This window comes from Patiria miniata, unplaced genomic scaffold, assembly GCF_015706575.1.
Source record: "Patiria miniata isolate m_02_andy unplaced genomic scaffold, ASM1570657v1 HiC_scaffold_7, whole genome shotgun sequence".
In the NCBI taxonomy this organism is placed as follows: domain Eukaryota; kingdom Metazoa; phylum Echinodermata; class Asteroidea; order Valvatida; family Asterinidae; genus Patiria; species Patiria miniata.
Window position 1 is genome coordinate 26,483,140 of NW_024037074.1, and position 72,089 is coordinate 26,555,228.

General features: G+C 40.1%; 3 protein-coding genes across 4 annotated transcripts; 2 read left to right on the plus strand and 1 right to left on the minus strand.

The window, feature by feature from the left end:
- Window positions 1-4,406: 4,406 nt before the first annotated feature.
- Window positions 4,407-39,842, minus strand: LOC119745324 (E3 SUMO-protein ligase PIAS2-like). Its single transcript, XM_038221612.1, has 12 exons — window positions 39,737-39,842; window positions 36,143-36,578; window positions 28,706-28,814; window positions 27,902-27,992; window positions 18,198-18,332; window positions 15,260-15,365; window positions 14,403-14,637; window positions 13,630-13,763; window positions 12,370-12,637; window positions 8,618-8,802; window positions 7,516-7,553; window positions 4,407-6,477 (listed from the first exon to the last, which is right to left on the minus strand). Exons 1-12 carry the CDS (start codon window positions 39,758-39,760, stop codon window positions 6,283-6,285), a joined length of 1,956 nt encoding a protein of 651 aa, XP_038077540.1. The 5' UTR covers window positions 39,761-39,842; the 3' UTR covers window positions 4,407-6,282.
- Window positions 39,843-40,014: 172 nt separating this feature from the next.
- On the plus strand, window positions 40,015-57,199 carry LOC119745793 (katanin p60 ATPase-containing subunit A-like 2). Of its 2 annotated transcripts, XM_038222398.1 has the most exons (14): window positions 40,078-40,148; window positions 42,991-43,158; window positions 43,983-44,052; window positions 44,729-44,759; window positions 46,248-46,425; window positions 46,833-47,039; window positions 48,909-49,085; window positions 50,435-50,617; window positions 51,354-51,448; window positions 52,993-53,100; window positions 53,218-53,383; window positions 54,763-54,865; window positions 55,056-55,085; window positions 56,290-57,199. In XM_038222398.1, exons 1-14 carry the CDS (start codon window positions 40,095-40,097, stop codon window positions 56,424-56,426), a joined length of 1,707 nt encoding a protein of 568 aa, XP_038078326.1. In that variant the 5' UTR covers window positions 40,078-40,094; the 3' UTR covers window positions 56,427-57,199. The 2 variants fall into 2 exon arrangements, with proteins under 2 accessions (XP_038078325.1, XP_038078326.1); XM_038222397.1 differs by lacking the exon at window positions 55,056-55,085 and having other exon boundaries at window positions 40,015-40,148; window positions 56,290-57,198.
- Window positions 57,200-63,069: 5,870 nt separating this feature from the next.
- LOC119745056 (cell adhesion molecule 2-like) lies at window positions 63,070-64,440 on the plus strand. Its single transcript, XM_038221279.1, has one exon. The coding sequence runs from the start codon at window positions 63,070-63,072 to the stop codon at window positions 64,438-64,440; it is 1,371 nt and encodes a 456-aa protein (XP_038077207.1).
- The last annotated feature ends 7,649 nt before the right edge of the window (window positions 64,441-72,089 follow it).

A 72,089-nucleotide genomic window follows, 5' to 3' on the forward strand; every position in this document is an offset into this window, starting at 1 on the left:
TCTGACCAAACTAAACAAAGTTCACTTACAATAATGTAATATGCAACTACAAAAACAAAATTTTCCTCGAAAACAATTTTCCTGAATCTGTATAATTCCAGTAATATCCACGAAATTTTTAAAGAAAATAAAGAATTAAAAATCTACAATGAATGTGTCTAAATTTCCTACAAGACAAAGTTCTGACATTAATTTGAACTAAACTTGCCATGTTTATGTATTGTCAGTGTTTATAAAAAGTATAAGTGAATTAAAAGAAAAGAAATTCCAATTTGAATATTGGAAAGTGCTCCCACAATTCCACAGGAGACAATACATCATGGCACATTACAGATGGGTTGCATATATCGCAAACAAAATGTGAGTACATTGTACACATAAAATAATTCTTCAAATTCAGTTTGAAAAAGGAACAAATGTTTCCTCAAAAAGTTCCTGAAAGGATGACAGTGACGATTACTAACAAGTTACACCACCTAAATGTTGTCGCTGGTTTGGTAGCTGGATTGCCAGACTGCTGTTTGGTGTTTTGCATCAGTATTTACATAAAATAGTTGTGCAGTGGAATGACGCGCGCATTAATGCTGTTGCACATCAACTTTACTGAAAGGTTCAGGTATTCAACATTAAATAGAGTGCACTACGATTACTATTGCAGTAATGTGCCCTGCCCAAGGACATCCCCATAGGGATGCACTTTATCCTCATATATAAGCTCACGTCAAGAAACAAATATTCAAAATGTGCCTTTAACATTTATCTCAGATCAATTCCTGAGCACATCTCCACTTATTTTGAGCTAGTACATGTAAGTCGTGCAAAACCGAGACTTTATTGCAAGGGGCATGTGCATGAAGATTTCCATTGTATGTTTAAATGTTTGAATTTGAACAACAGGCATTCAAGCAAGCCCGGGTGATAAAGTATGAGAACATTAGATCACAATAAAAAAAAATATACTAAAAAGCAGGACAAAAGTGGGACTTTGGAGGACAAAATCAGGATAAAATTGGAGTTTGTAGGCTTTCAGGAGTATATTTTCGTTGATGCCAATGTCCACAGCATCATAAGCCTTATTTGGCATGTTCTGTACTCACAACACTTGTGCTCCATCCTCAACTAAGCTCTTGGAAGTACAGTTGCAGTACTCCTGCGCCCAAGCCCTTCATTGTGTGATTTACATGTGACAGTTTGTAACGCTGTTATGAAAAATATTGAATGAGATTTTGTTTCTTGGAGTTGCGAGATAACAGAGTAGACAAAAGTAGGAAAAACTAGGAATTTCAAGATAGAGTAGGTAAAGTAGGAGCAAGGGGAAAAAAGGGGAAAAACTAGGAAAAGTAGGAAAAGTAGGAATACTTGAAAGCCTGTTACAATGTGTATTGGTGCTCTCCATGAAATCTAAAGCTTGTTTAAAAAGAAAAGATGCACAACAAAATTGGCTAATGTACCACAGTAACAAGTTGTTTTTTCACTGTGGCCTCACAGTGAAATCAGTGATCTAGAAGGTGGCCTGCTCTGATTCAGTTACCATACCAAAAATAAATCCAGTTTGTCTAACTACCAGCAGCAAAGAAGTATTAAAAAAGCACCAAAAACAAGACACAAATGATGTGATACAATGAACGACTACTTAAAACAAGAAACCCATTATAATCATTTACAGTAATGAATTGATACAGTACATTATGTACACAATTTTAGTATTACGTATCTATTTATACTTGTCACGTTTTTAAAAATCCTCCCATCATAAATAGTTTTTTTTTCTGTTATAAATTTCCATAAATAGGTTTTCACTTTATAAACACTTGAGCTGTGTTGGCACAGGCTTTGGTACCATTTGCGGCGAGCAGTAATTAGTAATTTGTTTTTGGCGCTGCAAAAAAAATGACGCAAAATCAAATTAATAGATTACAAATGGAATAGATATATACAGATTGCCATTAAGGTAATGTAGTGCGGAAACAAATAATGCAAAACCTGCGTATCTGGTTTAGAAAGCCTTGGTCAAGTGCACGTAATGTTTTCAAAGTAAGCATGCAAAATCTAGCTAGCCGAAGCAATTGTGTCTTTGGCAGGACACTTTATCATAATTTTGCACACAGAAGTGCATAAGGGCAAGTCAAAAAGAAAGTGACCTGGATTAATGATAGTTTTTTCTTAAAAAGCAATTGAATTTGATAAACCAATGAAGTGTGTCTTTAAAAGAGCATGATCTTCCACTCATCTGAAAGAAGAATTACTGAAATTGATCAATGCTATCTGAAGTTATGCATGTTTTATTAAAATACGGTACCTTATTTCTACAGCTGTCCCTGGAATGCTTTTGGAAGTTATTGAGCCGAGTGAGAATAACAGATTACACACGGGCATTCAAATACAAATGAGATTTTAATCATTTGAGTCAAGACTGAAACAGTACTTTTACTGTCAGATTTTGTGTTTTGAATATGGGGAACAAATCCTCTTTTCTCTGAAATATTGATGGCGTTTTTTGTCTGTTTTCCTTTTTAAGTTTTCGTTCAATCACGGAAGTGGGTATACATTCACGTATCATTGTACTCCATGGGTATTCATCAGTTCGTAGAACGGTATAAATGATCAGTGGTGGACAGCTGCATTTTGTGATCTTTTTATTAGACGTAGCTTGGGAACAGAGTATGTAAATTACGTGAAACTTTTAAAGTTACTAGTCAATAATAAGTAAGATTAGAGGCTTTGCATGGTGGAGATACTAATGAAAGGTTGCAAATAATTTCTCAACTAAGAGAATGGTTCTGAAAAGAACCAGAGGTATAAATTCGACGTTCCAGTCAGTACGCTCTCTCCTGAAGACGATCAGAGAATACTGACTGGAAACGTCGAGTTTATACCTCTGGTTCTTTTCAGAACCATTCTCTTAGTTGAGAAATTATTAACACATGGTGTTTCCGCAAACTTTCATTATTGAGTCAATAATATGTACTTTATCCCTGTCATTTTTTCTAATTTGGTCACTTTCTTTTTGACTCACCCTGTATAAGTACGTTCTATGGCAGGTAATGGTAATGTATTGGGATGTTGTACGCAGTTACAAAATTTTAAGAAAAAAAAACTTTTTGTGCCTTTTTCTCAGTTCATTTGAACAGCATGTGACTTAACTTCAAACAGGATGACATGTGATTGACACTTAAAACGCTGCATTGGGTAATTTCCCACTTGCCATTGTTAACTTAACAGTTGATACAACCGGGCATCTAACAGTGTTTCTGATTGGCTGCCAAGTCATCCAATAAACAAAGCTTTTATAAGCAATTTAACACCAAATGAATGTAAATTTAATAACATAGAACACAAAACTTCATTTAAAAAAAGGAACCACAATGCACTCGGCAAAAAAAAAAAAAAAAAAAAAAAGTAAAAAAAAAATTCCAATCAACAGAGAATGGGGACAGTTTGGGAGCAAAAATAAAAAGTAAAAAATAAAGTAAAATGAAATTCAGAAACTATATACATCAATTCCAATCCAGGTCGTTTTCTTGGGGGACATTTTGTTCTGACCAGGGTTCCAATGTGCTGAAAATCCGAAGTCTCTTGAACGGCACATTTTCAATGCAGAATTGGCTTTTTTGTAAATACCTATCATGTAAATATCATTATTTTAACACAAGATATTATGATGATGTTCAATAAACAAGGCCACAGAAAAAAAAGTCAATGAAATTAATTTTTGTACACAAAATTTCATTATCTCAAATTGTTTGTTTTTAAATTCTCAAAGAAAAAATTAAAAAATTTGAAATGAAATGGCGATTATGAACCTTAAGTTCCCCAACATTTCAAAACTCACAAATATTAACATAACAAATACAGGTGTTAATCCTTCATTGCACTGTTATATAAAACTATTGGGAAGGAACAAATATGCTTCACATGTGCAGTATGCTACATCCTGAGGACAGAAACACAAAAGAGAAAACAACAAATTCTTTGTTGTCCTTGAGAGTTCATTTTGTGTTGAAAATGGTCCGCGATCGTGAGTATGTGTGCTTATTCTATGGGAGAGGGGTATATACACCACAAAAAAAGAAAGTCCACATCATCGGAGGGGTCATAATTTTGAATCTAGTCGTCTTATGACGCCGTCATTTATATAAACTTTTGGGGAATGTTGTTGGCTATATTTTGTTACCCCGTTTGCTACCAAAGACTGTATATCGTCCAACAGTGACAACGGTTTCTGAACAACAATTACAATGCAGTTTCAAAAGCTGCAGTTCTAAAGATTACGCGTGTGGAAATTGCTGGGAATATCGATCGCACAGTGCTTGTAAAACACAACTGGGTGTGTGTGTGTTTCTGTAAAACAGATAGAGAGTGTAGCAGTAATATCGATGTTGATACATGCATACTAATATTTCAGGAATTAAAAACAAATATATCACCAATATTAAAGTGAAAGGAGAGAGGATTAAAAATAATAAAATACAAAAAAAAAATTATTAAGAGGGTGTTCGGGCACATATTTACATATATCTGTCCCTGCTAAAACAAAAGGGGGTGCTTATGTGCAATCTTCTTTGATGGTGAATTAAAAAAAAAATCCAGCCTGCTGTGTGCACCTGCTGTTTAAGACTGCATTCTGTAAGCAAGGCTCTGCGCTGAAGCGAAAACAAAGACGCCTGGTATTGGAGACTAACTTTATCTCCTGCCGTGCTGCTTTGGCAAATTGTCTTTTTTTTATACAAATATTTTTTTTAACTTATTGTCATGTTGGGTTAAATACAACACAAGAAAAACCAGTCACAGACTCTAAAACAAAAACCCACAGACAAATCTAACGTGGATCCTAAAACTCTAAGACAATATCTACTTCTTTCTTCACGGTGCAATTCAAAAAAATAATAAAAACATGGTTCATATTTGTCTAGTGGCAATAGCAAAAGCGCATACAGTAAGACAGCATATGCGATCCCTACAAGGGGAAATATCGTATTCCTTTTCAGGGTCACAAAAAAACAATTGCTAACACAAATTCACTATTAAACATGCTGACAAGCAAGAGTCTTAAACACCTTTCCAAGTGACTTGCTGGCTTGATTTTTTGCTCCCTGCCTTTTTTTCAGCTTTGCAAATTTCAATGAAGTCCATCTCAGCTCCTTACGATAAGGCAAGGCAGTGCTTCCAACGTTTTGAGAGCTGCCACATTAAGGGCCTGTCTCAATTCATATCCGAGACGAGTTCCGGACAAGTTGTGGGTAGAATCATTCACTTTCTCCGGAAGAAGCTCTGCATTTGTACCCGGACATGTTCTGGAGAATTTTGTCATTAGCAACTGCTTGACTCACCAACACTGATAACTTCTTTGCAGGAAGATTGCAGGGAAGTTGTTCGGAGTCCTGCAACTTATACCAGATACAATATCCGCAACTTATCCGGAACTCGTCCCAAATATGCATCGAGACGGGCCCTTAGGGTACAGGCTAAAGACTCTACGACCGTGTACAGAACACATGGTGACTGATAAAAAAGAAAATCCCCCCAAAAAACACACCATATGTGTTTTCCAAAACCCGACTCCGTCTCCAGCAGCGGCTCATGCCCCTGAACATGACCGAACTCCATCTCCATATTGAGTCACATTCCGATTTGGAAACATGAACGTAAAATTCAATATTGTGAGGCTGAAATTGAAGAGTATTTCCACTCGGTTTGAAAATTTAAATGCTCTATTGACTCTGTGCCGGTAGATGGCGCATTTGTAACTACTGTCGAAAAGCTTGCTGGGAGGGGCTGCATGCGACGCCGCATGTGCATGCTGTCTCGCCGTGTTTTGTGCGAATTGCGCACAGCTAAGTTCAATCTGAATCTGCACAAAGCCGCGCATGAGGTGCCGTCGGCAATTTGTTCGCATGAATCTCCCAGTGGTCTCCCCAACTCTCCCTTGATAACCGTTGTGGGGATACTTGTGCATGGACTACATAGTGCTTTACGAGCCAGTGATTACGCCACAGACAGAGACGAAGATGTGATTTGGAAAAGTCTCTCTAAGAAAGGAGATACAACTCTCAGACAAGCCAGATACTACCTGAGCTCAGAGAGGTAACTGCTAGTGTAGTTGCTCAGATAGACCTGGGGGTCGGTGCTGTTGTAGTAAAGTGGGTGCTGGTGCAGACGGTGATGCTGGTAAAGACTACTACCGCTACTACTAGCGTAAGTTGAGGCTACGTAGTTCCCCGGCCCAGCCGCTCTCGGTGTCGGTCTAGTAGATCTAGCCTCGGCGGGACTGGGGTCCTGCTGTCAATCCAGCGCGATGACGTCCGACAGGCTGTAGCCGCCGGCGCCCCCGCTGCCGCTGGCGTTGCTGCCGTTGCTGGCCGCTCGGCTGGTACCCGAGCTGTTGCTGGCTACGGTGCTGAGGCTGCTAGCGCTGCGCAGGCTACCGCTTGAGGTGGCTAGGTGATCCATGTAGGACAGCTGGGGCATGTACTGTGACTGGGGGGCAACGGACCAAATTGTATTACAAATCCCAATTAGACATTACAAGTAGACCACCCTTTATGTTCAGAATGCTAACTTTCACATGTACACAATAAATTCTTCTCTCTGCAACAAGGATCATCGAAATGTCTTGATGCCTATTGATACCAACAAATCAACACAACAATTGTGATGCGATCAAGCAACCTCGTGCCCCGTGGGTACGATCTTGCAGCGACATGTTGTTTCCCATCATGCCTTGCGCGATCGTAACCCCTGGAATTGTGTAATTTAAATATACCAAAATACGGTACATTATAATTAGGGCTGCAGTTTATCCGTTTTACGTGCCGACGCCATCTTTAAAATGTTAAAAGTTGTGATTTTGAAGAATCAATCCTTTCAAACACAACGTTTGGACGTTGTGTTAATTAGCAAAGATTTGTATTAAATGTACATACCCCTTTCGTGCCTTTACAACCACAGATACAGGGTTTTTTTTAGCGAAAAACGCGGCTGACATAATCCATATCGTACAGGCATCGCGACTTTTGAATCATAATTTTTTTTTTCGTACGTGACGTTACGTGCAAAGCTAAGCACGCGAGCGCGAGCGCATTATGGGCGCGCCCGGCGTGCAATCTTCGAAATGCCCGCGCAGTACGCTGTGAATAGCCATTCAGCGTCATTTACGTCATCATCACAGCCAGGGGTTACTGTAAGGAACGAGCACGCGCCCCTGGAGTCGAGGCTGGCGATCAAGCTACATGAGTCGTTTGTCGGGAATTTTCATTTGGAGATACAGGCCAAAATAGGGCCACTTCATTACATCATTTAATCACATCTCTTGGTGTTCCGACTTTCAGAATTTTTTAACTGATACCAGCATGCGGTTTTCACAGCAGTAATGCTGAAATTGTGCTCTTTTCAAATCTGTAATAAAAACTTTTTTGACCGGAGTCGACAAACGACTCATTTAGCTTGATCGCATCACAATTGTTCTCTGTTTCAAAAAAGAAAGCCCTCAAAGTAACACCCCACCAGCAAACTTACCTGTGATTCAGTATGTAGTAAAGAGTATAGATCCATACCTGGTTAAAGAAGGAAAAAAGGAATTATTAACATAAAATACTCCTCTTCAAGTTTTTCAAAAAAATCAATGCGACATGATACTTTTCTTCAGGACGGTGTGCCATCTTTTAAAGGGCCAATGAAATAGATTTTGGTTTTACCTTGCTTTCATTTAATACAAATTTGTCATTTGGTGTCCAATCCAACTGCACCTATAATGTCTGTGTACTCATTATTAGAGGTCCTTTAGGGCCTTTTGAGTTCATGCTATGCAAATTTGCATATTCATGAGGAAAACAGTGATGTCATCACAGGTGGACACTTCAGTACCACAATTTTATTGAGCACAGCATTCGTTTTTCAAGACATTCCTTTCATCACGACGACAAGAATGCAAATACAAGAATGCCAACAACAACAAAAGTTGGAAAGCATTGTATAATGTAAGCGATGGCTGAAATTTTCATGAAATTAACAGCGTGCTCAGGTGAGATTCAAACCCACGACCTCCAGTTTACTAGTGCAGACGTCTTTACCACTTGACCACCGAGCTTGCCATGGTGGACTGACTGGTTCGAATCTGAAATAGCTTCGGGCACCGCAATCAATGTCTGTATGGCGGACTGTTTTGGAAACCGGAGATATAAATTGTGACAAGTTCTATCAAAACTAGACCCTTCTGGGAAGAGCTTGAAATGGAGTTGTGACCAAAATTTGATGAGGGTTTTTTTCTTTTCGAGTTTTTTTTGGCTAATTTGTGATCCTAAAGATGGCTCAAATATACGGTACTTCAAAACTTTCAGACCATTATTTTGCCTATAAAGACGATTTTTGTGTGTGCATGTTATGTAAATGCATAACCCAAAGTTTCACACACAATTTTTCCATTACCGCTTTTGTGACGTCATCAGATTCAGATATGCGCATAATTTCGCCAAGAAAGTCTGTTTTTAACCATTTTACTGTCACTGCAGAGCAGAAGATATTTTTTAATAATATTTGAAAACCTTACTCCCAACCAACAGCCACGAGGTCTGCTTTTGACAGAAAACATCGCAATCTTTTAATACTGCTTTTCACTCACCGCTCGGGTAGTCTGTACCAGACAAGGAGGGCGGCATGGGCAGAAAGGAACTGTAGTCTCCAAACAAGCCCAGCTGGGAATGCGACGTGGGGCCCATATCCACCGAGGGTAGGCTGTTAGTGTGATGCGACGTGGGCATGGGCGGGCACAGGGTGTAGTCTAGGGGGTACCTGAGCGGAGAACCCCTGAAAAGTATTGGGAGAAACACACAAATTTGAGTCAGCTACTCAGAAGAAAACAAAGAAGACACATGGCTAATAACAGAACAATCTACGATGTCAACTTTTTGCAATTACTGAGCTGGCTTTCCACCATTACTGGGACGCTCCAAAGCTTACTTGGTATTTCACACAATGCACTCTCCTTTACTTAGTGATGTTTTCAGAGTTCATAAGAAAATAACAATGACGTCACACCATTGCTATTACTTAGTCATGCATGCACATCAAAGCGTTTCAAAGAACGGCCTTCGTCGAGCTGCCACAGTGGCCTAGTGGATGGTGGAATGAACTATAGATCGCAAGATCTGTGGTTCGAACCCGGTTCCGGAACGGCTTTCGTCAAGCTGCCACAGTGGCCTATTGGATGGTGGAATGAACTATGGATCGCAAGATCTGTGGTTCGAACACGGTACCCGTGTCCCAATTCATTAAATATTTTTGTTGGTTGGGATAAGTTTAATTGAAAGGAAAACGTACACTACGAGAACCTACAGTAAGTGTCTTCCATCCAGACAGCGTGATAAATATTCATGTTAGGGCTCGTGATGTGATTGGTTAAAATACGATGTATGCTGCAGAGAAAAAATATGCGTTCAGGCATGGAAACGTCCCAGTAATGGCCACCAGAACTGTCACCATAACTTCAAAATCGGATTGGTGAATACATTCAAAACTCAAAACTTTACAACTTTGTCACAGAATACTTGAAAAGAATTCCAACCTTTGAAATGTCAGGGACGAATGAGACTGTTCATTACCCAATGAACCCCCAAATATCTGAAATCTCTTGTGACTGCGATGAAAGGTCTGATATTTGCTCAATTGCCTAAATGTCAGGCCTGTTTGAAGAATGGGCACTAATGTGTGGATTTTCAAATGTCACGCATCAAATATAAAGGGGATTTTAGATTTTTTTTAGGGTTGGGCAACCATGTGTATAACATGTACAGTGGCATTCCGTGGTGTATAATAAAAATACAAGTATTAGGAAACGGGATCAAATAACAGCAAATGGAGAAATAATAAATAGGGGAAGGGAGGGGGAACAGGAGGGAGGGGGGGTCACAGGGGATTGGGGAGCAGCACTTGGCAGCATCCTAGGCATAATCTGCAAATTCATTATTTTAATGTAATGCATGGAAAAAACTTCTGTTCTGTGGTCCGAATGTGCAATCCTAGCACTGTTTATTAACACAGGCCCCCTTCAATGGCGAAAACATTGAGCCAGCCATTGTACAAAGTGACTGCCCCATGATGGATTATCTGAACAATGCCAGGCACATTGCTTTCGCCATTGAAGGGGGCCATCCGTGGGTGTACAGTGACAGTCTGCTCGGATTGGTCTATGCAAGATAAATTATTTTTTGAATAGCACTTCAGCAACAGTCTATATTATAATTTATGTGAATGGATGCAGCATTCAACCTGCAGCACCATGGAGTCTTCAAGGAATGTACTACCCCTCCATTACATGTGTATGCCAGGGGTTTCTTTGTTAAAGTAAAGCCTGTAACACCTGTTTGAAATGTCTTGTAAGAAAAGAATGCAGAGCTGTGTCTACAGGTGTTGACCTAAACAAAAGCACAAAAACAGGTGTCAAATTTGCATGACAATAGCCACACTAGACTGCATTCCACACTGTTGGCTAACTCCAGCCTAAAACACCTGTTGGAATCAAGGAACTATTCCAAGTGTTTCTTTGTTTACTTGGGCATGTAAGAATGCAGAACTATGCCTTAAAAGATCTTAGGGGTACTAAAGGCAGCTTTCCCATCAACATGAAGATTTGAGAAGTGGCTCAGTTAGTTAAAGGCTCGGTGTTTGAATCCGCGAAGTTTACAGAAGGGACACGGTTCAAGTCCCACTCACGGCATTGTTAAAAGTGAAAAAGAAAACAAGGAAAAAAGTGAACATTTACATTATCAAAATTAAAGTCAATATGATTGATACTCATACACAAAGAGTGGCATATCTAATGGATTGAAGACAAATCAATATGACCACAATAAAAGCATGATTTTTTTTTCAGGATCAATTTCATTTAGGAGTATCCACCTAATTTTTTTCAGAATGTTAAAGTTACTGTAATGTATGCTATCAAAATAATAAAGAATTCTTTACCTAAATAATGCCTACATATGTTTTTAATATATTAGAGAGTTTAATGTATACTTCTAAGGTTTATTTTCTTATTTATGCCAAGTTCCTTATTTCCCTTAATAAGGGCATGATTTTTTGTTTTAAACAAATCACATTTCAAAATTGATCAAGAGAAGTATCTAAGAAATACATGTAGGAAGTGGATACTCCTTAATTTTATCAACAAATGTTGTTTTCAAAGCTTTATTTTAAACTCTTTTCAAACTTGGAATACTTAAACTGCTTCGATTTGTAAATACTTTCTTTGAGAAAACTATGGAAAATCTTAGGCTTAAAGCGAAAAAGCTCTGCTGATATTTTCATATATCATTCATTCAAGTAAAACACAAAACAATAAACAAAAATGTACAAACACAACTCACTTTGGGAATAGAGAAAACTTCAGTTGCAACAACATCAATGTTTTAACATTTTTAGATTAGTTTTAACTTTCCAAAACAAAAAAAATTAATTTGTGAGATTCAATTTAAACAAAATTCTTTTCTTGCCCGCCATTTTGTCAATTTCTTAACTTGTATACTTTACTTCTGATAAATGATCGATATTCTTATTTTTTCATGTCTTTTTGTGCAATGTTCAATAATGACTGTCTTTATACACAACCCATAGAACTTATATGTAGCGGCTTGTTAGAGGGTATCTTTTGTTATTTAAATTCAGTAACAGTGAATGCACCAAAGATTCACTGATGTTTATCCCAGCCAAACAAAGGCATTACCCTCTAAGATGGCTGCTATGCCTAATGTCTATGCAGTCTCTCTATGCAGTTCTGTAAAGTAATTTTCAACTTCTCAAGTGACAAATGAAAATAGAATGACAACTTCAATGCATTTTGTCTATGCTTGCACCAATGTGGGCAATAAGTCACTGGTCACCCCACAGAGCCCCGCAGTAATGGCGGAAGTGTTGTGTTAGCACTTTTTTTGAAAATAGCTGCCACACTGCCGTCACCATTTCTTGGGCCTAGTGATTCGTTGTCCAGAATGGACTACTGATGTAGAGTGATATCAATAGTTAAAGTTCAGTACACAGCTACGATAGCACCCCTGGGGCTTGCTGCTCGCGTAATTAGCCAATCGGGCGGTGCGGACGTGAGACTTGGCCTGCGCCTGCCTATCGACCACGGGGGACGCGCAGAGGGTGTCTAAGTCACTGCGGAAGGGGTCGTCCGCTGAGGCGTCTGATGAATGGGGGGACGTCATCCAATCCATTACGTCAGGCGTTTTGCAGGAATGGGGGAGCGGGGATAAGGTCTGGGAAAAGTGGCGCAGTGGGGGAGGGGTCGGGGGAGGGGGCGAGGCAGGAGGCGGGGGAGGGGTCAAGATCAGAGGGGGAGGGGTCAAGAACAAAGCTAGGGGAGGGGACACCAACCGTTTATTGCCCATGGTGAGCGGCGGGGGAGGTGACTTGGGCGATGGGGAGATGATGCTAGCGTCTGGGAGGCGGACTTCGGGTTCGTCCTCATCCTGGACGCGCATTGTCCCGGCGCGATGCTGGGGTCTTGGCACAGGAATGAGCTCCTCCTCCGAGTCCGTGTCGCTGCTGACTTCCTCCTCTGTCTCGTCTCCCTCGTCTGAGCTGGAGTTGGTCAGATCGATGCACTCCACGTTGGACCTCTTGCTGGGCGTCGAGCCCTCCCCTAGTAAAAAAAAAAAGAAAAAGAATAAATTCATCACAAAAATAATCAGAAAAAAAAAGTTTGAAAGGAAGAGTTGGGGGAGACCACATTTTAACACATTGCTGATGGTGCCTGATGTTCACAGGAAGACGTACCGTCACAAGTTTGTGCACATTCAGAATAAGATGACTTGTGCGTACTGGTTCCCGCCAAACATGCGACCAAGTACGTGCGTGGTCACACAGCGCCCTCTACAGTTTGTCCACAGAGCCCATGAATAAGTACCCATCTACAGTGACAATGACACCGATAACCTTTGCACTTACTGTAATTTTCGGAATATAAGCCACGCGGAGTAAGCCGCAGCACGCAAAAATCTGCAAATTAAGATTTGAAGTCGGCGTATAAGCCGCACCGGCGTATAAGCCGCACCGGCGTATAAGCCGCACCGACCGCAGCAGTTTCAATTTTGTAAGGCCTCCAAATTTTTCTAGTCAAAATGCTCTGAACCAGTTCCATTTACACTACAGAAGCTATAAAAAGGGCCACAAAAGTTATATCAAATCATTTACAATCGATACTTTTACAAACAAATATGGAAATTGATGATGAGAAATAAACAACGGGAATTGCTGCTGGCTGCCCCGTCCGGTACGGACTGGGTGTGCGTGTTCAGCGTTGCGCGTATTGTTCCAAAGAGCCAGCGCTACAGAGTTGGGTTCAAACATTTTCCCGAAAGGGTGGTTTGAATAGAGAAATACATTTTCCACCAATTTTGTATTGAAATAAAAAGTTCAAATATATCACATGACAAGGATCTATATGTCAATTATATAAAAACAAAGATTGAGTGGCTTCGCCTTGTGAAATGGAAAAGTCCAGATTTTACCTTACGATTATATTCTTCCCATTTCAATCTGAGCCCCTCAATATCTGTATAATAATAACATAACAATTACAATGGGGGGGGGGGTTGTGCACTGTGCCCCTTTTCACAGTTGAGAGAGCCTTACCATCAGACATGCCGCTGATGTTCATGACTGAGCTGTAGGTGCGCTTCTTCTCTGACAAGGGCTGCCATGACCCGTCTTCCAAGAACTGGATCTCAAGACTTGGCGTTCGGTGGCTCAGAATCTCCATGAACAAGCTGAAAAATCAAAGAATATTTTGAATTTTTTATTTCTCTTTCGTCCATTTTTTGTTAACAACTAACTTTTTTGGTGCAAATGAGTTAGATAAATTTAGGGAAGTTGGCTTTATACATGTAGTTGCATTCCCTGTGCTCAGGTTGTTTGTTTTATTACGGTGTACATGTACATGTAACCCTAACCGCCTTGAATCATTCAAAATCCTCTTTGCCAAAGTGGAGGAATTTGGAAGATTGAGGTTACATGGCAAAAGTGCGTTACTGATTTCGTAGGATGCACTTTGTCAAGGTCTTGGGCCAGACCTTGTTTTGTTTTTTTGCTCAGCGATGCATAAATATAGGCCTGGATTACGCTTGAAATCCTCCGTACTGCTCCAGGATGTCACTGGCCAAGCCTCAACATATTGACAGTCACTGCCGCAGGATTTTGCAGGATTCAGGCAGATCACCCCTCCACAGACCATACTCGGAGGTCCAAGTACTCTTAATTGTAATCGGCGGCCCAAGTACTCCGACCTGGCTTCACAAAACCTGGACTCGAGGGTCAAAGTACTGGGACTCGGGTACCTGTACTCGTTCTCAAGGGTCAAAGTACTTTGATGCGAGTGGTGCTCGATAGCTCAGTACACTGGTACCTACCCGTCAATAATGATGGATTTAAACGGTGCTTTGCGGTCACAGACAGGACAGATCCACGTGGGCTTCTTCTCGTTCATCTTGAGGTACAGCACGCCGTCGAAGCACTGCAGGTGGGAGCAGGTGATGGGACGGCAGGGGGTGGACATACGCATCTTACCCAGCGGACACATCAGGCTGACCCGTAGGCTCATGGTGGCTATCTCACTCTCGGGGTCGTGGGACAGCTTCTCCTTGACTGTGGGGGAGGGGATTGGGGGAGAGGGGTTCATTGAGAGGAGGATAGGGAGGAAAGGTAAGGTGGTACGAGGGATGGGTTGGGTTGGAGGGAAAAAAGATCAGCCATTATGTCATTATGTTTAAATCAATCAGGGCATCACTACAGGGGTTGGGGATGGGGTTGGGGATGGGGTGGGGGTTGGGGTTGGGGTGGGGCGGGGGTGGGGGTGGGAGTTGGGGTGTGGGGTGAGGATGTAGGGTGCGGGTGGGCGGTTGGGGGTTTGGAGGGAGGGTGGGGGTGAGGTTGGGGTGGGGGTTGTGGTGGGTTGTGGTGTGTGATTGGGCTTATTATCCTATAGTGTCCACGATTGTCTGCTTTGAAGAGCGCCCCCACAAGTCAGATGGTGTCCAAACCCCATTCAAACTGGTCTTGCAACACCTTTGAAATCAATGGACCATTTCAAATTTGACCACAAGCCCCTCCCACCTTTAGTCTGTGTACATGTCTCACAGAGCTTCTGACCAAGTTTGATTGGGCATTCGTGGTCACCTAACAAAAATTTGTAATCTAATTGGTCACTACACACTGACTGACTGACAGTTGACTGTTGAGAACAGGCAACCAAAACTGTTGTACTTACTGAGAGCTCGGGAGTGGTCTGCATTCCTGACTCCATTGCCCTTCAATCTCTGGAAAAGAATCTCTGCCGAAAGCTGTCTGACTAAGTAGACTGCCACACAGTAAGACTGCAGCATCAAGAAAACAAAAATGAAATCAACAAATACAAAAGGAAAAGGCTGATCCTTTTTCTTGTCAAAACAAATCGAGGCCAGCCTAGTAAAACTGGTTAAGGGAATATACAACATTTGCTTTTGCCGTAATTTTCAGAAATGGATGGATTTGGGGATTTGGTTAGTATTTTATAGCAAATATTGTTACACTGACCTGTTTAAAGTTTTGCGTTCGGAGATGCTGGAAAAACCAAGAAAAACAATCATGTTCCTGTTGTCTGTTTCCCTGACCCCACTTACGATGAAACGGAGCAATTTATATATGTCAGGGAATTGTAAGGTCTGGAAACCAGTCTTGATGGCTTGTACCGGTACCCCTTCACACATTTTGTAGGTGTGTATTCGATTGCAAACAAAATGTGGACTAACTAAATATGGTAAATTGGGGACAGCATTTTAAAAAAAGCCAGTTTTTTCCAATACTGGTCGGCTGAACAGCGTTGGAAATTTATAAAAAAAATACCACTTTTCTTGAAAATGCATGATTTTACAGGATGCTTCAGACTTTCGATTACTAACAGTCCAGTGAAGGTACAATGTACGGTATTTCATAATAATGTGGTACCAGTAGTTTTGTTTTTTGATGTTTGCAAATGCTGTATATTCCCTTTAAAGACGAATTTGGCCTAAGGGGTCAACATAGTCATCCTGGTCAATTTTGTTTGGTCAAGGTGGGACTAAAGCAAGTCTTACTCACAAGTGACAGCGAGACAATCAGTGAGCAAAGCCGTGTCCAACTATTGGCTATGGCTAGAAATTACACACGAGTCTATGGTAGCGGCTGCAGCCACTTCTCATAGACTTATGTGTAATTTCTAGCCGTAGCCAATCATTCAGACTCAGCCTTAGTGAGGTATGTAACTTTGTAGGCTGGCCACCTGCGACCAGGAAAATCATTGCAAAGGTCATATGATCATGATAAAGATTGCATTGGACGTTCTCTGACTCCATATCCAAACTAGAGGCATCGGTCTGGAATACTATGGTACATGTAATACAAGAATATGAGAATCAGTAACTGCATAGTCTGAAAGCTACCTGAATAAAATCTGATGTGGAGTCAGAGATCGGCCAAAGCACCTTGTCGATATGACCTCTTGTGCGAGGTCAACTTAATTTCAAAATTCACATGTGTACAAAGCAGCACCATACACACACCTCGGTGCTACACACATGCCAATCAGTTTCATCACTGCAAATGGCAACAGGTTAAATTTCAGAAGTTTTGAGGGACTTTCCAGTCCCCATAAACGCTTACATTTGAGGTCAGGTGTACAAGTAATTAACAATAGGCAATACGCCTGTCAATGGACATGATCATGCCCAACTGTTTTTTTTTCAACAGGATGTTCCTGGTATGCATCAAGAAGCAGGTTCTAGAAGTAAACTATGGTTAATCAAAGTTTGACTACATGTATCTTGGCTTGAACGAATGCAAGTCAACTACAATTGAATTTATCTTCAAGTAAACTTGAATCCTTGACCCTTATTATTTGATCCATGGCAACAACAGTGCGATGTTTTAACTAATACTACGGTCCACATCACTCTCCGCGTATTGCACTATTCCAAGATGCGAGCGCCATTCTCGCTGCACACATGTGTAACAGGCTAACCGCTGAAAAGTTCGTGTACAGCATACCGGTACGTGTTCCATCTTTACTTTGCGTTAAGTTTGCTTGCAAATAAATTTGAACACGGAAGATGAAGTGCGTCTGCGTCCCACATATCAGACACTGACGCACTACATTATTCCGTGTTCCACTCGTGCTCTTGGGATCACTAATATAGTCTTGTCCAGCGTTACGACAGCAGGTGTAATGTCCCTGACAGAGCCAATTAGCCATGATATCTAATAAAAGATTCGGAAATATGATCCCAAACTCCTATAAGTCTGTAATCTCTTTAACCCTTTCATGCCCACATTGTTTATTGACTTGGCTCTCCCCAGGACCAAATTGTTTGCTCAGTCATGCGGAAATCACTAGAGCGTGAAAAAAATGAGCGCGAGTCTAAAACTCACTTTTTTCAACCCAAATGTTCACTGCCAAGGAGTGATTAAAATCATAGGTGTTGTGTGTAAAGTTTGTTCCTTGAACCTTACTCTTTGATGTGATGTAAAAATGAGGTCCATATATATGTGCACATATTAGAAAGTTATGCCTTTTTGTTCATCTGGTCCCAATTATCAAACTGCAAGCCATTTCACCACATGACCAAATGGCACTCCATACCTCAAATTGTGCGTGGATACTTCTGAAGCACTTTTCTCATTTTTTTGTAATAGTAACACTATAAATAAACCACACCAAAAGAAAGATCCGAAAACACTCTTTCCGCTGGTATATAGTTGATGTATGGGCAGCCAAACATATCAACATGCCGCCTTTCTGAAAAGTAGTGAATATGTCTGTGTTGAGAGTGTTTTGTGTGTGGTTTCCTGGTCGACTAAAGTCGCCCATGGGAACCAGCAGGGGTGTAGTTCTTGTCGACAAAAGTCGCCCATGGTAAAGGAAAGGGTTAACCATTACTAAATGATGGATGTATAAGATTTGAAAAATACATTTTCAGGTTTATTCACTGAGCTCTTAAAAGCCCTGTCGAGGTTATTAGATAACGCTGGAGTTGCCCATAAGTAGCTCATCAAATATCAACCTCTACTCAACCGAGCCTCGATCCAACTTGCTCATGAAAGGCTATTGGGGCCCAACAACAATGCGAATTTAGAGAAGTGATTCCTCGCCACGAAGCAAATGAGTAGCGCCCTCTATGGTCGCAGTGACTTACCCTGCCAATCTCGGGGATCCACTGGACATCTACTTGGTTGGGTGAGGTAGGAGTTAACCGCGTCAGGGGCGTGATGTTGACAGGTCGGCTAGGCCGCTTGGGCTCTGTCCCTGCTTTTGTTTGTGGCAGGAACGGCTGCATAGAAGGGAAGGGGACAAATGGAGGAAAAATAAACAATTGATGGTTATCATGAACTCAGTATGGTTGTTATTAAATGTGACCCTCCCTTCAGTGCTTCACTTACACATGTATTGCTTACATGTACCGGTACATATACATGTACATGTATGTACACATGTGTCCATGTCCATGATCATCCATAACAATGCATTGGCCTACATGTACATGTACATGTACATGACCTGAATCAAATGACTTGTGACTCTGACTCGACCCAAGTGACTCGAGACTCTGATTCAACCCAAGTGATTCGTGACCCTGACTCAACCCAAGTGATTCGTGACGCTGACTCAACCCAAGTGACTCTTGACTCTGAATCGACCCAAGTGACTCGAGACTCTGACTCGACCCAAGTGACTCGTGACTCTGAATCGACCCAAGTGACTCGTGACTCTGAATCGACCCAAGTGACTCGTGACTCTGAATCGACCCAAGTGACTCATGACTCTGAATCGACCCAAGTGACTTGTGACTCTGAATTGACCCAAGTGACTCGAGACTCTGACTGAGCCCGAGTGATTCGTGACGCTGACTCAACCCAAGTGATTCGTGACACTTACTCAACCCAAGTGACTCGAGACTCTGAATCGACCCAACTGACTTGAGACTCTGACTCACCCCAAGTGACTCGAGACTCTGACTCAACCCAAGTGACTCGACCCTGACTCAACCCAAGTGACTCGTGACTCTCAATCGACCCAAGTGACTCGTGACTCTGACTCGACCAAAATGACTCGAGACTCTGACTTGACCAAGTGACTCAAAACTCAGACTCAACCCAAGTGACTCGAGACTCGACTCCAGTGACTCGACTGTGACACTGCTTTGCCCAAGTGTCATAACCACAATGCAAAATGTGCACCAACCTTTAAAATTATAATCAGAGATTAGGAAAAACGTACATACACTTTTTTCTCAATATTAGAAAAATACAGCGACACTGAACCAAAACAATTAATTGGTAGTTAACCATGTACCTACACGTATATGTAACAAGTGTATTTATACATGCATGTTATAATTGGTATTTTACATTTACAATGTACATGTACAATGTACATGTACAAAGTGAAAGCATTTCGATGGCAAAACATCACATGTACCGTACATGTACAATGACTATCACTGTAAATCGAGAGTTTTGCAACTTATTTCTTCAACATAATGTGCATTATTGCTGCACACATACATGTATAATAATGTGTAACTGTGCATTTACAGCTGTGAAATGTCACATACGGTACATGTACATGTATGTACCGTATGTTGAATACAAAACAAACAAAACAAACCAAATAATTAAACAAAAGGGGAGCTACATGTATAAAGGTAATGCGTGAAATATTACTGCATGTCGATACAATTGTTTATAACAAAAATTGTGCATGTATACAAATGTACAAGTGTCTCATGTACTGTACATGTATAACTGGGCATGCATTCTACAACAAGAAATTATGCATTCGCTACACATTTCCTATTCCCTTGCCTGTATCAAAACACGGTGTAAAAAAAAGAAAAGAAGTAACTTGTGCCTGAAAATGTTTTCAAAATTCCCCAGGGTTGGACATTTGACACGGCTGGACAGTCAGAAGCACTAGGCCTTACAGCTTTGGGTTACCTGGTTAACTTACACTGCGCGGAGTTGTATTTGGCTGCGGGGTAAAGATAGAAAATGTATACAGGAAGAAAGTACCCGTAGTGTATGGCTTTTTGATAATGCTTCAGATTAAAAATAACCCACAAAACACTAGTTTATGGACCAACTTATACAATGAGTAGAAAATGTACCTGTGTACATGAATGCTGTACTTTTGATGCTTGCATTTAGAGGAAACGACTTCTTCACAAAATTGATCAATTTTTTTGTCTTTTCTTTTTTCTTTTCTTTTTTAACTGAGACTTATAAATAAATACATGTACGTGTACAAGTGATGATTTTCTCTGATTTTCTCTCTCCGTTTTCTACACTTTGGCCATTGGCAGCACTTTAATGTTGATCTTGATGGATGTGCTGCTTTAATAGGAAATGATCTATCTTTACTCCTTGAAAGAACTGTTGCAAATGTGTGGACAGAATTACAATGAGACGATTGTCCATGTTGCTGCTGATGTTAATTAGAATGCGCTTGAACCTATAACATGTATGTAGGTCGTTTTAAGAAAAGGAGTGTCGGCTGCCTCTAATTGTTTTGATTTTCCACCTTTTTGCCTGATATTGTACATTTCTTCTCCAATTTACTTTATTTATGACAAGTTCCCACAAAAGGTAAGACACGTACAATGCTTTATCACACACCCATGTATGGGACAAGACTACAGCAAAGCACGGCGCCCTACATGTAGGTACCGTAAGTACATCTCAATGTACAGATGCAAGTACATGTACAATGTACATGTACACATATGCACGCTTCAAAAATAACGCACCATCCTGAAGTTGAATCTTTGACGTTGATGTGGAAATTATTCCAATTGAGTTACACCATACATGTACATAAATAACCACTTCTAAAAATAGCCGCAATACACTGAAAACTATTGAACGTGTTTGTACAGGTATGTGTACACAAGATTGTTCATGTACAAGTACATGTACATATGTCCATCTGTAGAAAAACAGTATGAGGAATGACTATATGATGTGTATGTGAGTGGGTGTGCATTAGATGTATGCGTACAAAACTGTTTACCTATAAAGTGGCACACGTACAATGTACAGGTATACTCAGATATAAGGATAATTGATTTTTTTTCCCACAAATGTACATCTACCGGTACATCTACATGTGAAGCGTTTATTTTCAAAACGTGAAATATCCATTTGAAAAAAAAGGAACAATTTGCAACCTTTATCAAAGTTTAAAGAATAAAAATATATAACAGGTGTTTCTAAACTTCATTTTTCGCTTTTATTGTCTTCTTAAATTGTGTTTAACTTTAAGTATATAAAAACCCATGGAAACTGACCATGGGTAGCCAGGAGAAAGCATGATTGTACAAGGCAACAAAATGGCGTTTATCATGTTTTGGAAAATAACCTTTTCAGGTACTCTTCGTACATATGGAACAGTTACTGTACCGGTAGGTGTATGGTTAGCTGTGCATGGATACAACAATATACATGTACATGTACATGTACATGTATGTACCGTGCATTTTTCAGCACATTATCTTTAAAGCTGTATAGTCCATCATTTGCAGCCATCCGAAAAAGTAACTGGCGTATTATTGTTGAAAAACATACTTGGTTGAAAGATAGTAAGGGGACTAAACTCCCTGTGAAATTCATCTTTCTGGCAAGCTATCATTTTAAAGTTGGAAAGAAGGCCTTTCCAACGGTGCGTCTTAAGACGCACTGTAGGAAAATTTAAATTAGTAGTTCGTTTTGTTATTCGGCGCAGCGCGCGCAAGCATTGGCACGAAGCACATGCGCGCGCGGTTGCTATAATTCGTCGGATCAGTGCGCGACATCGCGTATAGCTGCAATTCAAAACAATTCAAAACATGATTCAGCAACTTTTGATTTGAAATTGAGATCCTAGAATGCTGTTTTTCTCGGAATATACAGCTGAAGCTGAGCTGAAACTTCATCAGGTTAGTTGTTCAGTATCCTTCATTAGATTTTGAACATTTTTGTTGCTTCAAACGAACAAAATGCACAAATTACAAATGATGGACTATATCTTTAAACATTAAAATTCATGTACATGTATGTTGCACTGCTGAAAAAATATGAAGTATGGTACATGTAAGCAAATAAACTCATAGAAATGACACATGGTTGGAAAACTGAAACAACTGCAGTAGCTACGACAATGTTAGCGAAGTTTCGAAAACGAACTGATATGGTTAGCACGCCGAATAAGTCATCAGTTTGTGTGGTCTGAATCGTGACGGCCTTTACGCAACTCACTATCCGCTACCGGTACGCGTGTACACGGCACAGATATACCGGTATATCGCACGCTACCATACGCGTCAGTGTGAATTGATACTATTAAAATAACATCGTGGACACGTTTCATCTTCTCCTAGAGACCGCTCACATGTTTTTACTATTTGAATTGCATGCTATTTGGATATTCAGCGGATGATTGAATACAGTGTGTCCCAATAAACATTGTGCATGAAGAAGTCGCTGATCTGCTCAAAAAGTGGTCATGCTACATGTACATGTAGCTAATCAACTTTTTTATCATTTTAAAGCCTATAGGTTGTTTATAATTGGTGCAAATATCAAGAAAATCCATCAATGCAAACCAGAGATACATGTATATCGTTGATTTTGTAAGGCTATATTATTTTCCTCTTTAACAATTAGAATCCTGTGTGGTAGTTAAGCTTAGACCAATACATTTCAGCTGTCAAAGAAGATTGCATGTTCATTGTCCTTTCAAAATCTTTGTCAAAGACTAAACACCTGATATTAGGCATTCCAAGGGGTATAAGATTTGATTATAATGTTATGTGACCATAATGTTATCAGTGAACACCCTTATCCAAATGCAACGTAAAGGCCATGCAATAATTCAAGCACTGCGTAACACATACAGTAACCCAATAAATGGGGGTCCGCTTGTAACTCTGATGCCTCATACCAGTAGGTCAGACGCCTCATAAGTCCGACAAAATCTCATCCCCAACCAAATAAAGGGCAATAAGTCCGACGCCTTATATATCCGATGTCTCGTAGGTCCGACATTTAAATTTACTTATATTTCTGTCCATAAGTCCAACGCCTCATAAATCCGACGCTTTATAAGTCTGACGCCTCGTTTGTTCCACAGCCATTATTAATGAAAACAAAAATCGCGTAAAATGTCAGAACGTTAGCGCCACCAAGTGTTAGAGTTAGAGATTACACATTCACATTAAGGATGCACCACGCCCCCCCCCCCCCCCCCCCCCAGATTTACGCCCGGCTGTGTCATTTACCCTAGCGCCAAAAAAGTGCGCGCTGGCAGTCTCTGATGCTGCTAGTTAGTTCGTGCTATGCACAGTGCGCAATCTCACGCTCGAAGACAACCTCGCTCGCATCGACATATAATTTTGGTACATGTACATGTCTCGTTCTTGCCTTGTTGGACAAATGAACCTATACTGTATGTGTTACTTTGGTATTTTTCCTCAATTTTAATCTCAATTTTTCCATCCTTGCTTTTTCTCTCACTATTGATTTGTTCTTCATCCTTGTGCAGGGAAGTTCTAAAAATAGACCCAGGAATTACACAAGCAGGATATTTGGCAATATGCATCACCATCACGCCTATTAGATTCCAATTTCAGGTACAATTTGACATTTTTTTTTTTCCCGAAGCAAATTTGTTGTCCCTGCTTCTTCTCTCTCAACTATTGATTTTTTTTCCCTCCTCTCTGCCTGATGAGTGGGTTTATAAGGACACCCACTCGTCTGCAACGCACCCTCCTTGCCAATCCATTTTACACCCATTTGAGGTGTGCAAAAACATGTGCGTTATTGACGTGGAAAATTCCAAATGATGAACGACACAGAACACAATGACAACTTCGCTAAAAAATGCCCAGACCATGAAATTGATGCATCAATTTCAACCACTGAATAACTGCCAATACCGGTAGCTTCACCGGTATGTATACCGGTACATGTACATGTAGGTAGTAAACATGTAACATTGTATGAAGGTAGTAGTCGTTATTTTATATTCTTGTTCTCGAATGCAGCCCATAGCTGAAGTACTGTAAACTGAGTGATCTAGTACTTTTTTACACTACTGTTCACACAACTGTTCACATATTCTAAAATTTGTATCCTTGTGGAGACATTTCTTTGTTCTCGTGTAGTAAAGTGTTCAATTTTGAAAGTGAAGTTTCAAAATGCTCTTATTTTAAAGCCGGAGTCCATCATTTGCAGCTATCCAAAAAAGTAACTGGCGTATTTATTGTTGAAAAACATACTGGTTGAAAGATAGTAAGGGGACTAAACTCCCTGTGAAATGATTCTTTCTGGCAAGCTCTCATTTTAAAGAAATCAACGAAAGAAGGCATTTCCAACGGTGCGTCTTAAGAAGCACTGTAGGAAAATTTAAATTAGTAGTTTGTTTTGTTATTCGGCGCAGCGCGCGCAAGCATTGGCACGACGCACAGGCGCATGCGGTTGCTATAATTCGTCGGATCAGTGCGCGACATCGCGTAAAGCTGCAATTCAAAACAATTCAAAACATGATTTAGCAACTTTTGATTTGAAATTGAGATCCTAGAATGCCTGTTTTTCTCGGAATATACAGCTGAAGTTGAGCTGAAACTTCATCAGGTTAGTTGTTCAGTATCCTTCATTAGATTTTGAACACTTTTGTTGCTTCAAACGAACAAAATGCACAAATTACAAATGATGGACTATGTCTTTAACCAGAATTAGTTTCCTTGGCTGAAATTTGGACTTAATATCCCTTTTTTTAAACTCTTCCATTTGCGACTGATCAACCCACCTTGGAAATTCCTAGTTTTTGAGTAAAACCCATATATCGATTTCGTGAAAACCTTGTGGAGACCTATTCATCTATAGAAATTGCCCTGTGGAGACCTTTACAATGTTTTGTTCCCTATTGTGTGTGTGTCTCCACAAGGCTACGAATTTGTGGTCACTAACGATTTATGTTCTACTGGACAAGACTAGGGAATTGTAATTTTCTTAAACTGCTGTGAAACATGGGTACGAGTTACAATGTAACAAACTTCAAAATTGCAATTCAATGTAAATTCAAAATATGATTTTGGCACCGGCGTAGTAAAACCAAAATTCTGGTCTCTTCAAACGTCAAGACTTGCTGTCATCTAGTAGATTTTTATCTAATGATCAACGTCCCACTTGGGCAAAAATATTGATTGAAGTGGGGAAAAGAAGAGGTTGAATGATTCGAAGAAAATTGGGAATTTAAATGGGGGAGTAGCTCTGAAATTGGCAGATGACAGAAGAGACATGAAAAATACCGCTACAGGTAGGAAGGTGGAAGTAGAATAGGGCAGGCACATTGTACATGTACCGGTATGGTGATGTTGTGGAATATTCATCATGCAAATTTAATAACCTTGAGCAATCTGTTTTACTATCCGATAAAATAATTTAGCAAACAAAACTTCACATGTACACGTAAAATATACTGAGGTTATTTTATAGGAGTATTTTATTACTACCAGTAGTAAAACCTGCACATAAAATTGACCATATCATTATGTACATATGTATGTATTCTTTGAGGTATCATACATGCATGGCTGCCAACTTTGAGTAAGAGCTGAGAGCAAGAATTTGGCGATGGAGCTTGATCAGAAGTACATGTAATCATGCCAATGCTAGCACGAAGCGTGAAGCTCTAACGGCGTCGCATTTGGGGCCCACTGAAGGGCCCCGAAAAAATTGGACTCTAGATGCTCTGTGGTGTGATCTGAGGCAATTTCTAAGCACTTTTACCATTTTTTTTTAGCAAAAGATCATCATTTAAACATATTTTTGTGTCTTATTTATTTATTTTTTAGTGTGAGAAATCCCGAGTGCAAATGCCGTACTGCAAATGTATGTACACGAGATACCGGTATGTGTACAAAATGTACAGAAAGTGCATTAATTTCATGTCAAACATTCACACATGTATACATTTGTATATGTACCGTACAGTTCACATACATGTACATGTAGTTCTTGTACTGGTGCACATGTACTTGAAGTTATATTCATGCAAACATGCATGATTTCTGTATATTGACCCTCACTGTAAAATACAAGTACGGGTATAGGCCTACATTATATGTTACATGTACTTGTTCATGTACATGTACATGCACACGTACAATGTACATGTACATGTAATCATGTAATGTATATGTTCATGTGCATGTGACATTATACATGTACATGTAGCTACATGTATGCACATTGTAGAACACATTCCCTGGCTCCTTTTATCATGCCATTTATCTACATGTATCACTCAAGGTCAAGTAAATAGGCCAAAAGTTATAATGTCAAAAGTTATAATGTCAAAAGTTATAATGTCAAAAGTTATAATGTTAAAAGTTATAATGTTACAAGTCAGCAATACAAACAGTGGTGATATTGTCAGCGGTGATCTGAGCAAGTCAATGGATAGAGTGTCGCAATCAAGGGCGATGGTTTGGTGAAATAATTCACTCAAGCAAAACCAGCTCAATTGTTCCAGCAGGATACAACCATTCACATACATGTACATGTATGTACATGTACATGCAGTACTGAGCCATGTACATGTATACATGCACATGTTTTTACATTGTGTTGATCCTATTCAAATGCATGTTAAATAGAGATGCTCTATAATGCCCAAGTGTGTAAAGAACAAACTATTTTTTTTCTCGACCAATCACACCAATAGCATGCTGAAGGTTTGTATTTCCACGATAGGAATTATTAATGTGTTTATTGATGTCCGAGGCAATTGTACTTTGTTGTTTTCAAGGCCATTTTAAATTTCCTCAAGTAGGCTGATTAAGTTTCTGTCACGCTCTTGGACAACACCTGGTCACGAGTTAAAGGGACATTACGTCATAGAGGAATGCCCCGAATTAGGCTCCAAAACGCGTTTTAAATTAAATGATGTTAACTGGAAAGAGCAGTTACACAATGTAAAAGTAGGATATAAACATCCACACAACCACCCTTTAAAAACTGGGCTTTTTCGTGTTATTCTTGCGAGAACGAATTTCGGGGGTCAAAAAATTGAGCTGTTGGCTAAAAGTCACGATTCCTGCCGCACATATTCCACCAGTGCATCACATTCTGCGAACGTGCAAGAAACAACATTTGTGTATTAGTGTTGTGTGTATTAACTATTAAATGTGTGTCACACACAATGTGTACATTGAATAGACACGGCTGGAAATACATTTACATATGTACGTAAGCCGATGCCACAAAATGTCCACCGCACCAGAAGTAAACAACTGATGAATGCTCTGATGAATAATTTAAATTTTGTGATTAACCATGCCCTGTTTTAAGCCACGTTTTAAAAAAAATGTAAAAGTGAGGCTAGAATGAATTGTCGGGTACCATCCCCTTCAACAGTTCACAATGTATAAAATACATTCAGGGAACTCGACCAAAATGACTTTCTTGTGAATAAGGTCCATTTGCTCCATGGTCTCTGATTACAACCACATTCACAGAGAGTTCCCACCCATTTTGTCATTGGAAATGACATCTCTGGAGTGCTTTTGAAGAGGCCCAGTGGTCACTGAATCCTGAAAACTGTACCAAACGCTGTGGAGGGCATTGCAAGCAGCAACTCACTCGTCACTTTTTGTTGGCGTGACTGTGACCTGAATGGGAGCTTCCGGTAAAATCGAATAACCATTATTCGGTTTGAAAAAAAATAGGATAACCGGATTTTGAAATCTCTGATTTCTCCCACCACTAATACAAAAATGTACTGTAAGTGTTGAATTGTGGCAACATGTAAGCGTGGCTTGGATGCATGTCCTATTGTATGAATGCATGCACTTATACTTACTGGCAAAGGGCAGAGTTTGCCGTTAACTTTGACACAGACGCTGGCTGGAAACTTGTCATCCTGATCGCAACTCGTCTCTGCCAGACAAAACCTGAGAAAAAAACACCATTTCGTGATCAATAATGCAAACATATTAATATTTTTCAGCAAAATAAACAGGGGAGGATTTTTTGTGAGGAGTGGACGTACAGTGTAATAATTACTATGAACGTTAACACTACAGTACCTGAATCCATCAATATCCACACTCCTGTTTTCATGGCTTTGGAGGATTTTGGCGGATTCAGGATACCTCCAAGTTTGGGGATTTTGATGGATTCAGGACAGAAGTCTAGTGGTACTGCTGGATTTTGATGGATTCAGGATACTACGTTTGTTGTGTACGAGGTATATGTACTACACGGGTGGATTCTGATGGACGCGCTGGTGGATTCTGATGGACTTAGGACACTAACATTTTTTGCATGACAAAATTGGAGGATTTTGGCGGATTCAGGATACTTTCTAGTAAAAGTGCTCAAGGGGTTAGGGTTAAAACACGTAGTACACGTTGGAAATAACAACACCAAGTACACGATATAAATCTAACACTTGCTAATGGCGCCATCGAATCAGGATACAGGAAGCAAGTTTCAAACCCAGGGTTTACTATTGGAAACGAGCTTGAAACTAAAGTAAGCCCTAGGTATAAGGTTGACTTTTGAATACTTAGCATAATAATTATCTTACATGTCTCTTATCAAAATGCAAAAAAAAAAACACGAACAATTTGATATTTTTTGGACGTAGATGCAAGCTACTCACCTTAATTGCACTTGTGCTCGTTGCTCCACAATTAGTTGCGTCTGTGCCGGGGTGAAGTGGAAAAACACCGTTCTGTGCACCTCCCGAAACTTGCTTCCAACTGGAGGCACTGAAAATACCAAAAAAAACATTTCAAGATTACAGTGTGGTAAATCTTCAATTTTTATGTCAAGCTGACATTGAACTTTAGAGCCACAGATAATTTGTCACTTCAGATTTTTTATGAGTTTTATAAAACAAAAGTGGGCTATTTTTTTTTCTGTAACACTAAAATTACCTAGATTATGAAGTCAGGCCGAAAAAAACGTCAAAATCAAAAGACTGAGTTTGTTGTAAAACACAAAATCATTGATTTAGTGAAAGAAATCTGTATTGCCATATAAGGAAATTTAGAGTAATTCATGATTGGGTTGTCCCTTCTTAGCCACCGAAGGTGATTTCCTGTCACAGCTGTCAAGTTACATGGAATTGTACATTAAATGTACAGGTACATGTGTACATGTTATGTACATGTACATGTACAGGTAATGAACACATACATGTACATGTGTACATGTACATTTTTGTACATGTATGACCTTCCATGCTTTGACACAATATGAACTGCCAACAGTATGGGCAACATCCACAATAACTCGCATTACATTGGGGGGGGGGGAGGGGGGGAGGGGGGAGGATGGGGGGAGGTTTTCTATCGACGCTGTGCTGTTATTTTACATCACATTTAGGATGGATTTGTTTTCACAGATGTCTTAAAGTTAAAGTGACTAAACTACAAGAAATACATTTCTGTTGGTTTAACTGTAAGTTTTTTATCAAAATTTTTAAATACCTTGCATTCAAAAGTTTACTCATACTGCGCCCTGTTGGGCGGACCTTTTGAGTGGAAATTTTTGCTAACAAACTCCACATAGTGTACCCGTATGTACAAAGTAGTTTCACTCACATTTGAGTTATGTGCATGTACATGTACTATAGTGACACAACAAACAAGTTTGACAATTGACCAGTACAACTAGGATTCACCTCCTGAAAAATCTAGGTCACAGCAACAAAATTCCTTTGAAGCATTTCTGACAATAAACAAAATATGATAAAAACCTTCCCTTTTTGAACTACAGGTACCCCCTCACTTTGCCTCCCCCTTCTGTCCCCCCCCCCCCCCCCAACAAAAAAACCAGTACCAAAAGGATTTTCCCCCATTCCAGGGGCCCTAATGAGATGCAGCTATGCGCTCCTGCAGGCATCTGCATCATTAAGTTACTGGCAAGCTATTTTTAGATTGGTAATTCGACACCTTTGTCCACATTTTTTGTGTGTGCACAATGTACAATGTACATGTACATGTATGCAACATATGTACATGTACACGCATTGTACATGTACATGTACATGTACAGAGTATCATAGTTTGCATTGTATATGTACATCATGTATACGTATGTGTTCATGGAGGTACCTTACTATACATGTACATGTACATGTATGTATGAAGTGAACGAAATGTAAAAAAAAAATGCAATGTACATGTACATGTACCAGAACATGACAATGTGAACTACTGTACATTTGTACGTGTACATTTTAATGTGCACGTTTGTTCGGCTTTTCAAAATTGCAATGCGCACAGGTACAATGCACCGGCACATAGGCCTAGTCCGTGCATACATAGAACATCAAGTACCGGTACATGAACGTGATGTGCATTTTGCATTAGTTGTATGATGAACATAAAACGATCTACAGTAATTAGCACATAAAAATACATGTGAATTGTACATGCACATGTTTGTGCCTCACGGGTAATGGCATGTGTACGTGTACGTGTACATACATGTACATCATCATGTTTCTTCATACCAAACAGTTTTTGTACTACATACCGTAGTACATACATGTATTTCAGCAATTTCATTCATGGTTATTGCCACTGGATCAACTTCAAGAAGACTATGTAAACTGTGTAAAGAACAACAGGATGCAAATTCTCCCAAATTTCGGTCAGTGTACATGTACAAGGATCAGCTGGTACACATACATAACGTATGCACATGTACTTGAACCAATCCACTATTGCACGGACAATACACGCATATGACCTTGCACAGTTCACTTCCTTCCATCCAGTGTGCTACAGCTGTACCACAAACCACAACAGAAGTAATTTACAAATTCTGGACTACATACTGTACAGGAGCCTGTATGGCATTCTTTGTGAACATTCCTTCCTCCATTTTGCAAGCAAGTATAGTCTTACTCTTGCACATGTACATGTACCGGTATAGTACAGCGGTATCCTAACAAACCGAGTCCACATACATGTATGTGACCCTCCAGCTCAAAACCAGTCACTTGGACCAATTTTTAGAAAACTGGAATTTTGGGCTCATTGGAAAGGACAAAGATTATGCTTTCCAATGATGTATAGAATTACAATATAGGTACATGTACATGTATTTTCATGCCTTTAACACAGGCTAGTCACCAACAGTCAGATCATATTCCTTGTAGGCACTGTGACAGTCAAATTCCAACAACAGGCAGAAGCAAGTCCATGTACCATACATGTACATGTATTGTAACTACCGGTAGTAGGCACAGCTGGCCAGTCACAGCCAGTCAATCCTGCTTTATGTGGGCAAGGAGTAGGGCTGTCCATTTTCAAATAATTTAGTATTCGATTACTTGAAACTGATTTGACCGAATATTCGGATATTCGAAACTGCTAGCTGCAACTTTGTGCCGCGCAGGTCAAACATTGTACGCAGAGCGCACAAGTTAAACTTTGCATGCGGCGATCAATATGGGCCGCTCGGAGTTATGCAGTATTAAGGTAGCTTATCACTGTCGAGGGCTTTAACCTTCTAAAGGATGGGAACAATGAACCGAAGTTACTGTCGACAAAAAATGTGGCACCTGAGTAACCTGACAATAAAGCACCGTAATTTTACAATAAAATAACATCACAGTCATGTGTGTGTGTGTCCATGCATGTACATAGTTTGTTTTGTTTTTGAAGATTCCAACTGGCAAAAAGCTATTAGAATATTCGGTTGATGATCAAAACATTTGAATATAAGTCGGGACAGCCCTCGCAAGGAGCACTGTTTAAAACAGTTACTTGATTTATTTTAACTGCTGGGTTGGCTTCATTGAATTTGCCAGCCAAAGAGGGAGGGTTAAATATGAATAATACAAAAGAATACAATATATTGTTGTACACCTATAAGTCAATATTAAACAAAGTAACCTAAGACCTAAATGAGGTCTGGGTTACATACATATGTACAACAATTGATACAAAAGTAACTCACTTTTGAATGAGACATCGAACAAAACAAGGCCCACACTTTATGAAATAAATACTTCACAATTTTCAATTTTCAATTATTTGCAGACCGACAATAATTATGTTCTCGCAAGCACGGATCCTCTACACAAGGATAAACGACTCGTTTGAGTATGTGTAGAAAAAACATGTACGAAACGGATTGTCTACCGTACATGCGTGATATGCCGCGTCCGCGCATAGACCAACGCATAGAACATCGTTGACAGCTGGCGTCCTGACAGAAATTTGACCACTGAAAGACTGTAGTCGCACACCTCGCATGTGCCGCATCGCACATCTAACCAGAAATTTGGGGAAGTCATTTATCCGTGTGTAGAGGATCCGTGTCGCAAGGGAGGCTGGTTCCCGCCCCAATGTCAGAATCGATAATTTAGAGACAAGGGACCAGTCTTATCACAACGCAAATCTTTGCACACACACACACAAAACAAAAAATATCAGCCTTTTTTCAGACGACAAACACAGGGGAAAAAAAGTAATTTTGGAGGGGATCAGGAAAACCATAATAGTTGAAAGTTTATTTGGGAAAAAAATGTCATATTTGTTGAAGACATGGAAAGTTCAAATATGTAACCCTAACCTTCCCAAATCCTCCACAATCCTCTTTACAAAATGGAGGGTTTTGCATGATTGAGGCTATATGGCGAAAATGTGCAGCTGATTTTGGAGGATGCAGTGTGTCAAGGTCTTAGGCCGGACAATTGTGTTGTTTATGCTCAACTGAGCATAAATTTAGTCCTAGATCATACATTTATGTACATGTACCGGTATGTACTTGAAGTCTTCTGCACTACTCCAGGATGTTATTGTACATGTATGTACTTGCTCTCCCTCAACATACATGTACATTGTATTGACAGTGACAGGACTGAGGCAGTGGTCACCCCTTCAAGGAAAACATTCAAGAAATTGAATGCTTTTGGAGGATTGAGGCTGTATGCAATTTTTCCATGGAAGCAGTTGGGGGATTTTGCAGGATTGAGGTTGCATCCTAGTAAAAATGCCTCTATGAATTTTATATCGATCAAGTGTGAGACATTATCCAAAAATAGTACCCACTCTGCAATTTGTGTGATGAGAATGATGTGCAGAGACAAAACAGCCAGCACTATGGTCATATTTACATTGTACGTACAGGGATGCATTGTGAGGTTTCAAATGTTTCAACAACGGCAAGCAGACGGCTTGGAATTCCATGAGAACACCGTCAGTACTCAGCATACACAATAGCCATCAGCAGGCAGAGATTAAAATCTCATTATCACAATGGTACTCAGTGGTAATATAGACAGGTTTCGCATCAACACGGATGTGCATGCATATAATTAGTTATTACAGACCATTCTGTTGTTTCACATTGTGCACATGTGTACACGCATATGCTTAGTTTTCGGATCCGTTACAAACAAAAGCAGTAATCCAAAATGGCAGCCTCAAATGAAAGCCTGTAACTGCAGCTAAATCCTGCTTTGAAACACAGACAAATGGCACAAATATGTACATGTACATTGTTACCGGTACGTTCAGCAAATCATCTTTTTAAATAAAATCATGCATGATTTTGTGACTTGTGTATGATGATATCACAAGACCACACAAACTGATGAAATATCCGGCATGCTTACTGTATCCATTCACTTACTATGTATGAAACCTCTTTATTTTAATTATACACACGTACATGTATAACATTGCTCAGGACAGACTGAGCTGTTGTTACTGTTAGAATTTGATTTCAAGGTTGAACAACATACCGTCACCGACACCACCAACTCACACTTGGTGGTGCGCAAGTGCCCGGCACGAGCACACTTTACAGAACCGCGTAATTTTGTTTTTCACAAACTGTCATCCAAGTACTACACTCACTACTGTACATGTACTTCACGAACTGAAACCTGCCTTAATTTCACCAGTTAATTAATTAAAAGGTTTTTAAAACCCTAACCCCCTACTTGCTCCTCAGGACTACCCTGCTAAATCCAACAGATCAAATTAGGTTTTGCCCTTCACCAACGTTTTAAACACTGTATACTCAGTGTGTTACCTCCTGAGTGAAAGTTGGAAAAAATCACTCGGGTGGGACTCGAACCCACGACCTCCTGCTTTCTAGTGCAGATGTCTTACCACTCGACCACCGAGCTAACGGGATCGGTTGGCCGGTTCGAATCTGATGTACATAGCAGCGGGTACCGCATAAAATATTAAAAGATGGAATTTTTGCACCGGGGTGATATAAATCAAATTAGGTTTTGCCCTTCACCGACAAACCGAACACAACGTTTTAAACAGTGTTTAAAACGTCGGTGAAGGGCAAAACCTAATTTGATTTATATCACCCCGGCGCAAAAATTCCATCTTATAAAATCCAACAAAGTCCAACCGGACTTTCCTGTTCAATCCACTGTGCCTTATTTTCAGTTGTCTGCTGAATCCAGCGGAGTCCAACAATGCGTTATAATGCGGTTCAGTTGCCTGCTGAATCCAACATTTTGCATGAGGAATGTACACAAGGGGTTAACTGCTCAATCCAACAGGCTCCAACGGGTATGTGACATAGTTGGATCCTGTTGGATTCAGCAGGGTTAGGGTTTGAATGATTTTGTCACCCCACAAGTATGTAAGGGTAGAGTCAATTTGTGTCGAAACCTTTCAAAGCGCTGTTTTCTAAATTGTATTCCTAAGACATGCTTACGTTTCAGTTCATGAAAACCAAAATTAATCTATTACATGTCAGTGTACAAAGTGCGTGTGCCGTATGCACAGCTGCGTGTCAGTTCGTGAAACCGAAATAATAAGTTACATCACCTCATGTACCCGACATGTTCATGTAGATCAGATGGGTCATTGTATAAAATTGAGGTCATTTTTTTCCTGTCCCTGTAACATCTGACATCTATGATTTTGTAAAATTCTTAATGCACTCCTTCATCCAAGAGTGATTATTTGAAGCAAACGACCTACCAAACAAATACAATTGAGTTTGAAGTCCTTGTTAATGTCACTTGAATGGTAAATTACATGTATGTATAAAGTTCAGAGGTAACAGGAAAAATGTCACACTTTGGCCCTATTATTATTTATTTATTTATAGAAGGACCAAGGTACATGTACATCACCTTAATCATTCTCAACGACTTCTGAATATTTTTGTCCCCCACTGCTTTGCATGGCAATTGTACGTGTAAAGGCAAATTATGTAAACTACCAGTGCACAAGCAATTTGGACAGCCTGTATTTCAATTCAAGGCAAATTTGTCCATGAAGTTGGAGTGATTAGGTCATTTGTATTTTTTTCATTTCATTTTTTTTCCCTTTTCCATATTTTGAAATATCCTAAAAATCTTTAAAGGCAGAGTACAAATGTAGATCATTTGCAGCTATCCAAAAAGTAGCTGACCAAATTATTGTTGAAAAGCTTACTTGGTTTAAAGATAGTAATGGCAATAAACTCCCTGTGAAACTAAATTCTTTCTGTCACGCTGTCCATTTGAAGAAGACAATAAAAGAAGGCCATTTCCAAAAGTGGGTTAAGTGACACACTTTTTGGAAATTTCTGTTAGTAGTTGGTTTATATTTGGTGAATCCGTGAATAGATGCGCGCAAGCATTGACACGACGCACACATGCGCACGCCCTCTATTATTCGTCAGTTCAGTGCATGACAATGCGTAGCAGCAATCGGCTGAATAAGAATGCATTCCGAACACTGATTTCGGGTGCAATTCAAAACATGACTCAGCAGTTTTTGAATTGAAACCGAGATTCTACAAATTGTCTTCTCAGAATAAACTGCATTTATGAAAACTTCATCAGGTTAGTTGTTAAACACCCGTCTTTAGATTTTTAGCACTTTTGTTGCTTCAAATGAAAAAAAAAAATCACAAATGACAATTGATCTACCCTACCTTTAAAGCCAGGCATTCTTGTGAAGATGTAAATGTATGTAGCACATAAGCACACTCAAGGTTATGTCTTTAATTTGAAGTTAACTGGTTCTCAGAGCAAATACAAACCCGATAAAATAGCCACAAACAGACAAGGTGCTTCCTACAAACTTTTCACTTCAGATATTTTGACACTTACTGAGTCCCGTTGGTTTGACAAGCTCCCCGAGCACATCGTAGAAGGGTAACGACTTCAGCTTGACGTCCGGGTGGAACGGCTGCGGCTGGCAAGCGGCACCTAACAGTTCGTGGGGCACCGACTGATGCATATTCATAGCGGTTGGGTAGGACGGGAGCGGGGGGTTGCTGCTCACGCTATGGTGGGTGTGAGTGCCTGTGGCCCCCGACCCGGCCCCATCGGACATGCCCGGCATGAACTGGGGCGGGTTGATCAGTCTTCTAGGAAAGCGGCGCCGGTAGAGTTCCCGGATTTTGATCTGGACGGAGGTGCTGCAGCCGTTTTTGAGGAGGGCTAGGCCCCGGGTCTGGAGGTCGTGCTTGCGGCCACTCTTGTTCCTGCCTGCATACCCTAGGAGCACTTGGAGTTCGGAGACTCGGAAACTCATCAACATGTGCTGGAATTGCAAACAATTAAAATTAACCAAAGAAATTCCTTGTCAGCACTGCAATTTTACATACAAACATGTTCACCCGCTCTTGAATTACTATACTCCCGAGGACAATGCTTTGTGTTTCCCGTTGCCCCCTTAATATAACACTCTTCCATAGAATAATCACACGAACCTACGACAGAGGACCGTTTTGAACAAAAGACCCATCGCCTGAGGACTGAATGGATAATAATATAATAATAATAATAACGGGTTCTTATATAGCGCTTTTAACTAAGATCAAAGCGCTTTACATTATTATTATCCCTAATCATTGGGCCAATTAAACATTCCATATACCATCTCAGCTCCCTGGGGAGTATACAGCTCGATGCTGCCTGTTAGGCGCAAGGAAGCTAAATGGATCCTTTCTTCTCCCTTTGTATGTCTGTCCTCAGGGGTTATGTAGAACACGTACACATGTTTTTTATAAATAAAACGATACTCAAGCGCGCCCTGTTTTGAAACACAATGCAACTCCCCAATTTTTACTTTTTGTGAAATTTGCCTTGCATATTAACCCTTACTCTCTGAGGGTAGTTTACTGCATGTCAGTTGGTTATGCCAATGCCCTCCAGCTGCAGTTTATTGGAGGATACTTTGATGTAGCAGTGAAGGCTCCAATTGGCAGGAGTTGGAGGCCCTGGAGGGTGCCTGATACTGACCAGCTGGGGGCACTCACTTTGTTATCAGAGAACTCTCATTGTTCTCTGTGGCATGTATTGGAGTGCCTGTCCAGTTACCCTTGAAATGACATGGCAGATATTGGAGGGCCATGCAAAAAACATAGGAGATTTTCTTGAGGCACATATTGGCATGCGTTGGAGGGTCTAGTAGGGTAAGGGTTAAAACAACCGTTGCCGTTGGGCAGCTTTACAACGAAAACTAAGAGGCAAATTTCACCAAGATACAATGTACATGTACATTATAGAAATTGGGGAGATGCAATTTTTATGAGGAAAAAAAAGGGTCTGCATATGAAGTATACGATATGTTTTCAACGTGTTCGAAATCATATGTTGGTGAGTAAACCTCTGAATTTGCAAAAGAAATTCCGGTCCGAGGGCCCAAAAAGCTTTGTTCCCAAATTTGAAAGAAATATAGATCAGCCAGGGCTGCTTTTTGGAGAGATTTTTGTTTGAGCAAGTGAAATTCTAGACGCAAGAAATTCGTCTATCAATACAGGATATAAAATCCCCTAGTGCTAGCCAAGAAGGGGGAAGGATGGTTAAGTACCATACACCATTCTTTTTTGCTGTCAGTCTTTTTGCTAGGCCCCTATCATTTTTTGTTTTAATTCTTATCTTCTTTACCGGCATATTTTTTTTATTTATTTAGGTAATAATAATAAGGAAAAAAAAAAAATAGGTCTGTTTCCGATTACATGGCATTCGAAAATAGGGTAGGTAGGTAAGGATATTTTTTTTGGCCAATTTTTTTTGGTGTACGATCATATGGAGGCGTCTGCGTGACTCAAGGGTAATTGGTAGAAATTGATGGTTTTGGGTGCTTTTTCTCATTTTTCCCATAAAAAAATTAGGGTAGGGGCTGTCAGGGTAGGAAGGGAGGGGGTCAGACAAGTCGACCGTTGAGACAACTCGACTCGGGACAATTCGACCGTTGAGACAACTCGACCGTTGAGACAAGTCAACCGTATGTGTGATAAATGGGAAGACAACTCGACCGTATGTGTGATAAATGGAAAGACAAGCCGCTTCGCATGTTTTTGGGCCTAGTTTTGGGGATAGTACCGGGGATTTTGACGGCGGCTGATCGCCGTTTGGGAGTTATGACACATGTTTGTTTTTGTTGTTGCATGTAACAGAGCCGATATAGCGCAGCGTGATTGTCCGTGCACATCGTTCATTTTTGCCGGGCCTATTGCTGTGCGCGCATCCCCCGTCAACGTGGCCGTACCGTGCACGGAGGCATCGTTTTGGCCGGGCCTGTGCGCCCACTTATCCCATCCCCGGTCGGTCAACGTGGCCGTACCGTGCACGGTGACATCGTTTTTGCCGGGCCTGTAAGCCCACTTGCCGCGCCGGTCGACGTGCCCGCGTGCCGGGCCGGGCCCAGTCCTCGCGGGCGGAGGGGCGCGCAGGCCCGACGCGACGGCCACCGGATCGGAGCGCCCTCTGTGCATCGAGTATGCCCGTGCCGTGCCCGGGACCGGTGTTGCCACATATTTATGCAACTTTTTCCGCTCCACCTGTATACATTTCCATTAAGTCGAGCTGTCTCAACGGTCGAGTTGTCCCGAGTCGAGTTGTCTCAATGGTCGACTTGTCTCAACGGTCGACTTGTCTCAACGGTCGAGTTGTCTCAACGGTCGAGTTGTCTGACATTCGGTAGGGAAACCGGAAGCAGAACTATTTTATTTTGGCCTAATAATAATAACGGGTTCTTATACCTATAAAAGCACTTTTAACTAAGATCAAAGCGCTTTACATTATTATTACCCCTGATCATTGGGCCAATTATTAAAAACATTCCAAATACCATCTCAGCTCCCTGGGGAGTATACAGCTCGATGCAGCAGGCGCAAGGAACTTAGGAAGCTAATTATATTTTGAATGTTTCTAGACAACTCAGGAGTGTGGCATTGTTATTGACGCCACATTTACAACAAAACGCAACACGAAAATAAAATGGCAATCATCGCGATACCATGAACGCGTAAGGCATGCTGACTCGCACGGCACCAACTGTAATTTGTAAATTGTAAACCACACACGAAAATTGTAATTTTTACGCCAACAAACCGTTCTGCGTTCAAAATTACAAAAACAGAGACATTAGAATTGAGAGAAGTCTGCTTTATATTGAAAAGGTCATTTTAAGTGATGAAAAACACCACTGACTCTAATTTGATCGAACTAAACAGGGGTCCGTAACTACACGATCGCCTGCTGGCGGCGTAGCTTCACAGCTTCATCATGTCATGCATGTTGAACATGTTGAACATGTTGAACATGTTGAAGTTGAATGCACGTCATCTTGTCAGCACGTAAATAAACCGCGATTACGAACAAATTACACCATTTACCCGAGACCCAAAATATAGAACAATTGTTTTTAAATATCACTAATCGGTTCACGCAAATTTTAAGGCTATCTTTCACCTTTAAATCGTCAAAATCCGCCATCTCGCCGTCGACGACATTTGTGTAAATCTTTTGATTGCAGTTTCATTCACAATTTTTTTTCTCTCGTCAGCGTCATTGCGCATGCGCAATGTTTGGCTCTTTCAGAATGTCGATATTTTATTAAATAATTTTGAATCATATTATATATTTTTAAAATACTTTTGGAGAATTTGAGTCACCACTATTGTTTGTTTTTTTTGCAATGTGAAAATAACATTTAAAATATTATTAAATGTATATTAGAAAATGACCGAACGAGCTCAAGGAGGTCAAGACCGTCAAAAGTCCAGGCAACGGAGGACGCATATTTTCATGATTTTGTGAAATTGTGGACATGGAATCGCTCAGTTATGGCGCAATTAAAACGGCTAATCATGCAAGAGAAGCGGTAAGATTGTACTCATTGAAAATAAGCCACATTTAGTTGTGTTTTCTGTTAGTAGTGGTGTTGTAGCAAGGAGAAAATGACGTAAACAGTTGACAATCATGACAGTCATTGACAGTGCAAGTTGAACTCATCGATCGGCAGCGTTTCGAACTCAACCGAACATCAAGTGCCAGTGTACGTGTGCAGTGGCAAGCTACCGTATTTCAGTATTTACGCATGATCAATCAGACATTTATGATTTATCAGACATTGGAACAAATACAATTATCGTCAGACCTCCTAAAGCTACGCGCTCCTATTTCTACGCACTCGTGTTTAACTTATTATATTTTGCAACGGCCAACGCGTTAGCTCTAGTGAGTGTAGACCCGTGAACGTGGCGTTGTATACAACGCCACGCTGTTGTGTATTTTCGAACCTAGCGAAATTGATCCGCCATACATAATTTCGTATGGATGTTGAGTACTCACCTAGAAATCTAACTTTGCCTGTCCGCGTGTTCAGGATGTGTCATTTCGACGAAATTTGCCATCAATGAAGACCCATACGAACATGTAGAAATTAGATTTTAACCTGACAAGTGACCCTGACAAATGACCCTGGACGAGTACCCAGGGTCCGAGCTACCCGTCTGCTTCATGTGGCGCATTAGCCCCATAATGTGGCCAGTTTACTGGACTGCCTCCGTAAACATAGCCATTGATCCGCCATACATAATTTCGTATGGATGTTGAGTACTCACCTAGAAATCTAAATTTGCCTGTCCGCGTGTTCAGGATGTGTCATTTCGACGAAATTTGCCATCAATGAAGACACATACGAACATGTAGAAATTAGATTTTAACCTGACAAGTGACCCTGACAAATGACCCTGGACGAGTACCCAGGGTCATTTGCGTGCAAAATTATCGGAGCCCTCCGAGCTACCCGTCTGCTTCATGTGGCGCATTAGCCCCATAATGTGGCCAGTTTACTGGACTGCCTCCGTAAACATAGGCCACACGTCCACCATCGTCCATAGATTCTGACTATTCCTGATCCTAGGAATAGTCAGAATCTTTTGGTCTGGGAACCGGACTACCACTGGGCCTGCGGCGTGCATCCTGCACGCGTGATTGACGTGAACGATCTGCGCGAGGGCATTGTTCAGTTGGACCATGGAGATAGCTCCATGGTTGGACCAAGTTGCCAAGAAGGATCCAGAAAATGTCGTAAATTACGCAGCAGCTGGGCAACTGACACTGGCAGCAGGTTCTAATTTTGTTATTAAGAGGGTGAGTGTATTTTTAAAGCATAAATGAACTGGGTTTGAAGTCGCAATGTGGAAATCACTTTCAAAATTTCGGCGAGTCAGATTCCAAGATGGTGGACGTGTGGCCTATGTTTACGGAGGCAGTCCAGTAAACTGGCCACATTATGGGGCTAGTGGCGCATATGATAGGCGGCGTCTGATTGGCCAATAACGAGACCACGTGATAAACGCAGCTAATAATTTGGAATCGCACTTATGATCCGGACATCAGGAGTCCACGGAGCGTCAGTGCGATATCAAATTATCTAGCTGCAGCATTTATCACGTGGTAAATCACATGCATGATCGGAGGAGGTTGCAGGACGTCGAGATCTTGCCAGATTTTACCTCAAATATCGTTTTAATGCCAGATTTGGCGTAAAAGCAGATTTCAACATGTTCAAGAAAGCTTGATATGTGAATACTTATCACACGGTAAGGCAATGTTCAGTCTTTGTCATGGAAGGACGATTTCGCTTGGTTCGAACATGTACAAGAGCGTGGTGTAGTTTACAAGCCACGTTCACGGGTCTATACTGAGTGTAGCAGTTGAGTAACTCCAGCTTTGCCTTAACAAGCTCATCAGGAATTCACATGTAACACTGGAGACATAACCACGGCGTGAGAGTGTCGTCGTAAGAGACCCTAAAAATAGGGCCTCCCCAAAATGGTCCATTTTCACCTCTATAATCCCACCCATGATTCCATGGCCATACCTCACACTATTCAGCAGTCATTCACGAAGCTAATGATCGACTTGAAACAGAACCAAAAAACTAAAATGTGAAAATTTTTGACAATTTCTGCGGCTTGTCCATAAGAACGTCAAGTTCCAACGGCTGTCGTCCATCTTGTTTAGTTAATTATGCAAATGAAATGCATCACGTGATGATTACCGGGAAAAAAAATGCGCGATGTATGTGGGTACCACACTGCTTTCAGGCACCACTAGTGGGTTCAATTTTCGTCTGGTGCGTTGTCGTGGAAAGCAGTCGTTGGACTGCTTTCCACGACTGCTTTCCCAACAATGCACCAGACGAAAATTTCTTCAATATTTTGGATATAAGAGGGAAGCAAGTGATTTCAAAATGAGGCTAAAGACTAGACTGGTACATGTCCAACCATGGTCCAACTATTTGAAAAAACTGACCTCTTCATTCAGTGTCATTAGTCTGGTGGCTAACTATGGAGTAATGTGTAGTAAATAGACACTAGTTCCCGGTTCATGCCACATGTTTCTTTTGGCACAGTTGATTGATGCAGTACTGAAGCGGTGTTGGACTGGTTGTTCCTGGCGCCAGTCTATTTTCTTGTATTGCAGTTTTGGGACTCTCATACACAGTATTGAGAGTCCCAAATTTTTGGAATCCCATTTCGATGCATTGGTTTCTTTCGCGCCAGTGTGCCATCATGTAATGAGCGGCGCTGTTCGCCAGTTGGCTTATCATGCTTATTTGTGTCATTTATGTCTGTGAATTCTGATAGCGATGTTTGATCGTGCATTGGTTTTGATTGGTACTCTTTCTCTTTTGTCTGTCCACACTTAAACAGGACGAGCAGAAGAATGAACAGCGCAAGAGGAACCTCCTGATCCTAGTCTTACATCACCTGGTTCAGGAGGGTTACACGGAGGCGGCCAAGTCACTGGAGCATGAGAGTAATCTCAGCTTCAGCCGCTTCGAGGTGTGCGACAATGTGGACCTGGAAACGATATTAATGGTAGGAATGGATTAATATATTTTGGCCAGTGGCTATTGTTACGGCAGCCGTAATGCAATTTTCAACTGCTCTCGTTACGGCATTGCAAAAACACCATTGCGAATCTATATCAACCGTCTGGTTCCCTGACCTAATAGTATTCAACGTCAGGATCTTTGGCTGTTGGAACCAGACTATCAACTGAATGGTTTCCCTTTTTTTTTAAATCCCAAAGCCACGGAATGCAAAGAAGAAAATAAAATCTACGTAAATAAAAAGAACGATTTGATTTAAAACATAAAAGTAAAAAAAAAACTACTAAAAGAACAAAAATTGGGAAAAAAATGCTCGGCACGCATTCGATCCCGGAACCTTCGGCATAGTAGTCAACCGAAGCGCTCTGGTTGAACGGGTAGTTATAAATGTGATATAAGATTTGCAATAGTGTTTTTGGAATGCCGTAACGATAGCAGTTGAAAACTGCATTACGGCTGCCGTAACAATAGCCACTATGTTTTTATTTATGAAGTGTTTATAAATAGGCCTATGACGTGAGCCGTGAACCGGTCCCACATTTTTTAACCATAGCCACAACTTTTATTTTCTTCAGCTGTTTTGAATCTTCTTCAATCTCATTAGTTTCGGGTTGAGAGACAGGGTAGGTTTGATTTGACATTGTACATGGTACATTAAATATAAAAAAAATTCTCCATTTTCTCTGACTTTCTTATTTCAGGAAACTGGTAATTAAATTGGCATGATTTTTGATTTCTGAATTGTGTTGGCTGATCTAAAATCACCTTTCTTTCGTTTTTTTTTTTTCCCCATCTGATTTCTTTTTACAGGAATATGAATCTTATTACTACGTCAAATTTCAGAGGTACCCTAAGGTTACAAAGAAGATCTGTACTGATGGTGAGTGTTTATTCATAAAAAGCCTCTTCATTTTTCCAAAAGGTGTAAGGTGATTGCAAAGCCCAGCGCATGCCTTTCCGATTTTGCCAGTTCACTGGATCACACCGTCACTGGTCCAGTTGTTTCAACGTTGTGATCAGACCTCAACGTTACTCACACACATGCCCGATTTCATTCTATAATCGGTCACACGATGACCAGTCACATGATGACAAACTGGCAGCCGTCAACTTTGAATCATGTGACTTCCTTCGTGAATCTGATTGGTTAACATAAATATCACGTGTGGTGAAATTGGAGTGCTGCCTGCACATGTTTCCTGTGACATTGGGTCCGGTGTACAGGATGCGAAAAATCAAACATGTTTGATTTCATCCGATAGACCGAATCAGTCCGAATTTTCAGCGCATTCCTCTATACAATGGCCCGATGATCTGGTGAACCGGTAAAATTGGAGACGTGTGCGCCGGGCTTTAGGAAAATTATTTCGTAAAGATCCCAAGGAAATTTGAAACATTGGCACAGGAATTGCCACGGGCAAAATTTGAGTTATTGTTGTAATTTTTTGCTCAATTGTTTTAAAAAATGTTATTTTTGTGTTTTCTGTGTGTCTTGTGTTTTCTTCTCTGTACAATTTCAGTTAAAATAACCCCCACTCTTATTTCTCCCCCTCCAGGAAACTCTCCTCAAAAAGGCACAAAGAAATTGTGAGTATTTACATGAAGATTTTGTTAACGAGTGATCTGTAATTAAAGGGGCCAATACAATGGAAACAAATGAAACTTTTTGTATTAAAAATGACCATGTTTCTTTTCTTTTTATGCCCCGCGGCGAAGCCGAAGGGGCATACTGTTTCCGCCTTGTCCTTCCGTGGGTGGGTGGGTGGGTGGGTGGGTGGGTGGGTGTGAGCTTGTCTTACATACGCAGTGTGGACTTCCGAACAAAAGACGTCCACATAATGTAGGTAGCACCGACGTTGTGTGGACTTGCCCACGTCCACACAGTGTTTCCCCATTTCTGGAAAACAGGTTTAGAGGCATTTTTGGGTTAGGTTTATCTGTAGCAGAATGAAGAGAAACACTAAAGGGAATCATAGAAAAAAAAATTGGGTTGAAAGAGTTTTCACAGTTTGAGAAAAATGAGTTTTTTCACTGGTTTTTCTTAACTACACGAAAGCAATGGAAAGTCCACACTAGTCATGTGAAACAAGTATGGGTGTGGGTGTGTGTGTGGGTGGGTGGGTGTGTGGGTGTGTGTGTCCGGACAAATCTTGTCAGCGCGATAACTTGAGAAATACTTAACATATGAACTTCAAATTTGGTTTGTGGATTGTTCTTGGTAATCCTAAGAAGCCTTTCGCATTTGGGGCCAAAAGGCCAAAGGTCAAGTTCACAGTGGCTAAAACAATAGAAATCTTGTCAGCGCGATAACTTGAGAAATACTTTACATGTGAACTTCAAATTTGGTTTGTGGATTTTTTTTGGCAATCCTAAGAAGCCTTTCGCATTTGGGGCCAAAAGGCCAAAGGTCAAGTTCACAGTGGCTAAAACAATAGAAATCTTGTCAGCGCGATAACTTGAGAAATACTTTACATGTGAACTTCAAATTTGGTTTGTGGATTGTTTTTGGCAATCCTAAGAAGCCTTTTGCATTTGGGGCCAAAAGGCCAAAGGTCAAGTTCACAGTGGCTAAAACAATAGAAATCTTGTCAGCGCAATAACTTGAGAAATACTTTACATGTGAACTTCAAATTTGGTTTGTGGATTGTTCTTGGCAATCCTAAGAAGCCTTTTGCATTTGGGGTCGAAAGGTCAAGTGTCAAGTTCACAGTGGCTAAAACAATAGAAATCTTGTCAGCGCGATAACTTGAGAAATACTTAACATATGAACTTCAAATTTGGTTTGTGGATTGTTCTTGGTAATCCTAAGAAGCCTATTGAATTTGGGGCAAAAAGGTCAAGGGTCAAGTTCACAGTGGCTAAAACAATAGAAATCTTGTATTTATTCTGAGATTATAGGGATTAGGGATTAATTCATATAAAACCTACAGAAGACACTAATGCTGTCAATGAATGTTCCATGTGACCAAGGTACATGTAAGTTGATGTTAAAAGAGTGGTGTTATGTCATGGGAACAGTCACGGTTGCGGGGCATTTGTGTTTGTAAACACACCTGACTTGTTTTATTTCTACAGTGTCAGAAATGGAAGTACCCCTACATTGCCCCGCATACCCCACCCCCAAGCCCCGGACCCCAAAGATGGGCCGGCCTCAGCGCCCTCGCATCTGGGCAGGAGGCGGCCCAACTCCAGCACCGCCACACCCAACAGAAAGCCGGCCATCGACCGCAGGCCCAGCCGAGAAACCAAACAGGTAGCCTAAGTCAGTCTCATGATTCTGCCTTTTGAACAGCAGGGCCTTTTTCATTCCAGGATTTCATTTTGTTATGTTCAGACATAGGGCATTCTAGAGCTCGCTTTTTTCCAATTTTCAATGAACCACAGAAGAAAACTGACTAGGTGCTTACAAAGTTACAACAATTTTTTGTGAAAAGTTGAACAAAGAAATTGACTGGAGCGGTGCTTGAACTTGATTGCATTTGTTAGTATTGCATTGAAAAAAATTACATTACATGGGCCCTTTAATCAAGGGAAAGTCTCCGTTCAGAATGTTCTGACTAATGGGAGCCATGCTTATGTTTCATGTTACTTTTTCCAGTTGTCCAAGATGAAAATTTGTTCCAATCGTAGAATTCTTTTCTGTTTCTCGTTCCTCGGCAGACGTCTCAAGTCAACGGAGTCGGAGACCCGCTCTCGGATCTCTCTGTGTCCGGGTCGACAGTCGCCAACAGATCTAGCGAGACGAATCTCGCCAACGGCTCGGGGAAATTGCCGCCCAAGAAGGGACCCATCATCGACATGCGGGCCATGTTGAACAATGCCATCAAGGGGGCCACACAGGAATACATTGGGGACAACAATCCTTCAGTATGTTATGCTTACAACAAGTGTTATGGTCAAGTCCATCACATCAACTAAAATGTCCATCACAAGTCCACTAGTCGTCACAAGTCATTCTCAAGTCAATCACAAGGCCGTCACATATCCATCATAAACCAATCACAAGTCCATCACAAGTCATCACAAGTCCATCACATTTCCATACGTCCATCATAAGTCAATCACTTGTCTATGACAATTCCATCACATGTTAAAGGGAATATACATCAATTGCTTTTGCTGTAATTTACAGAAATAGATGGAATTGGGGGGGTTGGAAAAAATATAGCAAATATAGTTATACTGACTTTTTTGAGGTTTTGGGTTCAAAAATGCTATAAAAACCAAGAAAAATAATCATTTTCCTGTAGTCTGGTTCCCTGACTCCATTTAAGAAGAAACAGAGCAGTTTACATACATTGGGGAATTGTAAGGTCAGGGAACCAGTCTAGCTGGCTTGTACCCGTTCATAGGTGTGTAATCGATTGCAAACAAGTGCGATGGTCAATTGGGGCCAGTATTTGAAAAAAAGCCAGTTTTTTTCCAACGCTGGTCGGCCGATCAGCGTTGGAAATTGATACAAAAATACCACTTTTCTTGAAAATGACAGTATACCAGGTGCCATGATTTTACAGGATGCTTTACACTGTCATTCACTAACAGTCCAGCAAGGTATTTCAAAATGATTTGGTAGTTTTATATTTTGATGTTTGCAAGTGTTGTATTTTCCCCTTAATCATTACAAGTCATCCATAACAAGTCTATTACAAGTCATCCATTCCCAATTCATAAGTCCATCACAAGTCCTTGACAAGTCAATCCCAAGTCCGTGACAAGTCAATCACATGTCCATCACAAGTCAATCACAAGTCCATGACAAGTCATTCACAATTAAATCACAAGTCAATCACATGTCCATCACAAGTCGTCCAGTTCCAAGTCCAGTCACAAGCTATTCACATGTCCATCACAAGTCAATCACAAGTCAGGCACAAGTCAATCACAAGTCAGTCACAAGTCAGTCACAAGTCAATCACTAGTCTATTACAAGTCAATCACAAGTCAATCGCAAGTCAATCGCAAGTCCATCACAAGTCCATCACAAGTCAATCACAAGTCAATTACAAGTCCATCACAAGTCAATCGCAAGTCAATCGCAAGTCCATCACAAGTCAATCACAAGTCCATCACAAGTCAATCACAAGTCAGTCACAAGTCAGTCACAAGTCAATCACTAGTCTATTACAAGTCAATCACAAGTCAATCGCAAGTCAATCGCAAGTCCATCACAAGTCCATCACAAGTCAATCACAAGTCAATTACAAGTCCATCACAAGTCAATCGCAAGTCAATCGCAAGTCCATCACAAGTCCATCACAAGTCAATCACAAGTCAGTCACAAGTCAATCACTAGTCTATTACAAGTCAATCACAAGTCAATCGCAAGTCAATCGCAAGTCCATCACAAGTCAATTACAAGTCCATCACAAGTCAATCGCAAGTCAATCGCAAGTCCATCACAAGTCCATCACAAGTCAATCACAAGTCCATCACAAGTCAATCACAAGTCAATTACAAGTCAATTACAAGTCAATCACAAGTCAATTACAAATCAATTACAAGTCAATCACAAGTCAATCACAAGTCGTCCAGTCCCAAGTCCAGTCACAAGCTATTCAAATGAACAACTACTTGCTGTGTGTACAATTACGAAATACAGGTAATTTTTTTCTTGTGAATATGAGTATGAGTACTTCTCATGAGTACAAGTACGTGTACGAAAAAAAGGTACTCGACTATGAGTATGACAACGAGTACGAGTGACACTGCTTTAATACCGACTCATTCTTCTCTCAGGATCGGCTATTGAAACCCCTAGGGGGCTACTCAGGCTACACCCTGGAGTGGCGAGAGTTAGCACAGAGCATCAGCAAGGACATCTATCTACACAACCCCAACGTCAGATGGGATGACATCATCGGCTTAGACAGTGCCAAGAGATTAGTCAAAGAGGCTGTGGTCTACCCAATCAAGGTGAACAAAATCAAGGTGTAACAGGGGCATACTGCCTTGGCATATTGGGAGGATAATAATAATAATATTAACTGGATTTATACAACATGTAGAGCGCCAAATTGCCAAAGGATACAAGGCACTGAAACAAAGAAAGAAGAACTACAGAAAGAACAACAGAAAAACAACAAGGGCGTACGACCAGCTATGGTGTGGGGAAAAAATGGGTTTTGAGAGCCTTCTTGAAGGTTGGCACAGTATCGGAGTTTCTGATAGGGATGGGTAGACTATTCCACAATCGGGGAGCAGCAATAGAGAAGGCCCGATCACCTGCGAGTTTATTTGTTTTCTGGACAACAAGAGATTTCCCATGAGAAGAGCGAAGGGAGTGAGACCCGGTTCGAATTGAGAGAAGAGAAGAGAGGTAATCAGGGGCAGAGGAGTTGAGAGATTTGTAAGTGTGGACCATAGTACGGAATTGAAAGCGTTGTGCAACTGGAAGCCAGTGTAACTGGTTAAAAAGGGGAGATATATATGGAGATATATGTGTGTAAATGGGCATCTGGAAAATGGATGTCTTCTCCCCTAGATTTTTGAACTGATATATAAAAAAATATTTAACAGAAGTAGTGAAAAAAGGGGAAAAACAGAACAGAACCCGAACCACTCTCAGAAAATGTTAAGACTCTTTCAATAATTTTCATAATATTGAATTGTGCATCGGGGAGGGGTCATTTTAATGCAAATATAGTACTTTTTTTCACAGGAGTTTGTGAATTTTTTTTAACAATCACTCGAGACAACACTGAGTTTTCTGGGTTATAAAAAAAAATTGGCTAAGGGCAAAAACCAATATTGAATTTACATCACCCGTCGCAAATTCCGTCTTATGAATAGTTTGCTTGCAGTTCCCGCTGCTATATTAGATTTGAAACAGCCAGCCGACCCTGGCAAGCTCAGTGGTTAAACGTCTGCACTAGTAAGCAGGAGGTCGTGGGTTCGAGTCCCTGCAAATTAGGTTGTGAATTTTTGTGCACATGCCCTCGGGACAACACTGAGTATACAGTGTTTATAAAAATACGCCGGCGAAGGGCAAACTCCAGTATTGAATCTTTCAATTCACAAGTCCATTGACTTAATATTCTACCAGTATTTCCAGCTGTTAGTGGCATCCCATCCCCTGGTAGGGGCTACACCCCTATGAAATGACGGGCATCCTTAATACACCATGGCATTTCACCAGTGCACTGTCTTTACAATTGTAGTATCCCCAGTTGATTTCTGCAGTATGTCCCCCTGGAAGGGGCTACACCTCTATGGAATGACGTGCATCTTTCAATTTACCGGTGCATTGTCTTTACATTGTACAGTATCCCCAGCTGTTCACTGGTATCCTATCCCCCTGGAAGGGACTGTTGCTCTACGGCCCGCCAGGTACTGGCAAGACGCTCCTAGCCAAGGCTGTAGCCACTGAGTGCAACACTACGTTTTTCAACATCTCTGCCTCGAGTATTGTCAGCAAGTGGCGGGGAGACTCGGAGAAGTTAGTCAGGGTAAGACCTTGCCTAAAATCCCCAACAACTTTGGTTTTTTCATTAGTACTTTCTCAAGATGTTTCGGGACCTCCCTAACTGCCTTTTTTTTTTAAGTTCTGTCATGCTTTTTTTAGAGGTAAAAAATGACTTCTGCAGTCCGAAAGCCAGTTCGTACTTCACATGAATGCGACTGCAACTTTGATGTCATGAAACATTCACTGTGAAATTTGCTAGGGTTTGAAATGTTTGCATTTTTTTTCAAATTCGCAGTGCAAAAAGTTACCTTGATGTCAACAATTTGTGTTCCATTTTCATTATTGCGCTGAGTATGAACCGGCCCTTAACCACTTCGCGCCGGGATTATTTTGACAGTGACGGAACCCAGGCACAGAACTGTTTTCACAAACCTCGATGCCAGACAGGTTCAAGCTGTCGTCTGCGGGAAACACACGCTGATATTTCAGGCCTCGCTCGCTGCGAGCGGGTTGCTGACGATATTTCCAGCCTCGCTCATTGCGTGTTTATCCATTATCCATTCCAAATGCCGCAAAACCTTTGTGTGTATACAGGTCATCCAATGTGAACTGGTTAAACAATCTTTTTATTGTTATGACCCTAGATTTGGTAATTTTGGGTTTTGTGCATGCAGCATTATCACCATCTTCATTTTTCTGTTGCGTTGTTTCTTTCACTGTTTTTTTTTAATCAATGTGTTACAGTAAATATCATAACATAACTTTATTTCTTCTCAAAGGTACTATTTGAGTTAGCGAGATTCCACGCTCCATCGACGATATTCCTGGATGAATTGGAATCAGTCATGAGCCAGCGTGGATCTACACCAGGAGGGTAATTATGATTGTGATTTTCTTTCTTTTTTTCTAATCCTAAATCAATTAAAGAGGTTGTGGAATGCTCGAAGACATTTCCGTTATTTTTGGGGTATATGTAGCCTAAGGTGTGATGAAATAAAAACGACTATTGTGTCTGTCATGAAATGAGTACAAAAGGTACTTTTGAGAGCTGTTTTTCAGGTCCTGTTTCGACCCGAACGTGCAATTTGTGTAAAAGTCGTCGTTGGGGGCAGCAAACAAAACATAGTAAATCGTGACGTAATAAGCAGGACTCCCGATGCAGCGTTTATACTACGCTGCATCGGGAGTCCTGTTTATTACGTCACGACATATACCCGAAAAATGACGGAAATGTCTTTGAGCATTCCACAACCTCTTTAATCATGGCGGCCTTGACCGAGCTCTACGTCTGGACTGCAGATCTTCCCTGTCCAGAAGGCAGGACGCAAGCTCTGATGTGTCGGCCACACCCACGTCCTTCCGCAGAGTCTCAACAAAGGTGGAGCAGGGGGCAGCCAAGTCCTCTATAACCATATGTGGGCCCTCAAAAGACAAGCTGGCTGGCTGGAAGTTTGGGATGTCTGGGGCAGTGGCCGGCTAGCCCAAGTCTCCGATGAGCAATCTTATCAGTCACTGTCTCTTGGAAGATTCCCATAAAGGATTTCATTATTTTGTGGAGTGATCTCTCCAGCTGACAATGAGCACAGCGTGAAGCAGTCTTGTGTATGTGCCATTCAAGAATCCCTCCAAGGAGGCAGCCAAGGCCCTACTCTCACTTTCCATACAACACCACAGATTCCACCCCTGTCGTAAAGAAACAAATGTTTATGTCACTGGAGAAAGTGGATTTCCATACTCACCGCATGATATTTAGAGCTTGCCAAGAAGAAATTATCCCCTTTCCGCAGTCTTTAGACCAGCCAAAAGGAATAGCTCATCCAGAAACTTAAAATTATTTCCCAGTTGAATATGGATGTTGGTTTACACATTGATTGATTGAAAAAGTCTGGAGAGATCAGGCTTGCTTGTACTGGCCTGAACCAGTATGAACCAGCATGAACCAGTAGGAACTGGATTGAACCATGCTGTCTGTTCTTACGGTAAATCCATAGATCAAATGTTTTCATTGGTTTTATCCCCAAACTTTCATTCCCCTATTGCAGACAGTCGGCCTGAAAGAAAATCTCATGTCATTTCAGAAGTTTCAAGTTTCAACTCAAATATTTCTTTATTTTCCTAGCAATGTCAAAGTTATTCACTTTCGAATGATATGGCGAATGTGAAAAATATACCGATGTTTTATAGTTATTGAGATATGGATAACTGGACATCAAAATTCAAATGTCAGACGATAATTTGGCTTTTATTTAACCTAATGTACAAATTGAAAATTTGTGAGGAGAAAATTTTTTAGTTTTTGAAGAGCACAGGGAATGCAACTTTAATTGCCCACATAAAGTGGGCGGGACCTATATTGGATTGGTCGATTGCCCCCTTCCCCATTGGTCTATACTAACCCTTTGGGGTTTTTTTCTCCAGAGAGCACGAGGGCAGCAGACGCATGAAGACAGAGCTGCTAGTGCAGATGGACGGCCTGTCAAAATCCGACGATCTGGTCTTTCTTTTAGCTGCCTCCAATCTCCCATGGTATGTTGCAGTCTTGTAATGCTTGAACCATTTGTTTAATGAACGGTGTCTGCTTTAAATTAATATCCATTTCATAAAATTACGACAAATGCAAAGAGTATTCATTACCTTGAACAGGGAATTGGACCACGCCATGCTGCGGCGATTAGAGAAGAGAATACTGGTGGATCTCCCCGTCTTAGAAGCACGGAGGAAGATGATCGAGTTCCATTTACCCGAGGTCATCAACCCCGACTGTGCCTTGGAAATCAAGACGGATATTGACTACGAATACCTGGCTCAGGTAGATAGTGCTGTGCATTTTTAAAAATTTTTTATTGATTATTCCAATTTTAGGGCTGTCCCGAATATACAGTGCAACGCCGCTATGACAAACATCGCAGGATCCACAGAACTTGTTCGTAATATAGATCATTCGGTATAGCGATTTTAAGCTGCCGGTGCTCTAGTACTCACTTTTCAATAAATAGCGCTCTTCAGAACTTCACCCTGCACGCCCTGGTACTGAAAGACGACTTGAACATGTGCCGACTATTGAATCATGTTATTACACAGTTTTTGAGCTTACTACCTACAGCAGTGGGAAGCGTTTCCCTTCTATTCCTTCGGAAAATAATAACCACTAGTCGCTCTTCTGTTGACATTTTTCAACAACAGTGTTCAGTACGATTTGTACACAGAATTCGGGAGCCAGGGATGATGTTCGGTATAGCCGAATGTTTGGTATAGCGGTGTTCGGTATAGCAATGTTCCACTGTACCGAATATTTGAATATTCGATCATTAATCCAATATTTGAATAGATTTTTGCCACGTTATTTTATTGTAAAGTTACGGTTCTTTAAATGTCAGTTGCCATTTTGTTGTTGTCGAAGGTAACTTTTTTTGTCGATGGCGGTTAATTGTTCCCATCCTTCTAGAAGGTTTACTTTCTTGACAGATTTATAAAATACTCTAGCGGCCCATATCGATCGTCGCACGCAAATGTTAATAGTCCAAAAACTGTTTGTCATAGTGAATGGAAAATGACAATATGGTGTTTATTAAAGTTTTGGTAATAATGGAGTTGAAATCTTTGTTGAATCAATTGGTAAGATTTAATCCTGTGTAAAAAAAAAATTGAACCTAAATTTTTTGAAAGATTCGTAATGAATTGTGATTCCTAGTATTAAAGGGAATGTACAACATTTGCTTTTGCTGCAATTTTCAGAAATAAATGGATTTGGAGGATTAGTATGTTATAGCAAATATTGTTAAACTGACTTGTTTCACGTTTTGGGCTTGTTTATGCTGGAAAAACCAAGAAAACCAATCATTTTCTTGTAGTCTGGTTCCCCGACCCCACTTAAGATGAAACGGAGAAACGTAAAGACTTTGGGGAATTGTAAGGTCAAAGAATCACTCTAGCAGGTTTGTACCCCTTCACAGGTGTGTAATCTATTGCGAAGAAAATGCGGAATAACAAAATATAAAAAAGTAGGAGCTGTTTTTGAAAATGTCAGCACACCAGGAGCCACGATTTTACAGGATGCTTTAGACTGTCAATCCCTAGCAATTCAGTAAGGTATTTCGTGATAATTTGATCTCTTCGTTCTTTGATGTTTGCAAATGTTGTATCTTCCCTTTAACACTGGTTGTCTTTTGGTTTTTTTTACCATGACAGTTAACGGAGGGTTATTCTGGCTCGGATTTGAGACTCGTCTGCAAAGAGGCTGCCATGAGACCAGTCAGAAAGATCTTCGACATCCTGGAGTCTAGTACCGTAGGTATGTAAACAACAATAACAACATTGACAAAAACAATAACAACAGACCTACTACAACCATCAGAATGTAATCAGTTTAACCAAAACTTTAAAACCAGAAAAAAAACTTGTGGACAATTCTTGTATTACTTTTTTTTTATAATTATCCTGGTATTAATTTCTTTTTGCTTTTGTTTTTGTTTTGCATTTAGATAATACTGATAATAATTTGTATTGGAAAAGTGAGTAGCTTGTATGATTTTGTTCATATTATGCACATTTTGTCGTTCATTTTGCTGATTTGAGTGCACAAAACTCCTAATTTTTTTTTTTCATCGAGAAGAGGCCAGTGAACTTTCGAGTGTGTTTTTCAAAAGTAAATTTGATGTTGTCTTTAGAAACTTCATGTAAACTAGTCTTGGTCCAAGCCGTTGTGATCCATAGTGTGCTGCTACTGTGGAACAAACTGTACCTGGAGCTCGAGTGAACAGATTCATTGTCAATCACTAGCGTCTTGAACCAAGACCACACGGAACATTTTTTAACAAAGTTTTGTTTAATGTTGTGTGTCTTTCCTTAATCATCGCAGGATACTAACAAATGCACCAATAACTTTTCTTGATGACAAAACACACTGTAGGCACGTAAAACAGTATTTTTTATTGTACATTTGCATTCCTCATGCTATTTTCAAGTTTAAAGGTAGAGTAGATCGTGCAGCTATCCAAAAAGTAACTGACAAAAATATTGTTGAAAAGCATACTTGGTTTAAAGATAGTAATGACACTACACTCCCTGTGAAATTTTTCGTTCTGGCATGCTGGCATTTTGAGGAAAACAATAAAAGAAGGTAATTTTCAAAGATGCATCTAATGACGTATTTTGGAAATTTCCGTTAGTAGTTCATTTTTAATTTGGCGAAGCCGTGAATGGGTGTGAGCAAGCGTTGCCACGACGCACACGCGCACGTGGTTGCTATAATTCGTCGGTTCAGAGCGTGATATCATGTAGCTGCAATCGGCTTAATGAGAACGTGTCCCAGACGCTGATTTTGGGCGCAATTCAACAATGACTTGGCAACGTTTAAAATTGAAATCGAGATCTAAGATTATTTTTTTATCGGAATATACAAAAAAGTTTCCTTTTCTAAATTGCTATTTTCCAACAATAAAAACGTTATTCACTTTTGAACGAGGCATTGACTGAAAAACTCGGCCAATGTTTAGTCATTGAATTGTTACTTTACAATTTGGAATTATTGGCTGCCAGACGATTATTCCCATTCTTGCGGGTTGGGCTGGTTCCCGCCCCCCACAATCAGTATCGATAATGCACGAATTGGGAGCCAGTCTGCTTGCAAAGTGAAGAGTTGGATCACAAATATTATACTGAAAAGGAATTATTGAATTATATCTTCTTTTTTTCATTCTTTCCATTAAATTTCAGAGGAAAAAGTCCCCGAGTTTAGCATCGACCCCATCAGCACTGATGACGTCATTGCCGCCCTGGCACACACTAAGCCGTCAGCCAAACTCCTCAAGGACAAATACATCAAATGGCAGAAAGAATACGAGTCGGTCTAGACGAAGGGGAGAGACATCTGTCTTTCAAGTGGGAGAAGAAAGTGTGTTGACCTCTGCATCTGGACACAAGAGGGCGCTGGTGTAGTGACAGCCAACGCGTAGTATTGCACTGACACTTTATTGCCAGGACGGTCCAATTTCATTTGGATGCCAGAGTGGCAGAATGTCAACAATGTTGGCCAATTTGCTGTTATTTCCTCGGGACATGGACCCGGACTCGCCGCAACACTATATCCCAGGTATTTCCAACAGCCTTGCTTAAATAGTCTGGTGCCAAAATGAAGCGGTTCAGTCGATTGAAGAGAAAGAGGAGTTAACTTTTCTAAGTTACTTTTCTAAGTTACTTTTCTAAGTTACTTTTCATGATGTACTTGGCTGAAAAAAAAGCCAATATTTACTCTTTAACATAGAAATTTAAACTTGACATTTTACCAAGAAACAAAGCAGGGGATTTTCAGAATCTTGGCTTTGTGTCCAGGTGATTTTTAAGCCAACTTACGGTTTTATGGCTTACAGTAAATGGCGTTTTTTGACACTGCGCAGGCTCCTAAGGAAGGGATACACTGTATACAACTACTAGTTCACGTGCGTATGGCGCCAAGCACGCACGATTTGTTTTATTTATGTGCACAATCCAGTAGAGTGCTCGCGTGAGCGCCAAGCTTATGTTTCCCAGTGTGCACTGAGTCTATACACGTGTGCACTGAGTCTATATTCTTAAAGCTATAGTCCATCATTTGCAGCCATCCGAAAAGTAACTGGCGTAATTATTGTTGAAGAACAAACTTGGTTGAAAGATAGTAAGGGAACTAAACTCCCTGTGAAATTATTCTTTCTGGCAAGCTGTCATTTTGAAGTAACAACGAAAGAAGGCCTTTCCAACGGTGTGTCTTAAGACGCACCGTAGGAAAATTTAAATTAGTAGTTAGTTTTGTTATTCCGCGAAGCGCGCGCAAGCATTGGCACGACGCACACATGTGCGCGGTTGCTATAATTCGTCGGATCAGTGCGCGACGTCGCGTATAGCTGTAATTCAAAACAATTCAAAACATGATTCAGTAACTTTTGATTTGAAATTGAGATCCTAGAATTCTGTTTTTCTCGGAATATACAGCTGAAGCTGAGCTGAAACTTCATCAGTTTAGTTGTTCAGTATCCTTCATTTGATTTTGAACACTTTTGTTGCTTCAAACGAACAAAATGCATAAATTACAAATGATGGACTATATCTTTAATCCGCTTTGATACGTTAAATCTTATAATAGGCAAATTTGTAGAGTATTTTCATTTAAACTTAAGTTGAAAGGCTCTGAAATTATTCTGATACAAGAGATGTGACCAAAGCCAGAGAAATTTTCAAGGTTTGAAAAACCTTGTTTCTCGTGATAAAGAGGGTGTTGTACACATGCATGTAAAAATACATATACATGTAAATACAGACATTGAGGAGACAAGAGAGATATTTTGTAAATTGTTTATGTACCTAATGCTCTTAAAGGGGCCATGTGATGACTTTTTCTTAGAAACACATTTTGTGCAACTTTTTACTCTTAAATGTATGGAAACTGTTTGACATCCCTTTTTGGTTAATTTCATCGAAAAATGCACTTCTGTGTAAAAGGGAATATACAACATCCAAAAAGGCACCAAAATACCCTTCAAAATGGCAAAACCAAAATAGAAAAATAGATGGGACACAAAGGTGCATTTTCGAGAATTGCATTAAAAAAAATTCATTGCATTGCCCTTTAATTTCTGGTCTTTTGATGCATTTATCTGTGCAATGTCGGCTGTATTCCCTTGCTCAAATCTATTTTTGTAGGTAAGAGTTGTAACTTGTAGTTATTCTGTACAGATTTCACTGTAAATACTGGTATAATGTATGTTGTGTGCAACGCATGCACCTACGCCATGATGTGTACGTGTACAATGTACACGTGCTGAGTTATAGTGTACAATTTACAATGTATGATAACACTGTGTGATATGAAATTTGTATGGTGATTAAAATTATCGAAACTTTGGTGAGGCCAAAAAAAAAAAGTCTCCGGTTTCTGGTATGGAGCTTGCCCAAAAAGTGGTGCGGCGATGCGGCTTTTTTTTTTTTACCTGATTTTTTTGCTTCAAATGTCGGCTGATGACTGCAAATGGTGCCCGACTAAACTTAGTGCAAATATATGGGAGTCCAGAGAGGCCACATAAAGCTTATTCTCGACCATAACCCGAACTAAAAACACGTTAAAATTGTGCAGCAGCAGGATTCCAGTCAAACCAGTGAGTTTGGCGGTTTTGAGACATCATCTTTCATTGAAAAAAAACTTTTTCATTTTGCTGACGCGCATGGCTACGGCGACGCGCGCGCATACCAGAAACCAGAGACTTTTTTTTTTTGGCCTGATAAACCTTTTTTTTTTTTTTGGTTTTGAGAATATGTTTTTAATCATTTCAATAAACCACAAAGACAAACACTCACTTTTAATTGATATAGTCAAGAATGAAATTATCTGGAGTGGAATTTGAATTTCGACCTCGGTTAATTTCCATGTTCAATCCTATGCAAGTTCTTCTTTTTTAGGCCGTGAAATGCAGAATTTAAAAGCTGCATAAACTGAGTTCAATTTGAACTAGGCCTCACCAGTTTTATAGAAATAATTTACAAAGTAACCGACTTTAGGAAGATTGAACTTTGAACAACTTGACAGTACAGTGAACCTTATGAATCCAAACGCCACCACCGAGCTTGCCGGGTTTGGCTGGCTGGTTCGAATCTAATAAAACAAGCGGTACCCATCCAAACTATTTATAGGAGGTCATGGGTTCGAGTCCCACCCTTTTGAATATTTTTTTTGTGAGCCCTCGGACAACCGAGTATAAAGTGATGGCCAAAAAATAATATAATATTGAAATGCAACTAGGGCTTCTGAATATGCCGAACACTCGATCATCAACTGAATGTGATACGAATAGCTTTTGCCTATTGAATATTCAAAAAAATGTACAAACACGACTGTGTTGTTCGTTAAAGGGAAAATACAACATTTGCAAACATCGAAAAATACAGCTACCAAGTTTTTACGAAATACCTTACTAGGATGTTGGTAAATGACAGTCACAAGCATTCTGTAAAATTATGGCACCTGGTGTGAAGTCATTTTCAAGAAAAGGGTATTTTTGTATACATTTCCAACGGTGGTCGGCCGACCACCGTTGGAAAAACCTAACTATTGTTCAACTACTGCTCCATATTTACCATTCGTTTTAGTTCAAATTGTGTTTGCTACTGATTACATGTTCATGAACGGGTGCAGGCCATCTAGACTGGTTCCCTTACCTTACAATTTGTCGGCATCTATACATTGAGCCATTTCATCTTTAGTGGAGTCAGGGAACCAGACTATTTGAACAGTTTTGTGTTTCTTGGTTTTTCGAGCATATTCGGACACAAAACTTCAAACATGTCAGTGTAACATTATTTGATCTATTATAATAACCCCTGAACTAGTTCATTTCTGAAACTTACAGCGAAAGCCAATGATGTACATTGTACATTCCCTTTAAGTGCATATAGGATCATTTGCATTAATCCCCTAAGTAACCTACCGAATTATCAAAAAGCTTAATTGGATTAAAATCGTGGGCGCATACGTATATTCCCCAAAACCTATTTTGCCTAACCTAACCCTAACATAACTCTAACCCTAAGGACTTTGGGGAACATAGGTATTGGGAAACATTAGGTAGACCCCAAAATCGTACTGGAACTAAACACCCCGTGAAATTATTCCGTCTGGCTTGCTGTCATTAAGAAGAAAACAAGAAATGAAGGGGATTTCCAAAAATCAGTCAATTGACTGATCTTTGGAAATACAGAGTGCCTTTATGGACAAAGTTGTGTTTTTCTGTTTTCTCAAAAACTGTTATATCTGAGTTAAAACTTCAGCAGGTTAGGTTTTGATTTTTTCTTTAGATGTAAGTGATGTTACTATTGCAAACCAACACAGTGCACATGATGAAAAGCAAATGTGATCCTATGTGGCTTTAAAGCTTGATTAACCCTGTTTCGCATTTGCTAAAAGTTCCTTTTTGTTTTACCAAAGACTTTGAAGTGATTTTCCCCCTCCAAAGATGAGTATTCCTAAAAGCAGTCCTGAAGCCGTCAGCATTTTGAAAATATACTCCATTGCAAAATAGAGCAACTTTTAGGTTTAATTTCATCCCAAATTTCTCAGAAATTAGTTCAGAGACAAGTTTAGTTCATACAAATTGTGATTGGCTGGCGTACAGGCAACTGTGGACCTATTTTCTGGTCTGCGTCCTTTTTGGAATTTTACTCTTCATTTCACTACAGCACATTTCGATTTGTGTGTGTTTTTTAGTCAATACACGGATTGTGAAACCAGTAACGTTGTTTTCTATTAGCCACCGTAATATATTTATTGCAATTCATTTCAATTGACAGAAACAATGAAAATAAACAACATCTGGTCGTAACACTGCATAGCCCAATTGTCTTTGTTTTCTTTTTCAAACATTACAAATTTAGAGGGAGTCCTTATGTGTTGCCAAATTAAGAGTGAATTTACATCAACATCGAAACTTTTTCTTACTTTTTGCAATACTTAACCAGGGTACATTAGTCTTTGTGTCAAGTTCTGGAAAGAAGCCCCCAGAAAAATTACATAAAATTACATGTGTATTTATAAAATGCATGTAAAGGAACAAACATCGCATTTCAAAAACGTACTGGGAAAACCGTCTGTTACACATTTTGAAACATCACTGGACGAAATTTCAGTTATCGTGTAGTTTAGGACACCTCTTATGTTTTACAGGTTCTGTTTATAAATCATTACCCTGCCGTCTTTCCACAAAATTAAGCTAGCCGATTTTCAATGTGGTATCTAAGCGAACTGACATGATTCTAAACACATAAAGTGACTTTCCCTGCTTGCGTAATAGCCAACCAAATGTTTACGCATTAAGTCCAAAAACATAAAAGTGTCTTCGGTCTCTTACATGGAACGGGGCCCTAAACCACACGATTACCAAAATTTCAATTTAGCACATCTTGTATTTCTTGAGTTAAACGGTCATTTCTTCCTTTGCACGAGGGATGTGTTCCATGAAAATTGACTCTCTTTCGAATTGTAGTAATATGACCGAAATTAATGTTTAAACGCAAACATAAATTCCCAATGAAAGTCAATCTTCATGGGAATGATTTAAAACAACACACCGTAGTGTTTTAAAAACGAAAAAAAAAAATACAATCCTAAATTTTCATTTCAAAACAAAACACATTCCTCTAGCAAAGGAAGAAATACCTGTTTTATCGAGTTAGAAGTTCGTTGGATTCACTATTTTGCAAGGGCATATTACTCACACACTCATTTTGTCAATGACTCAAGAAATACAAGATGTATTAAATTGCAAGGAGATTTAATTTCATGAGAAACCGTCAAACAAAATATGATCGAAACAATATAGTGTTTTAAACGCGAAAACTACAATCCGAATGAAAGCCAAAATTCGTGGAAAAATAATACTCGTCATTTGATCAATAACCCGAGAAATAGCAGTTGTTTGTCTTTGACTTAATTAACTATTTGATTATTTAATGTCTTTGTTTTTTCTTCTAAAGGCACTCCGCTACAAGCCTTGGCTTACTTAGGATTGTGCCTCCACAATGTTGTATTTTGCTTTCTGTTATGTTATTGTTTCAGTATGGCAATAATGTAATATTGAATTGAATTAAGTTGAAATTCGTCTAGTGATCGGTCTTGACGCGTAGCACCTGTGAAATCGCATTGCCTAGTATGCTCTGGATCGTGGCTCTGTTAGCAGAAATTCACGTGCTTAGCACGTGAATGTTGCAAAAAGGGCAAAATAACACCTAGTGATCACCCAGTAGGTAAAGCCCGACAAAGGAAGTAAACGGAAACAGGAAAGTGGAAGGTCATGCGTTATTCTGATCATGGGTTGAATTGGGACAGAAGTACATTGTACTCAAAAATGTACATACACAATGTGTATTTTTATATGACCAAAGTAAGCACTTATTATACAAGTTAAATAAATAACATCTGTATATAAACGATTTAAGTAAACACAAAAGTGACAATTGGAACTGATTGAAGCTGAGCAAACCCATCCCTGTGAAAGAACATGGTATACGTCTTTTACACCATGGCATTATTATGACCAATGGGTGGCAATGACACCGCATTATGAGGGCATACAAAACCCATGCACCACATCACAGCAGAATTGTTTTATATACCATCATTTTTTTGAGTTTGAACAATATGATCATTAAAAATGTCCGAGTTTGTAAACAGGATTTCTTTTCTGTCTAATGGCGTAAATGATATCAAGAGTCCCTCAAAGGATGTGCTAAGAAGTCAGAAAGCAATTCCGAAACATATCTATTTTAAGCCAGTCCGACAAAAGTGTCATCACGTGATAGTTGACTGCACAGTTTCCTCGACGGAAATTAAAAAAAATTGTAGAAGAGAATATTCCCAAATACTCCAGATTTCCCATCACACCACAGTTCTCTGCCAACAGGAACAGTGTGACAAGGCTTCAGTTGGATTAAATTTGTGGAAAGGTAACCAGTGTCCGAAGCCTTGAAGCTACCAACATGTCTCCCACTGATAGATTTGTTCTGTCTGCTGCTCTGCTGTGTTTCGTCCTTAGTTTTGCTTGTCATCTTGCTCTGGCAGAACCCACAATAGAAAGAGGCCCGCAGGATGCCTTTGTTCGGGAAGGAGACACTGTCGAGTTCACCTGTGACTTTACAAACGTAGGCAATTCTACCATCTACTGGTATCATCAAGAGAGTTACCTTAGCTTTGATAGACAGCTATATCCAATGCCCACTCTACCCCCACAGCTGGAACAACGTCTGTCCATTATCGGTGACGAGAGCAAAGACGAGTTTACTTTGAGGATCACAAATGTACAGGAAACCGATGAAGGGACATATTCGTGTCTGTATGGTTCTCCCGGGGCTTTACCGGAGAGTGCTGGCACGGCTAAGCTTATCTTGTTGGTTGCACCAAGCCCACAGTCACCATGGTGTAGTGTAGAACCTGCATCAGGGGCTGTGGGAGACAATGTGGATCTGAGTTGTAATGTTCAAGGTGGAAAACCTGCTCCAAACATCACATATTACAAGGAGAATGAACAGTTGGTAGGTCCTGTGACTAATTCAATTCGTCATCGATATCAGTTAAAAGCTCAGGACAATGGTGTGATTTTCACTTGCATCATGACCACACCTGCCTTGGATGAGCCGCGTAACTGCTCTGCGATGCTGCAGGGAATCTTACCGACTGCCACCATCCTACCTGCAGTATCTAGAGTTGAAGAGGGGACTTCTACATCTTTCCAATGTAATGGGGAGGGCTTGCCTAATATCGCCAACTACAGTTGGAAAGTAATCGACACTGAAACTGGACACACCCTACCGACAGAGAGGTACATAGTGTCTGAGGATGGGCAAACATTGGAGATAGCAGTGATGGAGAATCTTGAATTGGTCTGCATTGTCAGTGTGCCGTCTGGACTGTCCGGTAATACCACCGCGAGGGTTGAAGTAAACTACCGGGAACAGACAACAACGAGTGTCACTTCCACATGGGTGCAGCGGGAAGAGACAACTGGGAGTAGCAGGTCCACAGAGTTACCCAAAGAAAAACCCTTCAAGCAACCACCTTGCACTTGTCCCGTGACTGACAATAAAATGACAAGCACTTGTCCAGTCGCTGTGGCTTCCACTGTGATGACATCGGTCCTAGCAGTAGCAGTGATCGTCCTCATCATCTTGATTGTGTGGCCAAGGAAGCATTATCGAAAGTACTCAAGCTTCCCAATGGGACTGAGAATGATGCAAGCAGGCCAGGGGTATGACATCCAAGACGACGAAGAACAAGGCCAAGAAACACAGGGCTTTGCTTGTGCTGCCGTGCAGGAGGATAGTGATAGTGATGGTCCTATCAACTCTGTGTAAGCGGAACTGAAGGATTCTTCTGTGTAAAAGGACAGTCGCGAGTATGCTTATGCTGCATGCTACTGCATCGGGAGGCAAAATTGGCAAGGCTGTTTCACACCCTGCATTTTGATCCAATTCGTCTAATTGGCGGCTTTCCTCTGTTTGACGTGGTTAATAAATACATAAATAAACAAATAAATACATATACAAGCAGAGCCTACCTGAGAAGTTCCACGAAGGACATATCTGGGAATGAAGTGCTATTCAAGCTGGCAGCAAACATGAAAAGAAAAAAAAAACAGTATTAAAGTTGCATTCCCTGTGAACTTTGACAAATTCGATTTTGTTATATAAATTAATAAATTGGTAACTTGTATGGCAAACCTCGGAAATGTTTGTTTTGTTTTTGGCACAAACAGATCCACTTTCGAGCAGAATGGCACCCGGTCCATACATTATTGATACTGATTGCGGGGCGGGAACCAGCATACCCTGCCGAGGGGAGGGGATATAAAACTGGAAAGTTATTTTCGAATGTTTGCAAAACCTTTTAAAAAGATGTGTTGTAAGGTTTTTTTTGTGGAATTATGTCAAATGTAACTCTTGAAATATAAGTACGGTATACAAACTAAATATTTTTGTATGTACGCTTTCATTACAATGTTTGAATGTTTTCGGTATAGTGTGGTAAGTGACTAGCACCTTTGAACATAATTTTTAGTGCGTTAAATGAAAGCGCTATATAAGTACCCATTAATATCTCTAATTGTTCGCCCGGTGGTCTTTTGAAATTAAGGATAATGGACGGTTAGGCCAACATACCTTTTCGGAAACGATAACTCAAGAAAAACACATTGCACTGAATTGAAATTTTGCGCAATAATTGTTCTAGATATAGTACTTAAACTTTTCGAAAATCGACGGGAACACTCGAAGAATAAATTTAATATGATTCAAAGAAAATACAGTTTATTAATCACGAAAAAATCAATCTGAATTCAAGTTACTTTTAATTGAGTACCAAAAAGCACTCTTTCTGGAGAAGATAACTCAAGAAAAACATCTGGCATTGAATTGAAAATACGTCTAATAATTGGTCGAGATATGGGACACAAAATGTCAGAAAATCGACGGGAACCATTGAAGAATAAATTATGAATATGATTTAAGGTGTACTAATCGCGAAAACTTCAATTCGAATTTGAGTCACTTTTAATGGAACAAAAATAAAGCACTCTTTCTGGAGACGATAACTCAAGAAAAACACATTGAACTGATTTGAAATTGCGTCCCATAATAATATTGACTGTGTTGTACGACACAATAAGTAAAAAATTCGTCAGAAACCGTTGAAGAAAAAAATTAATACATCAAAAACCAAAAACTACAGTGTGTAATGCCAGGGCACTTCCGTACATTCTACAGTTTGTACAAACTTCAATTTCTTCCAAAAGAGGGCGCGCTACACAAATACTGGTCACCACCGTAAAGACCTCTATCAACGTGGATCTAGCCTTGACCAATGCTGTCAAGCCAAGCTTTTTCCCTGAACTGTCCGGCAGCCGTTTTACCCTACTTGTCACGGCAACGTACGCCGCTAGCAGCCCCCTGGCTAGCTCCGCTTGCCTGTACTGTACTTGTCACGGCACACGTACGCCGCGCGCTTTGCCGGTACGTATACAGTACCTACGTACGTACGTACTACGTGCACCCCATGCAGTAACCAATACGCAGTCGCAGTCGAGCTTCCGTGTGACTCCCACGGCAGTGTTACTGTATACTGTACATGTACATGTACATGTACATGTACAGGTTCTGTACATGTACGTGTACGTACGTCCGTGTGCGGATTTGTGTTAGGAGCACATCGCGCGCGCAGTACAGGCAATTCGCAAGCGGAGCTAGCTCGCCAGGGGCCGGGGGCTGCGAGCGGCGTACGTTGCCGTGACAAGTAGGGTAAAACGGCTGCCGGACAGTTCAGGGAACTGAAAGCTTGGCTTGACAGCAACGGCTGCCGGACAGTTCAGGGAAAAAGCTTGGCTTGACAGCATTGGTCAAGGCTAACGTGGATCACGATCTGCCCAAACGAAGTCGGTGTGACAGGTAATTCTGTCCCCCTGGTAAATGTGTCCCCCGGACACATTTACCGGCTCGTGACCCGGTAAATGTGTCCGGGGGGACACTTTTACCTAGGTAGATTTGTCCCCCTCCAGGTAAAACTGTCCCCCTGCCCAACGGTGAAAGTGTCCCCCTGGTAAATGTGTCTCTATGCAGTATATACTGAGAGCAGCAGCGTGTCTCGCGCCAGTATACATGCTGCAAGATATGTGGTAGTGATTCACATGTGTACATATGCGTCTCCCTTTACAATGGAAATTCATCCAATAGGAAATGTCGTTACGCCCCCCCCCCCCATAAAAAATTCCTGGCTACGCCACTGAATACACGTTATATTAAAATGAATTTTCGTACACTCATTTGTCACGATGTTTGACATCAAAAGATTTCATTTCATAATAAAAACGTCAAATTATCAAGCTATTATGACCGTAACAATACAGGATTTTAATTGCAACAAATAAAATCCTAATGTAAGTCAACATGGATTTTGAACGTTTAAAACACTAGATTGTTGGGATCATATTGTTTTTATAGCTCCACGGTTTCTCACACCATTCAAACTACTTATGCTACACATTGTGAAAACTAATTGCACGAAATTTCAATTTAATCCATTTTGTATTTCTTGAGTAGTTCATCGGAAACGAGGTTGTTCTCTTTCTTCACTTGTGCAGCATCCGTGTTGATGCGTTGTTAAGACCACTATTTATGTGGCGCGCCCTCTGTTATAGTGGTCTTGATCTCCACCACCTAACCCGATTTCAGGCCAACAACTCAAGAAATACACGTTACATTAAAATGAATTTTCGTACACTCATTTGTCATGATGTTTGACATCAAAAGATTTCATTTCAGAAAAAAAACGTCAAATCATCAAGCTATTATGAAAGTAACAATACAGGATTTTATTTGCAACAAATACTATCCCAATGGAAGTCAACATGGATTTTTAACGTTTAAAACACTAGATTGTTACGATCATATTATATTCATAGCTCCACGGTTTCTCACGCCATTCAAACTACTCATGCTACACATCGTGAAATCTAATTGCACGAAATTTCAATTTAATCCATTTTGTATTTCTTGAGTAATTCATCGGAAACGAGGTTGTTCTTTTTCTTCAATTAGGCAGCATCCGTGTTGATGCGTCGCCGAGACCACTATTTATGTGGCGCGCCCTCTATTATAGTGGTCTCGATCTCTATGGCGTGTCAAACGTTGCAATATTCAATATTTTGCAATATATATGTTGGATGTTCAATATGTGTTTGTCATCTTTTACATTTATGTGCGATGTTCAATATAAGTGTGCGATGTTTTTCATTATTTGCGCGATGTTTAATATATTTGTGCGATGTTTTACAATATATGTGCGATGTTCAATATATGTGTGTGATGTTTTACATTTATATGCGATTTTCAATTTATATGTGCTATGTTTTTGACGATATATATGTGCGATGTTTTCAATATTATGTTCGATTTTTTGCATTAAATGTGCGATGTTTTTCGATACAATTGTGTGTGTTGTTTTACAATATATTTGCGATATTCTCAAATATGTGAGCAATGTTTCACATTATGTTTGACATTTCGAGCTATTTGTATTCGATGTTTCATCGGTATGTTTGCATTCGATCTTTTGCAATATGCATTTGATATTTCCCTTTTCATTCGATGTTTCTTTAAGAGTCAAAGTCTGGTTACTAGACCGCAAAAGTCTGGCTATTTTGCCTAAAGTCAGTGTATGAGACGTCAGGGGATCGCATAAAGTGATTAGAGCCAGACCTTAACGGTAAAAACCGGAATTGTGGGTAATTCTTTAAGCATACGCAATGCGTTCATCATTGTTTTGGCAGTACCCCCAGCTGTGCCTGTACTACCCATAGTGTTATGTGCATCATCTATGCATTGAGGAGTGCATGACACATGGTCTGAGCTCCAAGGCCGATGTGCACCTGTCCCGTTTAATGATCCAGTTACCTGATAATTTGTTAGCATAAGCTGATGTAAAATTGGGCAAAATTAGATGTTTATGAAAAAAAATCTAATTGTAAGCTTATAAGCGGTTAACCTTGCATTTTTTTAAAAAGCAAAATCGGGAAAAATCAGATGTTTCTGGAAAATTGCAGATTGTATGGGGTTAGATGTTTATGAAACATTTCAGATTGTAAGGGGTGAACATTGCATATTTTAGCGAAATTGGGCAAAATCAGATGTTTCCGAAAAATTTCAGATGTAAGGGATTAAGGCCCCCCCCCAAAAAGTCTCCGGTTTCTGGTATGCCCCGCGCGTCGCCGTAGCCATGCGCATCGGCAAAATGAAAAAGTTTTTTTTCAATGAACGATGATGTCTCAAAACCGCCAAACTCACTGGTTTGACTGGAATCCTGCTGCTGCAAAATTTTAACGTAGATGGGGTAATGATCGAGAGTAAGCTTTTTGTGGCCTCTCTGGTCTCCCATAATATTTGCACTAAGTTTAGTCGGGCACCATTTGCAGTCATCAGCCGACATTTGAAGCGAAAAAAAAAACAGGTAAAAAAAAAATAAAAGGCCTAAGCTTGATTTTTAGTAAAATTTTGCAAAGTTAGATGTTACGAAAAATTTCAAATTGAAAGGGGTTAACCTCGCATTTTTTTAAAGCGAAAATGGGAAAAAATCAAATGTTTCTGGAAAATTGCAGATTGTAAGGGGTTAATCTTGCTTTTTGAATAAGATTGGGGAAAATTAGATGTTCATGAAAAAAATTTAAATTGTAAGGGGTTAACCTTGCATTTTTTATTTGCAAAATAGAACACAATCAGATGATTCTGGAAAATTGCAGATTGTTAGGGCTTAACCCTGTATTTCTAGCATAATTGGGCAAAACGAAATGTTTATGAAACATTTTAAATTGTAAGAGGTGTACCTTGTATATTTAGTAAAATTTGGCAAATCAGATTTTTATGAAAAATCTAAAATGGTAAGGGGTTAACCTTGCTTTTTTAGCAAAATTTGAAGCATATTTTACTAAAATTGGGCAAAATCAGATGCTTCTAAAAAATCCAGATGCAAAGTTTCCGCAAAAACAGCTGTTGAAAAAGAGCCCAATGTTGAACTTTACTGAGTCTGAGGTCTATCGAGGGGACGATCCTTATTTCAACTCCCGGAGATTCGCTGACAGTCTCTATTTTTCTTTTTAAGAAAGTCGAAATAGCTGAAGAGGGAGGTGAGAATCTATATGTGCCGAGATACAAAGAGTAGAAATCTACGCGTCTGCCTTTTGAAAATACACAATTGCGGTGTTCATTGTTGCGTAATGATCCGCCTAGCACATGACTGTTTTGCACATTAGGCTGTGTTTTGCAGCTTCCTAACAAACCAAACACACTGGGCTCATTATATCGACTTGTTTTTACCCATTAAGGTAAAGCAAATGGACCCAGTAATCTTCCTGGCGCGTTTGCTCACCTATAAAGACAACTTTTCTCAGTTTAAGGACAATTCTAAGGTAACGACATGGCCGAGTGGTTACGATTGGTCGTCCACGGTTAGCGGGGTCCCGGGTTCGAATCCCGCTGGTGTCTTTTTGGTTTTTAACGAATGAGTTCAATTATTTACTATAAGAGATCTAATTTCCCGTCGAAAAGTACCAACAGTACCTTAGCTTAATCGGTAAGCACTGCTGCTGGTACTATCCGCGAGTTCCAGGTTGGCGCCTTCGTACAGGTTCAGGGCATGTGGTCCACTCGGAGGATCAGGGCTTAGGGGCCGCCCTGTTCCTCCCTTAGCTCTTTGCTTTTACATGGTGCCTGGCCCTCCGGGGTTATATGGATGGATAGGGAAGGAAGTGTGTATTGGTCGGGGACGCCGAGACCCCGGAAGAGAACTAAGGGATCGGCTGGGGCATTGTTATGGCTCAGACCGATCCCTGAAAGCTTGACTAGCACATAACTTTTTGATTTTTTTTACCCTCTATCTTTCATACTTTGGTTTAGTTTGATATCTACAGCTGCTCGGCAGGTCTACGGGTAGTATCAAAATTGAAACAAAGGTGTATGTCATAAATATTTCATAATTGACTATAATCAAAACGGAGTTTCGTTTGATCAATTTGACTATCATTATATAATGACGCGATTGCCAATTGACGTAAGAAACGCCATAAATTATACCGGGAAAGAATAAAGATGTACATTGTAATATAAATATTATTTATACATCTTTCAAATAACGTGTCTTTAATTGTGAGCATTCCAAACAATACAGTAATTCGCAATGGTATTATAATTGTATATGATAGCACGATCAATGCGTCTCTATTAAATTTAAAAATATATAATTTAGGCCTCTATGTGTGAAATATTCTGTTTATGAAACTTTTCAAATAGTAAGGGGTGAACCTTGCATTTTTTAGCGAAATTGGGCAATATCAGATCTTTCTGGAAAATTTCAGATTGTAAGGATTTAACCTTGCTTTTGTAGTAAAATTTGGCAAAATAAGATGTGTATGAAAAATTTCAAATTGTAAGGAGTTAACCTTTCTTTTTTAGTAAAATCGGGAAAATTTAAATGTTTATGAAAAATTTCAAATTGTCAGTGGTTAACCTTGCATTTTTTTAGCAAAATAGGGCAAAATCAGGTGTTTATGGAAAATTTCAGATTGTAAGGGGTTAACTTTGCATTTTTAGCAAAATTGGGCAAAATCAGAATTGTATGAAAAATCAAAAATTGTAAGAGGTTAACCTTGCCAAATTAGGGCGAAATCAGATGTTTCTGGAAAATTGCAGATTGAAAGGGGTTAACCTTGCTTTTTTTAAAGCGAAATTGGGAAAAATCAGATGTTTCTTGAAAATTGCAGATTGTAAGGGGTTAACTTGGCATTTTTAGCATAACTGGGCAAAATAAGATTTATAAGGGGTTAACCTTGCATTTTAGCAAAATTGGGCAAAATCAGATGTTTCTGGAAAATTTCAGATGTAAGGGATTATCCTTGCTTTTTTAGTGAAATTTGGCAAAGTTAGATGTTTATGAAAAATCTCAAATTGTAAGGAGTGAACCTTGTATTTTTAGCGAAATTGGGCAAAATCAGATCTTTCTGGAAAATTGCAGAATGTAAGGGGTTAACCTTGCCTTTTTAGTGATATTTAGCAAAATAAGATGTGAATGAAAAATTTCAAATTGTAAGGGGTTAACCTTGCATTTTTTTTATCAAAATTGGGAAAAATCAGATTTGTATGACAAATCAAAAAGGGTTAACCTTTGCCAAATTAGGGCACTAAAAAAGCAAGGTTAACCCCCTTACATCTGAAATTTTTCATATGTAAGGGGGTTAACCTTGCTTTTTTAGTAAAATTGGGCAAATTTTAATGTGCATGAAAAATTTCAAATTGTTAGGGGTTAACCTTGCATTTTTTAGCAAAATACGGCAAAACCAGGTGTTCATGAAAAATTTCAGATTGTAAAGGGTTCACCCTGCATTTTTAGCAAAATTAGGAAAAATCAGATTTGTATGAAAAATCAAGAATTGTAAGGGGTTAACCTTTGCCAAATTAGGGCAAAA

Excerpts from the sequence above, each read along its gene's own strand:
- LOC119745056 (XM_038221279.1), top strand. The coding sequence starts at position 63,070 with ATGTCTCCCACTGATAGATTTGTTCTGTCTGCTGCTCTGCTGTGTTTC.
- LOC119745324 (XM_038221612.1), bottom strand. The coding sequence starts at position 39,760 with ATGGCGGATTTTGACGATTTAAAG. Across the intron at positions 18,333-27,901 it reads GCAAACTCTGCCCTTTGCCA|CCGTTCCTGCCACAAACAAA; the intron begins GTAAGTATAAGT and ends CCTTCTATGCAG. Across the intron at positions 6,478-7,515 it reads TACTACATACTGAATCACAG|TCACAGTACATGCCCCAGCT; the intron begins GTAAGTTTGCTG and ends GTTGCCCCCCAG.
- LOC119745793 (XM_038222398.1), top strand. The coding sequence starts at position 40,095 with ATGGAATCGCTCAGTTATGGCGCAATTAAAACGGCTAATCATGCAAGA. Across the intron at positions 51,449-52,992 it reads CGTGGATCTACACCAGGAGG|AGAGCACGAGGGCAGCAGAC; the intron begins GTAATTATGATT and ends TTTTTTCTCCAG. Across the intron at positions 53,384-54,762 it reads ACTACGAATACCTGGCTCAG|TTAACGGAGGGTTATTCTGG; the intron begins GTAGATAGTGCT and ends TTACCATGACAG.